Source organism: Hibiscus syriacus, unplaced genomic scaffold, assembly GCF_006381635.1.
Source record: "Hibiscus syriacus cultivar Baekdansim isolate YM2019G1 unplaced genomic scaffold, ASM638163v2 tig00002237_pilon, whole genome shotgun sequence".
Taxonomy (NCBI): Eukaryota; Viridiplantae; Streptophyta; class Magnoliopsida; order Malvales; family Malvaceae; genus Hibiscus; species Hibiscus syriacus.
The window spans coordinates 5,794,496-5,866,584 of NW_024061918.1; the positions used below are offsets into that span (position 1 = coordinate 5,794,496).

Sequence of the window (72,089 nt, forward strand, 5' to 3'; positions counted from 1 at the left end):
CACAAGCATTTCATCGAACATCTATGTTTCACCTACGATGACCTGTATCTAACATTACACCTTGAATCGTTGATGGTCCCGATAGTCCCTTGGTCGGGTCTTCTCTCAATAGACCCTTATTCAAGTAAACACCTCCACAGAATTCAAAGTTAGATTAGAATTTCCTATGCATCCCCGACTGAAAAGTTACGCTGAAAATGAGAAGCGAGAAGTGAAAAAGAAAATTTGAGATCGAAAAGGAATTTGGGGTTTAGAATGAAATTGAGGATTATGTTGCAAATTTTAAAAGTTGGGAGACATAAATGCAAGCGCCTAAAAATTTCAATGACCATATTGCAAACGTACTAACAGCAGTGTAACGGTGTCAAACGACTGGTTACGTCATGGACCATATTACAAACGGAATAAATGTTGGAGGATTGTATTGCAAGTTTTAAAAGTTAGGGGACCTAAATGCAAGCTTTAGAAAAGTTCAGTGACCATTATTATACTTTACCCTTTAACTAAATTGTTTATCCGTAATCCTCTGTGTTAGGGTTTTTTCTGCCTTTTGGCTAGTCGTCTCTCTACCTTGTGGTAACCTATGTGGGAAGTTAATACATGTGAACTCTATTATCCTTTGCGAGTTATAAAGGAAAATAATGACCTCATCCCACAATGGGATATTTCTATTAGGGCTCCATCGGGTTGTAAGGGGACTATGTCTAGTCCATGGCTGAGGGAGGAAAAGGTTGGGGAAGAAGTGAAGATTGTTTCAAGGGTGGAAAAGGTTTCTGGTGAGTACACGACTCAGGTCCATAAGGTTTCTACAAAACTATGGGTGGAAAGGACTTTTGGGAGATTAAAGGGGCCAACAATTTAAGGGATATTTTTGATGTGGAAATGGCATCAGTTGATGAAGAAAATTCCTTTGATAAGCTTGAAACATCAAAGCGACATCATGGTAATCCATTTATTTCGGATGATAATGGAACGACTAAGACCGGAAATGTAATGTTATTGGCATGCTTGAATCAACAGGCCAGCCGAGAACAATGAAGCTCCTGAGCTGAAACGTCTGAGGTTTGGGTATGCCTCGGTAAAGCGTCTCAAGCATTTACTGAGAGACGTAAACCCCTCTGTATTATTTTTTATGGAAACGAAAATGAAAAGTTTGCGGATATAAAATATAAGGAAATCGTATGGTTTTTTGAACGGGATAAAAGTGGAGGTTATGAGAACTTGTGGGGGTCGCTGTTTGGCACGAAAATTGACGTGTGATGTGATTTTAAGATTGATTTCTAATTCTTATATTGATGTTATTATAAAGGATGAAGTGGATAATCTCTAGTGGAGGTGTATCGGTTTCTATGGTGTATCGGAGCAGCATAATCGATTAGCTTCTTGGGATTTGTTACGTAGTTTGAATGATGTACCAGACATTCCTTGGCTGGTTATTAGAGACTTCAACGAGATAATGTTTGCTTATGAGAAAGAAGGCTTACTCGAAGTGAAAGGTAAATGAGGGCGTTCTGTGACATGTTGGATGATTGTGGTTTATCGGATATCGACTATTCAGGGGTTTGGTTTACGTGGGAGAGAGAGTAGTGAGAAGCCACGAAAATTACAGAACGTTTAGACCGTGGTGTGGTGAAAAATTTATGGTTGAACCATTTTCCTAAGTACTCTTTACAACATCTTATGCATGTTTTCTCCGATCGTTGCCCTTTGTTGTTTACAACGGATATAAGGACTAATTTTGTGAGGCGATGGCATTTTAAGCTCGAAGTGGCTTGCCTTATGGAGAATTCGTGTGATGTAGAGGTTGAGTGTCTATGGCGGGAAGGAATGAGACTGGTGCCGGAGAAATTAAATTAGGTGTGTATGGGATTGGATGCTTTGTTTCAGAATACGTTGAAACAAAAGAAGTTGACTGGCCAAAAACTTCAGAACCGATTAGTAGAACTTCTTGAGTTGCAGCCTTCGGATGAAGTTTTGAATGATATCATGGATTCTAGGTTTCAAATGAATTTTGAGGCAGATAAGCAGAAGCTTTACTGGAATAACGTGCTCGAGCAAATTGGTTAAAGCATGGAGATAATAATACTACCTTTTTCATAGATGTTTCACGGTTCGTAGAAGGTGTAATCAAATTATGTTTTTGGAATATGATGATGGGTGTAAAATTGAGGGGGAAGTGGGATGAGCAATCAAGCAAAACATTATTCTCACAACATGTTCACATCAAATGTCACACTAGTTAATGAGGATATTCTGGATAGCATTCTTTCGTGTATTTCTGAGGAGGTACATGCGGATTTTCTTCAGCCCTTTACAATATATGAGGTATCTAGTGCATTTAAATCCTTTAGTCCTTTGAAAGCAGCAGGCGAAGATGGTCTTGGAGCTATGTTTTATCAAAGGTTTTGACATTTGATTGGCTCTGCAAGTATAGAGTTTTGCATTGGGTTGATTCAGGGTTGGTACCATATGAGGACTGTTAATCACACACTTATTGTGTTTCTTCCCAAAGTTAAGTCACCGAAGAATATGGCTCAATTTCGTCCCATTAGTTTGTGTGATGTCCTATTCAAAATAGTTTCCAAGGTGATTGTCAATCGTATGCAGAGTTATCTCTCATTGTATATTGATGAAGCTCAGAGTACCTTTGTTCCTGGGAGATTAATTTTAGACAATGTCATTATTGCTTATGAGATGTTACATTCTTTTCAAATGAAGCATTTGGGGCGTAAGGGTTATTTCACGCCAAAGCTTGATATGGGCAAAGCCTATGACAAGGTGGAGTGAAATTTCTTGTTGGTGATTTTGGGAAAAATAGGTTTTGCTCAGGACGTACTAGATTAATATTCAGAAAACTTGCATGTGTTTAGTGTCATATTCAGTAGTCATGAGTGGTTTGGTGGGGGAAAGGTTTGAACCACAATAGGGTCTCCGTCAGGGCATCCTCTTAGTCCATATTTGTTTTTAATTTGTAGCGAGGGCTTGTCAACTCTTTTTCGAAGGGTAGAATACTGGGAGTTTTCAAGGAGTTCAGTTGAATAGGTACGCACCTAGGATTACCCATCTCTTGTTCGCGAATGATTGCCTCATTTTTGGAGAATTCGATACTCGTACGACTCTTAAGATAATAGAGATGCTGCATTTGTATGGTGAAAGCTCAGGTCAGACTATAAATTTTCATAAGTCTGGCCTTTATCTTAGGTCAAATGTCATTGATGAGAACAAAGACGATTGCAGATGCATTTTAGAAGTTTCAAATAATTTGAATCTAGAGAAATATCTGGGCCTTCGAGCAATTGTGGGTTGGAATAAAAAGCTGCGTTCAATCACTTCAAAGACAAGTTCCGAAGTTTTTCTCAGATTTGGTGTAATCAGGCTCTTTCTCATGGAGGTAAAGAAGTTTTTTTTAGTCTGTCTTGCAAGCGTTACCTATTTATGTGATGAACTGCTTCTTGTTACCTAAGGGTTTATGTACGGAATTGAATGGTCTAATGGCTCGATTTTGTTAACAAAAGTCTGAAGTTAAAAGAGGCATACATTGGTGTTCTTGGGATAATCTTTGTAAACTCAAAGAAGAAGGGAGAATGGGATTTCGGGATTTCAATAAATTTAATATAGCCTTTTTTGCAAAGCAAGGGTGACGTTTGTTGAATAATCATTCCTTTATTGTCAGTAGAATTTTGCAAGCCAAATATTACGTTATTGGGGATTTTATGAGTTCTCAATTAGGATCTACATGTTCATATATTTGGAGGAGCATTTGGAGCTCAAAGGGACTTCTGTTAGAAATCAAACTCAACTTTGCAACCATATGTCGACAAGAAGAATGTAAAAACATATGAGTTACTTAGCAACAAAAGACTTTGAAAAGTCAAAGGCGGTAGAATAGTGACAACTAGCAATATTGAAATGAGGCAGCTAAGAGATTGGAAATTAAGAAAGCATGAAACATGTGAAGAAAAGTTTTGGCAGTATACATGCTTAATTATTAAGCATGAAAGTTGAAAAGTCAAAGTTAGCAGCAACCTAGGGAATTCTTATCAATTAAGAAATATTAATGACCACTTGAGAGAAGAAAGTGACAGCTTCTAAAGTCTTCAAATAAGTCGGTTTAATTAGCTTATAAATATATGCAATATATGAGATGTAATATAAGTGAAAGAAAAATAAGAATGAGTGAAAACTTAGAAAAGCTAGAAAGAATTGAGTAAAGTTGGCAAAGTTTAGAATAGCGAGGTTGAGTTTGTAAACTTGTCGTAGCTAGTGTTGTAGTGTTGTGATATTGGGGTAACTTCGTTGTAACACATTTTGCTTCGTATCAATAATAGTTTGAGTTGTAAAATTACTGATAGCCCATCTACACTTTCAACAAGTGGTATCAGAGTTTGGATCGAGTTTAACGTGGTGGAGAAGATGGCTAACATGATTTAACCTCAAATCCCAAGATTGACAAAGACGAATTATGGCAATTGGAGCATTCAAAGGAAAACGTTACTAGGCTCCCAAGATTATTGGGATATCATCGAGGATTGTTACATCGAGCCTGAGAATGCAGAAGCAGTCCTGATCAATGAAGAAAATAAGATATTGAAGGAATCTTGAAAAAATGATAAAAGAGCGTTGTTATTTATTTTTCAAGGAGTAGAAGAATCTACCTTTGAAAAAATTTCTGATGTGAAGTCCGAAAAAGCAAAGAAGGTACGTTTACAAACTCTTAGAGCTGAGTTTGAGATGTTAAAAATGAAAAATACATAAAACATCGATGATTATATTAGCCGTGTAAAAGCAGTCGTGAATTAAATGAAAATAAATTGTGAATCACTCGACGATGTTAGAGTGATGGAAAAACTTTTGCGATCATTGAGAAGGAAATTCAATTACGTAGTTGTGGCAATCGAAGAATCAAAAGATTTATCCCAAACATCGATCGATGAGCTTGTGGTTCACTTCAAGCCCATGACCAGAAAATGAAACAAAATGAAGATTCTAAAAATTTAGAGCAAGCTCTACAAAGCAAGATGAATGTCAATGAAGGAGAAGGTAGCAACAGCTACAAACAAGGCCGAGGAAATCATGGTGGTTATCATGGAAGATACAAAAGAGGACGAGGAACTCTTGGACGTGGTGGTTGGTCATATGACACCAATCAAATAAATAAAAACAATTCAACATCAGGCCATGGACGAAGATTCAGAGGCCGAGGTAAAGGCATATATCAACAAGCAAATAAATCTCAGGTACAATGTTATAATTGCAATACATATGGTCATTATAGTTCACTTTCACCTGTCTCTTATCTCTTGTGACCATATAATCACATCACTTTGTATCATATTCCACATATTCATATCACATAGTTCAAGTCACTTGCATGGTTTCTCATAATCATATATATCATATCTTATTCTTATATAATCCTGCATATCATCTATGTTCATTCACTTAATCTCTTATATTCATATATCACATATGCATATTATTCATTATAAAAACATATATTCATACAAGTCATATCATACATATAACAACTTATTATTCATGTAAAACACATGTTCATGTACATGAATTTATGCATAACACTATAGGAAATAGACTTGTCGCAAGTCTTATTTCCATTTTATATCATATACGATCTAATATGCACTCACCTTGGCCTCACTACTTTACAATCCACTTATGATTTCCTCCCTTTCGATAGAATCTTAACTTGATAATCATTCTGGAACTTGTTCATGTTTGATATCTACATAATCACACATTGATACATATCAATATCCAATTGATATACTCTAATTTATCATTTCTTAGACCAAAAGAAAGTTATATTTCTATTTCTCCTTTGAAGCGCATCGATGCATTCTACAGTGCATCGATGCATTCTTTAACATGTGCATTGATGCACTACTCATGCATCGATACACAAATCACCTTCGATGTTTTCATTTTAAGGGGGTGCATCGATGCACTAATTGCATTCAATGTTTCCATTTTTAATAGGTGCATCGATGCACTTCCTATGCATCGATACACACTGAACAATTTCTGGAAATACCTTTGATGCATCGGTACACAATGAATGTGCATCAATGCACATAGCCCAGAATTCATTTTTATGCCCGAAAATCCACTCTTTTCAGTTTAATAACTTCATATATCATCTCCTTTCTTATTATTAACTTAGATACTCATATTCAAACTCATTTCTATTCATTAATCTCCTCTTTAACATCAAAATCATATTCTCCATATGTAATTCAAGAATTACACTAAATTTTCAACATGTTCCAAATTCAATTCTATTGCTTCTAACTTCTCAATTAAACCCTTGACATGTCAAATTCATCCTTAGAACTTCAAAACCCTTTTTATAACAAAAGTTCATTTATAAACTGTTAATAGAAATTCCTTTCTAATTCTCTCTTCTTGGTGTTTTAAACTTATATAAGCTTTCCTTAAGCTTATATAACCCCCAAAGACTCAAATCCAACTTAAAAATTTAAGAAATCAACAGCTAAATCAAACTTACCTTTGCTCTTGGCTTCCACGAGAAGAAGAAGAAAGGAGAAGAAGAGAACTCTGGAAAAATCTCTCCCTTTCCATGTGGTTCCCTTTTCTTATAAAGGAAGAATAAAAATCTTACTTGTCAATTGACCATTTTACCCTTTAATTCATTCCATAATTACTAAATAACATTCATCATATATTTGCAATAAATCATTGCACTATTCAATTATCCTACTTTAATCACCAATTTCTGAAATTTTGCAATCTAGTCACTAACCCGATATTGAGGATGTTGCAAATCTCTCATCCTTTTAAGAAAATTCGTCCTCGAATTTTCACTTAACATATTAATAAGAACATATCCTCTAATGTTCTCATGCTACCTCCTTTACTTAATCTTTCATTCCTTTAGTTCTTCAACTACCTTTTTCCCTTATATATTCATCTACTATCACTTATCATATAAACAATAACTAGTAACTTTAATCTATTTCTGTCTTTTCTCTCCTTCCATTATGCATTTTCCTTCGACTATTTCTGAAATTTCATATAATGTCACTAATCACGTAGACAGTAACATCCATTTCTAATTACCTTATAACCATAACCAAACTCTTTTTCTATCATCATTTAACCAATAACACGACCTTAAATCTTCTTTAAATATGATTCAACATACACCTTAAAGAATCTTTTCCTTCCTTATATCCTTTCATTTCTTTATCAATTCCTATACTTGTATTTTCCTTCCTTAAGGTTCCATGCAACTACTTATCTCTTTTTTTTTACATCATAGCTATCTGATCAGAATACACAATTATATTCAGATTCACATCATAATCAATTAACTCACTTTATCTTTTCCTCCAATCTTATAACTCTATCACCTTTACTCTGACAACTAGTCAATAGCATATGCTCAATCTAGGGCACAAGCCCTAGTCAACCAATCATATACATTCTTTCTAATCGAAATTATCTCAAAAATTAGTTTATTTAACTTATCAATTTCACCTCTATTCTTATACATCTTGTAATTTCCATTGCTCAGACTCAACATTCTGACTTCCTTTGTCTTATAATCTGATATCGATATACTCATTCTTAAACTCTTCTTATCAATCCTCAGCTTTACTCAAATATATAAATCCTTAATTTCTTTTCCTTTACTATACCACATTACTATGATCCAAATATACAACTATATCCAGGTCCATTTCATATTTGGTTATCATATTCTGACAATATCTTATAATTCCAGTACATTTTATCATGTACTCTGGTTAGCCAACGCTAATTCTTTCCGTCTTAACTGCAAACCCTAATCACATAAACACTCTTGCTTATACACAATGCTATCCCTTCGTTTCAAACTCATAAGCTCGGACTTTAAACATTTTATACGCTTGTCACTGATACACTTATTCTTTTACTCTTCTACCAATTCTCATTGCATCAATTGATCTTTTAACGCTCTTATGGTGACACTTGTTCACCATATTCTATCTTATCCACGAATTAATAAAACTACTCCATATCACTTTTCCGATTCACAACAATGAAAATCTGCTATCACTATTCTAATATGATTTCAACTTTCTGAAATCAATCTTTGATCTTACGAGGCATTGCCTGATGTATCCGCTCTTCATACTGCCTGGCCAGGGCAAGTGAATTACTATTACAATCAGATTTACCTCTCACTTTATTTCTAAACTATTGCAATCAGATTTATACAATATCATACTATTCTTATTCTATTAGCAAGACATCATACTCCTTACACTATCAGATCAGAAATTTTCACTCTTAGTTGGCATGTACACATTCGTAAACCTCATTTAACTTTGGTTTAAGCCTAGAATCGGCTAAACCTTAGGTCTGATACCATTAAATATAACACCCCCAACCCGTACCCAAACCGAATACGAGTCTGAGGTGTCACATTGACTTTTCAAACTTTGACTTTTGGCAAAATTCAAAGAAAATTAAAAGCTTTCATTAAAATAAAAAAACGGTTTATTTACATAATTGACCAAAATAACCAAAATCTATCAGAGTATATTCAACTCAATCAATTAGTACATGCCAACTATATTCAAATTAACCAAACAAGTTTAAATCATCTATTTTCTGATATGAAATTTTGTAAGGGAGATGCTGACCTGTCTTGCTCTTCTTCACTTCTCTTCTCACTTCTGTAACCTACGTGTGAAACAATCACACGCTAACTCTATAACTTAGTAAGGCATTAAACTTATAAAGGAAATCTAAATTCTTAAACATGTATAAACATATCACTTCATGATGTCACACAATCATTATATATAATATAATGTACACATATACACATCACATATTATTTCCTTCATTAATCTTATTCTACTATCCATATTATTATCATTTATATCCTTTAATCATACCTTTTTATCAGCATATGACTCATTCAAACCACACACACATCATCATATCAATCATATAATACAGTTCATATCACTAAAACATATACTTCATAAGTACTATCTTCACTGTTATCTCTTTGTTTAGCCCATGTACACTTTTGAGAACTAAAGATATGTGAGTCTATTGAGGTTGTGCACTATGATGTCACCACAACTCATGTGGGGTCCTACAAAGGGCTATAAGATTTGTCCCGAATGACCACTATGAAATATCCCGAATGATCACTGTATGTCCCGAAGGACCGCGTAGACCCTCGACTCTTGGCATGCCAACTATATCTCTAGCTCTCTTTACACATAACATGGAAATTAGTAATATATCATGTCATATATTCATATAATCACATAGTTCACTTTCACCTGTCTCTTATCTCTTGTGACCATATAATCACATCACTTTGTATCATATTCCACATATTCATATCACATAGTTCAAGTCACTTGCATGGTTTCTCATAATCATATATATCATATCTTATTCTTATATAATCTTGTATATCATCTATGTTCATTCACTTAATCTCTTATATTCATATATCACATATGCATATTATTCATTATATAAACATATATTCATACAAGTCATATCATACCTACAACAACATATAATTCATAACAAACACATGTTCATGTTCATGAATTTATGCATAACACTATAGGAAATAGACTTGTCGCAAGTCGTATTTCCATTTTATATCATATACAATCTAATATGCACTCACCTTGGCCTCACTACGTTCCAATCCACTTATGATTTCCTCCCTTTCTATCGAATCTTAACTTGATAATCATTTCGGAACTTGTTCATGTTCGATATCTACATAATCATACATTGATACATATCAATATCCTATTGATATACTCAAATCTATCATTTCTTAGACCAAAAGAAAGGTCTATTTCTATTTCCCCTTTGAAGTGCATCGATGCATTCTTTAATATGTTCATCGATGCACTACTCATGCATCGATACACAAATCACCTTCAATGTTTTCATTTTAAGGGGGTGCATCGATGCACTCCTTATGCATCGATGCACTAATTGCATTCGATGTTTCCATTTTTAATGGATGTATCGATGCACTTCCTGTGCATCGATACACACTGAACAATTTCTGCAAATACCCTTGATGCATCGGTACACAATGAATTTGCATCGATGCACATAGCCCAGAATTCATTTTTATACCCAAAAATCCACTCTTTTCAGTTTAATAACTTCATATATCATCTCTTTTCTTATTATTAACTTAGATACTCATATTCAAACTCATTTATATTCATTAATCTCCTCTTTAACATCAAAATCCTATTCTCCATATGTAATTCAAGAATTACACTAAATTTTCAACATGTTCCAAATTCAATTCTATTGCTTCTAACTTCTCAATTAAACCCTTGACATGTCAAATTCATCCTTAGAACTTCAAAACCCTTTTTATAACAAAAGTTCATTTATAAACTGTTAATAGAAATTCCTTTCTAATTCTCTCTTCTTGGTGTTTTAAACTTATATATGCTTTCCTTAAGCTTATATAACCCCTAAAGACTCAAATCCAACTTAAAAATTTAAGAAATCAACAGCTAAATCAAACTTACCTTTGCTCTTGGCTTCCACGAGAAGAAGAAGAAAGGAGAAGAAGAGAACTCTGGAAAAATCTCTCCCTTTCCATGTGGTTCCCTTTTCTTATAAAGGAAGAATAAAAATCTTACTTGTCAATTGACCATTTTACCCTTTAATTCATTCCATAATTACTAAATAACATTCATCATATATTTGCAATAAATCATTGCACTATTCAATTATCCTACTTTAATCACCAATTTCTGAAATTTTTCAATCTAGTCACTAACCCGATATTGAGGATGTTACAAATCTCTCATCCTTTTAAGAAAATTCGTCCTCGAATTTTCACTTAACATATTAATAAGAACATATCCTCTAATGTTCTCATGCTACCTCATTTACTTAATCTTTCATTCCTTTAGTTCTTCAACTACCTTTTTCCCTTATATATTCATCTACTATCACTTATCATATAAACAATAACTAGTAACTTTAATCTATTTCTGTCTTTTCTCTCATTCCATTATGCATTTTCCTTCGACTATTTCTGAAATTTCATATAATGTCACTAATCACGTAGACAGTAACATCCATTTCTAATTATCTTATAATCATAACCAAACTCTTTTTCCATCATCATTTAACCAAGAACACGACCTTAAATCTTCTTTAAATATGATTCAACATACACCTTAAAGAATCTTTTCACATAACCTTGCACACTTTTCTTACTTCTATATCAAAATTATCATCTACACTTCCATATAACCTTTATCATATCTGATCCTTTAATTCAATCCATTTCATTTCTTTATCAATTTATATACTTGTATTTTCCTTCCTTAAGGTTTCATGCAACTACTTATCTCTTTTTTTTACATCATAGCTCTCTGATCAGAATACACAACTATATTCAGATTCACATCATAATCAATTAACTCACTTTATCTTTTCCTCCAATCTTATAACTCTATCACCTTTACTCTGACAACTAGTCAATAACATCTGTTCAATCTAGGGCACAAGCCCTAGTCAACCAATCATATACATTCTTTCCAATCAAAATTATCTCAAAAATTAGTTTATTTAACTTATCAATTTCACCTCTATTCTCATATATCTTGTAATTTCCATTGCTCGACTCAACATTCTGACTTCCTTTGTCTTATAATCTGATCATCGATATACTCATTCTTAAACTCTTCTTATCAAACCTCAGCTTTACTCAAATATACAAATCCTTACTTTTTTTTCCTTTACTATACCACATTACTATGATCCAAATATACAACTATATCTAGGTCCATTTCATATTTTGTTATCATATCCTGACAATATCTTATAATCTTATAATTCCAGTACATTTTATCATGTACTCTGGTTAGCCAACGCTAATTCTTTCCGTCTTAACTGCAAACCCTAATCACATAAACACTCTTGCTTATACACAATGCTATCCCTTCGTTTCGAACTCATAAGCTTGGACTTTATACATTTTATACGCTTGTCATTGATACACTTATTCTTGAACTCTTCTACCAATTCTCACTACATCATTTGATCTTTTAACGCTTTTATGGTGACACTTGTTCATCATATTCTATCTTATCCACGAAATAATAAAACTACTTCATATCGCTTTTCCAATTCACAACAATGAAAACCTGCTATCACTATTCTAATATGATTTCAACTTTCTGAAATCAATCTTTGATCTTACGAGGTATTTCATGATGTGTCCGCTCTTCATCCTGCCTGGCCAGGGCAGGTGAATTGTTATTACAATCAGATTTACCTCTCACTTCATTTCGAAACTATTGCAATCAGATTTATACAATATCATATTATTCTTATTCTATTAACATGACAGCATACTCCTTACACTATCATATTAGAAATTTTCACTCTTAGTTGGCATGTACACATTTGTAAACCTTTTTTAACTATGGTTTAAGCCTAGAATTGGCTAAACCTTAGCTCTGATACCATTAAATATAACACTCCCAACCTGTACTCAACCCGAATACGAGTCTGAGGTGTCACATTGACTTTTCAAATTTTACTCTTAACAAAATTCAAAGAAAATTTAAAGCTTTCATTAAAATAAAAAACACGGTTTATTTACATAATTGACCAAAATAACCAAAATCTATCAGAGCATATTCAACTCAATCAATTAGTACATGCCAACTATATTAAAATTAACCAAACACGTTTAAATCATCTATTTTTTTATCTGAAATTTTGTAAGGAAGATGCTGACCTGTCTTGATCTTCTTTGCTTCTCTTCTCGCTTCTGTAACCTACGTGTGAAACAATCACACGCTAAGTCTATGACTTAGTGAGGCATTAAACTTATAAAGGAACTCTAAATGCTTAAACATGTATGAACATATCACTTCATGATGTCACACAATCATTATATATAATATAATGTACACATATACACATCACACATTATTTCCATCATTAATCTTATTCTATTATCCATATTATTATCATTTATATCCTGTCTCTTATCTCTTGTGACCATATAATCACTTCACTTTGTATCATATTCCACATATTCATATCACATAGTTCAAGTCACTTGCATGGTTCTTATAATCATATATATCATATCTTATTCTTATATAATCCTGCATATCATCTAAGTTCGTTCACTTAATCTCTTATATTCGTATATCACATATGCATATTATTCATTATATAAACATATATTCATACAAGTCATATCATACCTACAACAACATGTAATTCATAACAAACACATGTTCATGTTCATGAATTTATGCATAACACTATAGGAAATAGACTTGTCGCAAGTCTTATTTCCATTTTATATCATATACAATCTAATATGCACTCACCTTGGCCTCACTACGTTCCAATCCACTTATGATTTCCTCCCTTTCGATCGAATCTTAACTTGATAATCATTCCAGAACTTGTTCATGTTCGATATCTACATAATCACACATTGATACATATCAATATCCAATTGATATACTCTAATCTATCATTTATTAGACCAAAAGAAAGGTTTATTTCTATTTTCCCTTTGAAGTGCATTGATGCATTCTATAGTGCATCGATGCATTCTTTAACATGTGCATCGATGCACTACTCATGCATCGATACACAAATCACCTTCAATGTTTTCATTTTAAGGGTGTGCATTGATGCACTCCTTATGCATCGATGCACTATTTGCATTCGATGTTTCCATTTTTAATGGGTGCATCGATGCACTTCCTGTGCATCGATACACACTGAACAATTTCTGGAAATACCCTTGATGCATCGGTACACAATGAATGTGCATCGATGCACATAGCCCAGAATTCATTTTTATGCCCGAAAATCCACTCTTTTCAGTTTAATAACTTCATATATCATCTCATTTCTTATTCTTAACTTAGATACTCATATTCAAACTCATTTCTATTCATTAATCACCTTTTTAACATCAAAATCATATTCTCTATATGTAATTCAAGAATTACACTAAATTTTCAACATGTTCCAAATTCAATTCTATTGCTTCTAACTTCTTAATTAGACCCTTGACAAGTCAAATTCATCCTTAGAACTTCAAAACCCTTTTTATAAAAAAAGTTCATTTATAAACTCTTAATAGAAATTCCTTTATAATTCTCTCTTCTTGGTGTTTTAAACTTATATAATCTTTCCTTAAGCTTATATAACCCCCAAAGACTCAAATCCAACTTAAAAATTTAATAAATCAACAACTAAATCAAACTTACCTTTGCTCTTGGCTTCCACGAGAAGACGAAGAAAGAAGACTGAAGAAATCTCTCCATTTCCACGTGGTTCCCTTTTCTTATAAAGGAAGAATAAAAATCTTACTTGTCAATTGACCATTTTACCCTTTAATTCATTCCATAATGACTAAATAACCTTCATAATATATTTGCAATAAATCATTGAACTATTCAATTATCCTACTTTAATCACCAATTTCTAAAATTTTTCAATCTAGTCACTAACCCGATATTGAGAATGTTACAAGTTATGAGTGTATATTTGCTCCTAAACAAGAAGAAAGAAATAACATAGCAAAAGCTGAAGAAGAAGAAATTGAAAAATCTCATGTATTCCTCACTTATAAAAGAAATGAAGAATTCAAGAAAAATATTTGATATCTTGATAATTATGCCAGCAACCATATGTGTGGTCAAAAGGAATATTTTGTGAAATTAGATGAAACAATCCATGGACGAGTAACTTTCGAAGATGACTCGTACGCAAAAGTAAAAGGAAAAGATAAAGTCATGATTACTAAGGGAAATGGTGAAAAGAAATACATTTTAGATGTTTATTATGTACCTGCTTTGAAAAGCAATATCATTAGTCTTGGTCAACTCCTGGAAAAAGGATATAAAGTGCAGATAAAGAATCGCTTGCTTGCCATTAAAAATAAAAAAGAAGAATTGATAGCCCAAGTTGATATGACTCGAAATCGTCTCTTTACAATTGATATCGAGTCAGGAGAAGTCAAGTTTATGAATACTGTGATCAAAGATAATTCATGGTTATGACATCTAAGATATGGACATCTTGGATTTTCTGGATTGAATTTGTTATAAAAAAACAAGTATGGTGAAATGATTACCAGAGATCAACCCTCCAAATTAATTATGTGAGGCATGCATTAAAGGAAAGCAACATAGATAAAGCTTTGAAGTTGGTAGATCATGGCGTGCCCGAAGACCGTTGGAGATAGTACACACAAATATAGTCGATCATTTTGATATACCATCGCTTGGCGGTAAAAGGCACTACCTTACTTTTATTGATGATTTTAGTAGAAAATGTTGGATTTACATCTTGAAAGAAAAATCGAAAGCGCTGAAAAATTGAAAGAATTTAAAGTAATGGTGGAAAAGCAAAGTGCCCAATATATAAAGATAATCAGATCGGATAGAGGAGGCGAATATACATCAAATTTATTTAAAGAATTCTGTAAAGAGAAAGGCATCATCCATCAGTTGACTGTCAAATACACGCCACAACAAAATGGAGTATTAGAAAGAAAGAACCGTATAATCTTAGACATGGCAAGAAGCATGATAAAAGGTAAACATCTATAGAGAAATTTATGGGCAGATTTGTAACATCCTAAAACAGAGTTAGTGATAAAAATGTAAAATTTGGAAATCAATTTCAGAAAAGATTAAGTTCAGGGACTTACTTGGAAAAAATTTGGTGTTGGAGTTAATAGTAAAGTTGGAAAGTAAAAAGGGTAAAATGGTCTTTTCAAAGAAAAGATTTTATCTTCCCTTTATATATGAAGTAGACATGTGGAGATGGGAAGGAAAATAAGAAAACTTTGGAGATGTTGGCTTTCTTATTCCTTTCTTCCCGTGGCTTCATTGGTAAGGTAAGATTATCTCAAGTGATTGTTTCCTTTCAATTTTAAGTTGGGTTTAATTCTTGATATGATAAGAAAGCTTAAGTAAAACTTAAGGTAGCTTAAAACTCAAAGATAATTAAGTTAGAAAGGATTAAAGATGAGATGGTTATAAGTGAAATCTTGGAATATAGTTAGTAATTGAAGTTGGAAGTTAAATTTGACTTGTCATCAGTCAAAATAAGAAATTCAAAGTGTTAGAAATGAATTTAGAACATGTTGATAAATTGGTAAGATTCTTGGTTTCCAAATTTAAGAGAGAATATTGGATATGAAAAGGAGTTAAAGTGATATAAGTTAGCTAGAATAAGTGTGGTTAAGTTTAAAAGGCTAAAAAAAGGTTATATAAGAAGAATTAAGTAAGTTTGGGTGAATTTTCGGGCTTAAAAAGGAAAATCTGGGCAATGGGTATCGGTACTGCTTCAACAGATACCGATACTTCAAGAGTAAAAATACCTGGGAAGAACAGTATCGATACCCAGGGTACCAATACCTTAAAGAATGTATCGATACCCAGGGTACCAATACCTTAAAGAAGGTATCGATACCTTCTTTGAACAAGAATTACAGAATGAAATATGGGTATCGATACCTAGGCATGGTACCGATACCATAGATAGGGAAGTATCGATACCCTATGGGGGTACCGATACCATTGCAAGAGAAAATTTGGATTAACTCTTTCTTCTAGCTTAAGAAATTAATGATCGAATCATAGTATTTGGAATGCTGATATGTATACATGATTGTGTAGATATCAATAGATAATAAGGTTCGGACAAGTTGACAAGTAATAGTCATCGAGGAAAAGATAAGAGATCGGTATTGACTAGTGAGGCCAGGTGAGTGCATATTAGTTATTATATGATGATGAAAGGAAATAAGACTTACGATAAGTCTATTTCCTCTATTATAATGCATGAATTAATGATTATAAGAATGTGTTTGATATGCATATAGGTGATGTATGCTATTGTGTATACTATATGATGGCTGTGAATACATGTTATGTGAGTATGATATGAACCATGTGACAAGGAATTATATGAGAACATGTATATGTGAATGAGCTATGTGATCGACTAGGAAAACATATGTGAACAAGATATGACATATATGTTTATATTGACACATGGTAAGTGGTATAAGCTATGTGACAAATGAATAGGAAATCATATGAAAAGTGACATGAACTACGTGAAAATAAGCTACGTCATTACATGTATATGTGAATAAATGTGATAATGAACTATATGAAAAAAACTATGAGATTATATGCTTATGTAATATGAATATGTGATAATTTAATAATAATGCCCATGTTATGTGTTATGAGAGCTAGGGGTATAGTTGGCATGCCAAGAGCCGATGGTTCTATGTGATCCTTCGGGACATATGTGATAGTGGTCCTTCGGGACATATGTGATAGTGGTCCTTCGGGACAAATTCTACGCGCCCCTAGTGGGAATTATACGAGCTGTGGTGACAACATAGTGCACAACCTCTATGTACTCACATATCTTTAGTTCTCAGAAGTGTACATGGGCTAAACAAAGAGATAACAATAAATATATTACATGTGAAGTATATGCTTTTGTGATATGAATTGTATTACATGATTTATATGATGATATGTGTATTGTTTGGTTAAATGAGTCTTATGTTGGTTAAAAATGTTAGGTACAAGAGGATATGCTTAACATATATAAATGATAATAATATTGGTAGTGAAATAAGGTAATGAAGGAAATGATGAGTGATATGTATATGTGTACATTTGATTATATCTAATATTATATTGTTTTGTGTGATAACATGGTATGATATTTTCATTAATGGTTAAGAAGTTAGAGTTACCCTTATAAGTTTAATGCCTCACTAAGTCATCGACTTAGCGTGTGATTGTTTCACACGTAGGTTTGAGGAGATTATAGCGCGATGAGGAGCAAGACAGGTCAGTTTCTCCTTGCCAAAGATCAGATCAGATCACAAGAGAAATGAATACGATTATGTATTTGATATATTGAACGTAGTTGGCATGTACTAAGTGATTTGTATTGAATATGTTCTGATAGGCTTTGTAAAACCAAATTTTTTTAATTAATGCAATTTATTCAGTTTTATTTAAATGAGAAATTGAAATTCTTTAGTTATTTTGTGAAAAGAAACAATTTGAAAAGTCAATGTGACACCTCAGACTCGTATTCGGGTCGGATACGGGTTGGGGGTGTTACAGAAGCTGTTCGATGTGTAGTTTACCTATTGAACCAATGTCCAATAAAAAGTGTGAAGTATATAACGCCAAACAAAGCATGGAATGGTCAGAAATCAGGAGTTGGACACCTCAAGATTTTTGGGTGCATCACATATGCGCATGTTCCTGAACAGATTAGAAAGAAGCTTGATGATAGAGGAGAAAAATGTATTTTCATTGGCTATGATGAAAGAAGCAAAGCTTACAGATTATATAATCCTCTTACCAAGAAGGTAATAATTTCAAGAGATGTCGAGTTCGATGAAGCATAATATTAGAGATGGAGAAAAGAGGAAATAAAGTTGAAGGACTATTTTTTAATGAAGATAAAGATAAAGATGACGATCTTATCAATCAAGATGAACAAGCTGATGATCAAGGTCCTCAACAAAATGTACCATCATCGTCAAGCAGCAGCAGCGATACTAGCAACAAAATAGAAAATTATGAAGCACCTCCCACTAAAGTTCGAAGATCCACAAGGGAGAGAAGATTACCAGAAAGGTACAATGATTATGAATTAAATAATGTTTCATTATTCAGTCTCTTTGCAAAGAGTGATCTCATAACAAATGAAGAATCGATTGGAGATGACAAGTGGAAAAAAGATTGGAATGGAAAGTCGAGTTTGAGGGGGAGTGTTAAAAATCAAACTCAACTTTGCAACCATATGTCGGCAAGAAGAATGTAAAAACATATGAATTACTTAGCAACAAAAGACTTTGAAAAGTCAAAGGCGGTAGAATGGTGACAACTAACAATGTTGAAATGAGGCAGCTAAAAGCTTGGAAATTAAGAAAGCATGAAACATGTGAAGCAAAGTTTTGGCAGTATACATGCTTAATTATTAAGCATGATAGTTGAAAAGTCAAAGTTGATAGCAACCTAGGGAATTTTTATCAATTAAGAAATATTAATGACCACGTGAGAGAAGAAAGTGAGAACTTCTAAAGTCTTCAAATAAGTCGGTTTAATTAGCTTAAAATATATGCAATGTATGAGATGTAATATAAATGAAAGAAAATTAAAAATGAGTGAAAGCTTAGAAAAGCAAGAGACAATTGAGTAAAGCTTAGCAAAGCTTAGAATAACGAGGTTGTGTTTGTAAACTAGTCACATCCAGTGTTGTAGTGTTGTGATATTGGGGTAATGTCGTTGTAATGTATTTTTCTTCATATCAATAATAGTTTGAGTTATAAAAATTACTGAGTGCCCACCTACGCTTCCAACAACTTCTTCATATGGGCATCCGGTGGAAGGTGGGTAATGAGCATTCCATTTTTGTGTAGAATGACTTTAGGCTGCTAGTAAATGTTCCAAGACGGGTAGAGGCTCCTTAGATAGGAGAAATAAAGTGGATTTCGGATTTAATTGATCCAGACACACATTCTTGGAAAATGAATTTAATTGTAGAAGTTTTTTATGCCATGGATTATGATTTGATTGTGGGTATTCCTATTTCACCTTTCGATCAAGAGGATTGCTGAGTCTAGAGTGATGAAAAATGAGTGAGTATAGTGTTAGAAGTGGGTATCGAATGTTCCTAGGGGAGGGTGTTATTTCCCAATCAACAAAATCTGTGTTGAGCCACATTTGGGCCTGAGCTTGTCAACGAAAAATTCGGATATAGTGATCTCAAATGCAAATTTAGTGGAATGGTTGGATTAGATGTTTACAAATTATGATTCTTCAAGGCATGTGGAAATATTAGTTATCATTTGGGGATTATGGTATACTCACAACAAATACTATCATGAAGGTAAACACACTGAGGTAAGAGACTTTGTTACCTTTGTTCATTCACATTGCTTGGAATTTGCCAAAGCCAATGCCCGTACAAGTAGCCATGTTCACCAGTCTCCGGTTCCATGAAAACCTCTAGCTTTTCATTCGGTCAAGGCGAAATTTGATGCCAAAATTTTGCAAGCACAACATTCAGCTTGTTCAGGGGTTGTTATTAGGGACCATGAAGGACAGTTATTGGGTGCTTGTAGGAGAAAAAATGAAAGGGTTACCTCCAGTTATATGGCTGAAACAAAGGCAGCGGTGGTCGAAGGAGATGCTAGATCGGGGGTAGAAAAGCTTCTTTCTTCAAAACTTAATATCTCGATTATTAGTGCAGTGGTGTAGGAGGTAAAGCAGATAATGAAGGTTTTGCGTACTTGTAGAGTCAATTTCGTCTCTCAAACGGCCAATGTTGTTGCGCATCTCATGACAACCCATTCTGATTTAGGACCGAATGATTATTATTGGGTGAAAAAGGCTCCGATGGAGGTCTTGAGGCAGACAACAATGGATTGAAGGTGTCGGGACCTCCCATAAAGGTGATTGGTCGAGTGGTTTGTTTTTGGGCTGTTTATGCTCCATTTATGTCAAGTTTTCTCTGCTGCATGTATTATTAATAGTGTTTCATCTGGTTTGAAATATTTAGATATAACTTCGAAAACCAAATTAGACAATTCTAGTTTGTGCATGTTATTATATTCTAAGTATTCTTTAGATAATTCATTTATATTGGTATCAAAATTAAGAGTAATTACATCCAAGGTCATCTTTGTTTGTATTTTTTATTTTGATCATTGAAACGGAAATTGTTATGTTTCGACCGTTTATGTTATTGAATTATTATAATTTTATCTTTAGACCATTAACTCTCGTCACTCCTTTAACGAAAGTGTGACATGTGAGATAAATTATTAAATAAAATACATGGGTTCTTCGCGTGGGTTACATATAGATATAAAAATAAGTTAACTTATGTAAATGATCATTAATGTTTTGTTTTAAAAGTAATGATTTGGTCACTAACAGTTTTAATTTATAACAAATCGGTCAATGACATAAACAACTATTACTAAAGTAACGAAATGCTAATGCGACGGGTTAGAGCAATTGACATGACACCATTTTGATCAATAGTTTGATTCCCTCTCTTCCCTTCCCAGTTTGTCACTGAGAATTGTGCCCCGTGTCTTGATTTATTTTATCTTTTTGTAACCGGTTATATAATTCAACGTAATAATATTAAATGATTCAACCAAACTGGTCATTGTGGTCCTGTTTTTACAACTGTGACTCGAGTAAAATTTTACGATTTCATTTTGCATCAACAACCCAGTGATAGACGCACATGCCCACATTGAAATCTGCATTTTCTTATGTTAACTATTTATTTTATTGATTGTTTTCATCTAGAAATTTTATCTACAAAAGTTTTCTATTTTTACTATATGTGTCCACTCATAAAAAAATATAGATCTAGATCTGTCACTGAACTTCCTCAAAGCTGAAATGAAAGATTGGGATGGATATAGCTAAATTTTCAGCAATAAGTGGGGACGTTGGAGCTGTTTTCAACTACTGAACATGCTTGTTTACATGTCTCTGGGGAAAAACATGCAAAATCTTGGATTTATACCAGTTAATTGCTTTCTCTCATATAATCGGTCATGTAATTGTCATATGTATACTATATACATAAATAATGAGTAAACTATATGATTGCAAAGAAAAGTAATTGTTGCATAAAGAATGAGAATAGCCGAGCTCAAATATGACCCTGCAATTGCAGCAGTAAACCCTGCATGTTATCCAGTTTCTGTTTAAGTTCTTCAATATTATTAAGGTTCACCTGGAAAGACACCGAATTTGATGATTCGGTAACAAGAGCGGCACACTTGGCCTGCGAATCCGAAACCACCTCCTCAAGCAAAGCCAGTGTTGTGCGCTGGCCTTTGGTCATCAGTTTGTATGACGGAGATAGTCCGAAACTTCCGACACTGCTGCCTTGACTGCACTTTGGTGTGAAAATCTCTTCGATTCCTACATGATGTTAGAGCTTCTAACTCATACAGATCATCTGGTGGTATGTTAACTTTTAACAGAATGAAATAGCTTAGCTGAAACGTGCTTACCGAGGTTGCCAAGTTTATTGATGGTATACTTGCCAAGCGACTTTTCGAACTTGAGCATCCGCAAGATTCCAGCAGCTAACCGGCCCATTGAATCAACTTCAGTTTTGCACAAGAAAGCCAGGTGCTCAAATTCATCCTTGGCTATGATGGCCTCGATCTACAAGATGGAATGAGAGCTCTATTTATGAGTGATTGAACATCATTGCCTGTTATCAAGTTCTTCACAAGTAAGATCGGATTACCGGTTGTTTGACAGAGAATTTGAAGTTCTCCACCACCCAGTTAATCGTTTTGTCCTCGACGGTATCTTCTGATATCACCATATGAACTTCAAGATTAATTCCTCCAAATATCTTTAAACTTTCTTTGAAGCCGTTTGCAAGTGAAGCATCTTGAAGGGTGCTTCTCTCGATCTGAGGCTTCAATGTCTGCAGGCCTTCCACACTAACCTACAAGCATATTCGATTTTAGAAAGTTAATAAAAGCAAGACAGAAATACAACATTCACACGAAATGAAGTCTCTCCTAATCCCGACAGCCATCCACACAATCTCTTAATTTTATAACATTTTTCTATGATAAAATGTAATACATTATGTAAAATTTCAGGGTGGGTTAGGGAATATATAAGTAAAAATCAGGTCAATGTGGGAGAAAGTAAGACTTCCCAGCCTTGTTGCCATCCCAAGACAAGTTCAAGTGTCGAACTCTCCCATAGCCTCCCAACCATAGGACGAAAACTCGCCCAGACACACATTCAGTATACATGATTCTAAGACTAAGCAAAATGCAGAGAAATATGAAACAGCTTCACTGCTGTTCACATATAATATTGTTGGTTCCAATAACTTTTAAACTAAAAAAATACCATTAGAAAGCTAGGAGAAATAAAAGTAAACAGTAAAACAGATTCTTACCGTGACCAAATCCATAGGATATCTCTGCATTCCTTGCGAAATCGCTTTTACGTTCTTCACATCCTTCGGCCTACTTTTTGCCTTTACTATCAAACTTTGGAAAGTCATGTGCCAACAGCTCATCTCTCTGCCTAAGTCTTCTTTCTCGAAGCACCAAGTTTCAGCTCTCTTGCCCACCTTCAAGTGCAAATAATCAGTCTTGTAACTCGATGGATACATCCACATCAGATGGGATTTGTAGCTGCAAACAATCATATTTTTTCACACCTCCTAAGGTTCCACCTGGACAAATTTTTTGACATATACAGTTAAATTATGAGTAAAATGCCAAAGGATAACTTTAATTCCACTTATGAAAGAGCGACTAATGTCCCGTACCATCCACAAGATCATTATCAATGAAAGGTGAAGAATTTAAAAGTTTTGATAGTGGCCCAGATGATAAGTTCTATGCCCTTAGAAAGCCTCATGATAGGACCACCATCGGGACCAAAAATTCCAAATCGATGTAGCAGAGTCTCAGTATAATTCATTCCCCCGCCTAAGCGTACACCTTATATACAAACTGACAGACGTAAAATATGTCACTCTTTGTCCAGCTCATTAAAAGGAATGACATGCACAGTGCTTATCTCCAGAAATGGAATTACTCAAGCTTTTCAATTAGATAGCTGCTTCTGCTTGTTATTAACCCAAAAAACAGTTCTTAACGGAGAAAATCCATTCGCAGTTACCAACAAACCGTTTTGAGCTGAACCTAACAGCGGCTTATTATTGTATACAATATTTCCTTCTGTGTGTACACAGTTGACCTGAACACTCTCCCAACGCGAAGCTGATTGAACAGCTATAGCACCACCAAGAGTTTTGTGAGTGACTTTCAGGAACAGATTCTTTCCCATAAACTGAGCCAATGGCATGCCCTGGATATCCAAGGAGCATGATTTGAGAAACTTAAGCTGAAGGACATTTAATGCTAAACTTACAGCAGTATCACTAGGAACTTTCTCGATTAGTCTTCCACCCGAAGTATCATCCTTGTTTCTCTTTGATGTGTTATTCTTTCCATCCACTGAAATCTTTTCACTGACTCTACCAATATACCATAAAGATCCAATACAAAAAAGAACTGCTCAACTGATGTATTGGACCTAAATTTTCGGCAAGCAACACCTATTCTGACAAGACCACCTGGAGGAGGCACAACAGTTAACGGGTTCCCATCAGAAGATGCCATAGCTAACTGAATACAGGTATCTGTCAGCTCAACACACCTCCACGAGTCCGAAGACTGGCCAGGAGAACTGGTTATGCAAGTAGTTGTTTCCAACAACAAACTGAGTTGGGATACTTTGGCCGTCCAGTTCTTCAGGCTAGCATCAACTGGTTGCCCGTCCTAGAGAGAAAGACAAGCAGGATCCTTCTCCAGATCCAGTAGCTTGAGGTTTAGTGTTGTTGACTCGCTGAAAAACAACTTTTCAAAGTGAAGCCTAGCTCCAGAAAACGTGTTTTGCATGACATGATTCTTGTCGCAACCAGGATTTTCAAATTTGCTAGTGTCCAGAGGAACACTAATATCTAACTCCTGAGGGTGAACACAAAGGAATCCACAGAAGAATCTGGTACAATAGAACCAGAATTGACAACTACTCCATCAGCTAAGAAGGAATATATCCTCAAACAAGATTCTTCCTGAAGATGTATCTGAATAATGAACAGAAAAATGAGAATGAGAAAGAAAATTTGATATAATATGAGTAGTTATTGTTGATCAGAATTATGAATTTATACCATAAGAGGCTGACAATCAATTACAGTTTGGGAAGCAGAAGATGGAGGGAGTGGAGAAGGTTTGATTTGAACAGAGTGGAGACATATTAAAGGAACACCCACAGGTACTTGCCATTTCTGTTTATCCAAAGGATATATTGGAGGGCAAAAATTCTCACCTGATAAATCAATACGGAAAATAAAAACATAAATCCTGGCAATGTATACCATCGTCACACACAAGTTCAAGAAAATATTGTTCTTTTCTCATTCTCTTTTTACAGATACGTGTGATGAAATTTTCTATGTAGTAATTAACTGATACCAAATTCGGGAATATGAAGTTGAGAATCAGCAAGAATCTTCATAGATGGTTGCACTAAAGTACAGGGAGGACGTGAAAAGGTATCCCTGCATCATACCAGTTGACATGTTAAGTTCAACATAAACAGTAATACTTCCAAAATGAAGACGACCCACCAAGAAATGCAAGATGACACCAATTGATTCACTTCACGCTCATGTCAATATCATTTATCAGAGAATATCATTTCCCAAATTCAATGTTTTGAACTGAGCTCAGTGGGAACTTTTAAGAATGAAAACATAACAATATTTCGACAAAAAAACAAAAGAAGAGTTGCATTATTACTTAATTAGGATTAATTATTAGGGAAATAATACTCTTTCTAGAAAAAAAGAATATTATTATTTTAGGAGATATCAATTTTATCATTATTAGAAAAATATTGATATTTTTATGACGAGCATTTAACACTTTTTTAGAAGTATTTCCTTGGTAGAATTATTTGGGTAGTAAGTCTTTCAATTAATCAGTGCAACCTCGCACGAAACCAAATAGCCTCCGTGGTAAAGGAATTGTTATTATTACTTGAGGACCTGGGTTTGAGCACCATAAATGCCAGAAGTGTGAGCGTTACATCCCAGACTTGTTAATCTTGACTAGAATGCTTGGGTGAAAATCAACAGAAACTCCTATAGATCCTAACCTAAAATTAAGGAATAGTGAAAGAGTGCCATTTCACAAAGAGTGGTATCAGAGATTAGAACACAAAAAGAAGATCTATAAGAGGCTATTTCTCCGTTGTTTGGAGTAATCTTATTACATGGATAAGCAAAAAAAAATGTGGTTTGAAGCAGTGCAGATACTGAATTTCGAGCTCTTGCCTCAAAAATATGAATTCCGAGATTGATAAAAATAATTAAAGGTTGATTCTAAGGATTATTTCAAGGCAGTGTTACCTAATTCGCCCCGGACCTCACGAATTTCGTTCCAATTCGCGGTTCGTTTACGTTCCAAATCGTTAAGGAAAGCGTACTGGAACGATCAAATTGGCGTTCCAAAAATTTCAGCTCAATAAAAACAAATAAAATCAATAATGAGGAAGAGAAAGAACATCTAAATTCTAACACTACAATCAATATATTAGCCAGGGAATAAGATAAATTTAAGTCACTATCATGCATTAGCATTGGAAATAAGAAACAATTAGATTGCAGATTTGCAGCGCACAACTTTTAGGAAAATGAAACATTAAACTCCAACGGGAATAAGGTAAATTGAAGTTGCTATCAATGCATTAGCATTGGAAACAGGAAACAATTAAGTTGCAGACTTAGTGTACAACTTTTAGGAGAATGAAACATTAAAGTTTAATGATTAAACTCCTAGATGTTATGGGGTGTAGGTTATGCGATAAGGCTTGTTAGTTAGTATTTTAATATAACACTAACTCTTAGAAAGTTAGATAGATAAGGATAACTACTAGGTAGTTTATTTCTAAAAGAAACTTACTCCTAACTTTTCTTATAAAGGAAAGATGTATTTTAACTGTTCATATTTTATAAAATAAAAGAGTTCTTTTTCTTCTCCACTATGTTGTTTACTCTTTATCAGCATGATATCAGTTAGGTGACCGATCCTTCTCCCTAACCCTAGCCGATTATTTTTTTACCCTAATTCTAGCCGTCAAGCATGAATTCCGCCTCTTCTTCATCGGAGGTCACTTCGGAAATCCTCGTTAATTCGCCCAATTCAAACCTTTCTGATGTTTCTTTAACCTCTATCACCTGTCGCCGATTGAACGGTGACAATTATATCCATTGGTCCTAATCTGTCCGCCTTTATATAACCGGTCGGTGCAAACAACAATATCTTTTGGAGACCACACCAATTTCTGCTGTGACGGATCCTGAATATTCAACCTGGCTAAGTGAGAATACCATGATTATGTCATGGCTCATCAATTCCATGATTCCTGCTGTGGGGGAAAACTTTCTGTTATACGAAACAGCGGCTGAAATTTAGAGTGCGGCAAAGACGATGTATTCGAATCTGGAAATTTTTGCTGCTTTATTTGGGATCGAGTGTCAACTTGCCAATCTCAAACAAGATAACATGACCGTGACTCAGTATTTTACTCTAATGTTCCACTATGGCAGCAACTAGATTTGTTCGAATCCCAATAATGGAGGTGTGTAGAAGATCCCGTCTATTCAAGAAGATTGTTGAACAGCGTCGGATATTCCAGTTTTTGTCTGGTTTGCATTGGGATCTTGATGAAGTCCGAGGACAAGTATTAGGACTCAAACCTCTTCCTTCAATCCGAGAAGTATTCTCTGTAGTATGATGCGAAGAAAGTCGGTGTACTATTATGCTTCCTGATTAGCAACCCGCTGAAGGGTTTGCATTGCTCACTCACTCTCAAACTACTACTCGGCCAAAGAAGGGGAGACCTTGGTGTGACTATTGTAAGAAGGTTGGCCATCTGCGGGATTCCTATTGGAAGTTACATGGCAAGCCTACTGATGGGAAGTCTTTAAAACAGCATCCACAACGTGATACTCAAGGAAACTGTGTTGTGAATACTGATTTACAAGGAAGTTTGTTTACTAAAAAAAATGGAAGTGTTGCAGCAGTTTTTTAGTCAGTTAAACACTCATTCCCAATCCGTACCTACAGGTAGAATTCCTTCTGCTACTTTGGCTAATACATCCGCCACTCCTACTTGGATTGTGGATTCTGGTGCAAGTGATCATATGACAGGTGATCTTCGGCTGTTTCACACTTTTCATGCCGACTCGTGTATCTCTCATATTTGAACAGCTGATGGTTCTCTATCTGGTGTTACCGATCATGGGTCTATTCGAATAAATCAAGACATTTTGTTATCTCATGTTCTTTATGTTCCCAAACTCACTTGCAATCTTATCTCCATTAGCAAGTTGTCTGCCGATTTATGCTTTACCACGAAATTTAACTCTGATTTTTTTGAATTTTAAGATTCCAACTCAGGGAAAGTGATTGGCAGTGCTAGGCTTTGTGGGGGTCTTTACCTACTTCCAACAACTTTATTTTCCTACCCACCTACTTCCTTCAATGTTATACAATAATTTCCTTTACTTGAACCTTTAACCGATGTTATTTTATTGCACTTTCGTTTAGGATATCCAGCTTCTTTTATCTTGCAAAATTGTTTCCACGTTTATTTGTCAATTAAAGTCCGAAATCTTTTTCTTGTGATATTTGTCCACTTGCTAAACAAACTAAGAGTGTTTATCTACCTTCTCCATATAAACCGTCTAAACCATTTACCATGATCCATAGTGATATTTGGGGTATAACACCCTCAACCCGTATCCGAGTCCTAGGTGTCAAATTGACTTTTCAAAACATTTTCCTTTATAGGTGGATAAAAATTCAACTCACTATTCCATAAAATTAATATTTTCATTAATTGACATAACTGAGTTTTACAAAACATATCAGAGCTTATACTATTCAAATCTTTATACAACATGCCAACTACATTCTAATAAACAGAATACATATATTTAATATGTTTCTGATCCGATATTCATAAGGAAGATGCTGACCTGTCTTGCTCATCTTAGCTTCTCTTCTCGCTTCTGTAACCTACGTGTGAAACAATCACACGCTAAGTCTATGACTTAGTGAGGCTTATAAAACATATAATATAAACTAAACTTCTAACAATGCATATGAATAATTAATGCTATTATAACATACATCTTCATGTACACTTCATAAAATGAATACATACATACATCAGTGGCGGATCCAGAAATTTATAAATGGGGGTCCAAAAATTTTAATACTCTTCTTTCAATATAATAAGTATGCAAAAATTTTTATTTTTTTCTTCTTCTTTTAATATATTAAACTATATTGAATATCTAATCTAAAATAATGGGTGTGCATTTGGCCCCCTATATGACCATATACATCCGCCCCTGACATACATACACAAACCTTATAATATCACATATGAGTTTTACTATTTCATATTCTTATAATCATTTACTTTACACTACTTAGCTTATATCACATTCTACTATCTTCATTTAAATCGTTTACTTACCTTATTATTAATCCTGTAATTTTGATCGCAATCCTACATATCTTATCTCTCCTTTCTATATGTTTCTATTTAACATTTCACCCATAAATTCTCGTTACACATTCTAATATCCTAATTTCTTATATTCTCTTAATTCATTCCTCACCAAATATGCATTTAATAAACATACATTTGCATAACTTATTGTCATTTGATTCCTCTGATATTCTCATATGATTTCTTAGATTCTTATACTAAATTTCATATCCCTTACTAATTTAGCAAGGTTAGTTCACAGTTCTATTTTAAACGTATATACCTTCCTACACAACTTATCTAATATCCTTTTATACTTATTTATATACCTATTTCCTCAATTAATATACTATATGTTTTGTCTTAATTCTCATTAATCATATAGTTCACCACTTCATTATCTATGTATATATATGTATATAGCGTTCACTATATTTCTCATGAAATTACTTCTAACATATCATATAATTATATTATATTCACTTACATTCCCAAATATCATATCAACATGTTTCACATAGAACATATCATATATGCAATAAATGAAACTCATACATTCACATCCAAATGTTCAATCACATATGACAATCATGTTAAGTTTCTGTATATTATTTCTTTATTGGCCCATGTACATCTTGGAGAACTAAAGATATGTGAGTTCATTGAGGTTGTGCACTGATGCTGTCACCACAGCTCGAATAAATTCCCACTAGGGGCACTGTATATTTGTTTCGAAGAACCACTATGTCCCGAAGGACCACTGATTTGTCCCGAAAGACCACTGATTTGTTCCGAAGGACCACTGATTTGCCCCGAAGGACCACTGATTTGCCCCGAAAGACCACTATGTCCCGAAGGATCACTCCTTAAGAACCATACACATAATACAATTGACCAAATAAGTGTACCAAAGTACCACATATATGTTCCACAGAATTACATATATATCCCGAACGACCACATAAAACCCTCGACTCTTGGCATGCCAACTATACCTCTAGCTCTCATGTCACGTAACATGGGCATCATTATTATGTTTACCCTATATTCACATAGCCATATCACATAAACATAGGTTCTTATCATATCACTCATATCATATGGCTTATCTCTTGAAATCTTGCAATCATATCACTTATACTCTCATAAATCATATCTACATGGCTTATGTTATATACATATGTTCACATACTTTAGCTTACTTCACCTTCCATATATCAATACAATTCATTATCACATGATTGATATCTTAATCACATAACAATAACATACATTCACACAGATCATACCACATATACAATAATATATCACAATTATGCCCATATCAATAACATGCTTATATATATGTTATTATAGGAAATAGACTTGTCGCAAGTCTTATTTCCATTCATCATACTATACCAACTAATACGCACTCACCTTAGCCTTGCTTGCTTTGACTCGATTCTAATCTTTCGATTGTTCCGGAACAAGATTACGTTCTAAATCTACATAGTAATACATTGATACATATCAGTATATGAATTGATATATTCTAAATTATTACTCCTTAGGCTAAAAAATAGCTATTTTCATCTTTTAATGAAGGTATGCATCGATGCACTACACCATGTATCGATACATCCCTTGACGGGTGCATCGATGCACTATATATGCATCGGTACATAAATCTCATTCGATGTTTGTATTTTAAGGGGGTTCATCGATGCACTAATTGCATTCGATGTTCATTAATTTGAGAGTACATCGATACACATTAAAGATGCATCGATGCACACAACCCAGAAATTCCATTTTTTTTCACGAAATTCACTCTCTTTTCATCTCAACTCTTCATCTTTCACATCCTTTAATATTCCTTACTTTCATACACACACTTAAACTCATTTCTACTCAATAATCACTTTTTTAAACTCAACATCCTTTCCTTTATATGGCATTCAAGAATTACACTCAATTTCCAACATGTTTTAAATCTAATTCTAACACTTCATATTCCTCAATTTAACCATCGACAAGTCAAATTCATCTTCAAACTCTATTAACTCCTTGTATTTCAAATATTCACTTAAAAAATCATTTTTCTTAATTTATCATAACTTGTTAATCTTTGAGTTTTAAGCTACCTAAAGCTTTCCTTAATCTTTCTTAACATCCCAAGAATCAAAACAAGCTTTAAAACGAAAGAATTAACCAACTGAAGACCCACTTACCTTATACAAGATTTCACGGTGGAGAGGAGAAAGAAGAAGACTGAAGAAGGCTCTGGAGAAATTATCTCCTTTCCCACTTGCTTATTACCCTTTATAAAGGGAAAATAAAAATCTTCCCTGAAAAATGACCATAATACCCTTATTACTTTCAAACTTTGTTATTAAATCCAACATCAACACTTTTCATTTAAGTCCCCACTTCCAGTCTTTTCTGAAATTAGTCACTAAATTTACCAAAATTCTATTTTGGTCATTGACCCGACTTTTGGGATGTTACAAATCTCCCCTCCTTTAAAAGAAAATTCGTCCTCGAATTTTCACTGCACACACAATAAGAACATATCTTCTAATGTTCTTATATTGTTTCATTTACTTAATCTTTCCTTTATTTAGTTCTTCAACTACCTTTTTCCTTTATACATCCTTATCATGTCACTTATCATATAACCAGTAGCATCAATTCTTATCACTCAAATTCATAAATCAATCAAATTCCTTATCAATCTTTAATTGCCATGTAATAATAACTAACTTTTATTCCATCATCACTTAATTACTTCTTAAACTTCTTTAATACATATTAATCATTCTTCATTTATCTGACTAAGTCTGCTTGACCAAACATAGCCTTTATCATATCTGATTCTTTAAACTTTATCATTTCATTTCATTTCCTTATTCCATTATTCCTTTATTATGTCAAAATCAAAACCTCCTTATACACAAATCATATCTTTTCTTTCATGCTCACATGCTCTTTTCCTATCACTTATGCTTATCTCTGATTACTGATCTTTATCACCTCTTCGTAACTTTGATAATTAACAATCTTTGCACAAATCTTATTTTTTGTAAAGTCCTTGTTCGCATCACAATACACATATCCTTAACTTCCTTCAAACATATTAATCCTTATCTCTTTCACTACATCACATTTACATAATCAAATACATAACCATTTACAAATTTACACCATACTCTGTTAGCTTAACCTGACATCATATTTAATCTTTTAACTACATTCTTCGTCACTCAACCTTGTAAGTCCGCAACAGTTCTTCCAATCATATACACTCTTTCCGATCGAAATTAGCTCAGTATTCATGTATTTAATTCATTCAACTCACATTCTTACTCATTCACAATGCAATTTTCCTAAATTCAAACTCAATCATTTCAACTTCCTTTATCTTATAAACCAATCATCAATGTACCCATTCTTAAACCCTTGCAAAACAGTACCTATATCACTTGATCCTTTTTAAAATAATTTTACTTTACCTATTTCCTAGCAGAACTTTCAATCCAATCCCTTACTTTCCCTTCTAACTTAATTTCATATTCATTCTTAGCTCCTTATTTAATCTTCCAGTACCAGACTCTACTATTCAAGCGTATTTGTCTTTCATCAAATTTGATCCTTTGATATGGAATACACTAATTCAAACCGAGTATGTAATTGAAAATCATAATCTTTGTCTCTCTTCGATAGTGTTGATTTTTGTGAGATACAAATTCTCTTAATCCTTCTGAGATCTCTCTAGATCTTTAACACAATTCATCACTTCTTGGAAAGAACAATTTTAACACCAATAATATTCTTTTAGTCTAAGCACAAGCCCTCCATACTTCACTTGCATACATCATTTTCCTTTAAATAACTTAACAACAATTTCTTCGACTTATCAAACTATATTCATTTCCTTACACGTTACGATTTCTCTGTTTCCAAACTCAAGCAGTCTAACTTTCTCTGTCTAATAAACTGATTGCTGATATATTGATTCTTAAACTTTTCTATTACTCTTTAACTTTCATTAAATATACGAATCCTTACCTTCTTCACTGTCACATTATTATGATCAAAATATACAACTGTATTCAGATCCACATCATCTTTGGATATCTTATCCTGACAATATCTCAAAATCTTATAATTCCAATACATTTTTTATCACATAATCTTGTTAGCCAACGCTAACTTTCCCCATCTAGAATGCAAACCCTTATCGTATTCATATTCTTGCTTAAACATAATATTATCACTTTTGTCTCAAATTCATAAACTCTATCTCCATATCTCTTATACACTTGTCACTGATGCATCTATTCTTGAACTCTTATACAAATACTCACCACATCCTTTGATCTTTTTAACATTCTTATGGTGACACTTATTCACCATATTCTATCTTATCCATGTACTAACAAAACTAATCCATATCGCCTTTCTGATTCAAAATAATGAAGATTTTCTATCACTATTCTAATATGATTTCAATTTTCTGAAATCAACTTTTGATATTGCGATGCACTACTTGAGGTGTCCGCTCTTCATCCTGCCTGGCCAGAGTAGGTGAATAGCTATCACAGTCAGAAATATCGCCTTTCACTATATTTCAAAATTATCATAATCATACTTCTATTATAACTTAGCAATCTAATTCTATTAGCAAGACAACACATTCCTTACACTATCAGATCAAAAATTGTCACTCTATGTTGGCATGTACACATTTTTAAAACTCTTTTACCTTCGGTTTAAGCCTAGAATCGGCTAAACCTTAGCTCTGATACCATTAAATGTAACACCCTCAACCCATATCCGGCTCGAATCTGAGTCCTAGGTGTCACATTGACTTTTCAAAACATTTTCCTTTACAGGTGGATAAAAATTCAACTCACTATTCGATAAAATTAATATTTTAATTAATTGACATAATTGAGTTTTACAAAATATATCAGAGTTTATACTATTCAAATCTTTATACTACATGCCAACTACATTCTAATAAACAAAATACATATATTTAATATGTTTCTGATCCGATATTCATAAGGAATATGCTGATTTGTCTTGCTCCTCTTAGCTTCTCTTCTCGCTTCTGTAACCTACGTGTGAAACAATCACACGCTAAGTATATGACTTAGTGAGGCTTATAAAACATATAATACAAACTAAACTTCTAATAATGCATATGAATAATTAATGCTATTATAACATACATCTTCATGTACACTTCATAAAATGAATACATACATACATAAACAAACCTTATAATATCACATATAAGTTTTACTATTTCATATTCTTATAATCATTTACTTTACACTACTTAGCTTATATCACATTCTACTATCTTCATTTAAATCGTTTACTTACCTTATTCTTAATCTTGTAATTTTGATCGCAATCCTACATATCTTATCTCTCCTTCCTATATGTTTCTATTTAACATTTCACCCATAAATTCTCGTTACATATTCTAATATCCTAATTTCTTATATTCTCTTAATTCATTCCTCACCAAATCTTCATTTAATAAACATGCATTTGCATAACTTATTGTCATTTGATTCCTCTGATATTCTCATATGATTTCTTAGATTCTTATACTAAATTTCATATCTCATACTAATTTAGCAAGGTTAGTTCACAGTTCTATTTTAAACGCATATACCTTCCTACACAACTTATCTAATATCCTTTTACACTTATTTACATATGTTTTTCCTCAATTAATATACTATATGCTTTGTCTCAATTCTCATTAATCATATAGTTCACCACTTCATTATCTATGAATATATATGTATATAGCGTTCACTAGATTTCTCATGAAATTACTTCTAACATTCATATAATTATATTATATTCACTTATATTCCCAAATATCATATCAACATGTTTCACATAGAACATATCATATATGCAATAAATGAAACTCATACATTCACATCCAAATGTTCAATCACATATGACAATCATGTTAAGTTTCTGTATATTATTTCTTTATTGGCCCATGTACATCTTGGAGAACTAAAGATATGTGAGTTCATTGAGGTTGTGCACTGATGCTGTCACTACAGCTCGAATAAATTCCCACTAGGGGCACTGTATATTTGTCCCGAAGGACCACTATGTCCCGAAGGACCACTCCTTAAGAACCATACACATAATACAATAGACCAAATAAGTGTACCGAAGTACCACATATATGTTCCACAGAATTACATATATGTCCCGAAGGACCACGTAGAACCCTCGACTCTTAGCATACCAACTATACCTCTAGCTCTCATGTCACGTAACATGGGCATCATTATTATGTTTACCCTATATTCACATAGCCATATCACATAAACATAGATTCTTATCATATCACTCATATCATATGGCTTATCTCTTGAAATCTTGCAATCATATCACTTATACTCTCATAAATCATATCTACAAGGCTTATCTTATAAACATATGTTCACATACTTTAGCTTACTTCACCTTCCATATATCCATACAATTCATTATCACATGATTGACATCTTAATCACAACAATAACATACATTCACAAAAATCATACCACATATACAATAATATATCACAATTATGCCCATATCAATAACATGCTTATATGTATGCTTTTATAGGAAATAGATTTGTCGCAAGTCTTATTTCCATTCATCATAATATACCAACTAATACGCACTCACCTTAGCCTTGCTTGCTTTGAATCGATCCTAATCTTTCGATTGTTCCGGAACAAGATTACGTTCTAAATCTACATAGTAATATATATCAGCATATGAATTGATATATTCTAAACTATTACTCCTTAGGCTAAAAAAAAGCTATTTTCATTTTTTAATGAAGGTATGCATCGATGCACTACACCATGTATCGATGCATCCCTTGACAGGTGCATCGATGCACTATCTATGCATCGGTACATAAATCCTATTCGATGTTTGTATTTTAAGGGGGTGCATCGATGCACTGATTGCATTCGATGTTCATTTATTTAAGAGTGCATCGATGCACATTGAAGATGCATCGATGCACACAACCCAGAAATTCCATTTTTTCACGAAATTCACTCTCTTTTCATCTCAACTCTTCATCTTTCACCTCCTTTAATATTCCTAACTTTCATACACACACTTAAACTCATTTCTACTCAATAATCACTTCTTTAAACTCAACATCCTTTCCTTTATATGGCATTCAAGAATTACACTCAATTTCCAACATGTTCTAAATCTAATTCTAACACTTCATATTCCTTAATTTAACCATCGACAAGTCAAATTAATCTTCAAACTCTATTAACTCCTTGTATTTCAAATATTCACTTAAAAACTCATTTTTCTTAATTTCTCATAACTTGTTAATCTTTGAGTTTTAAGCCACCTAAAGCTTTCTTTAATCTTTCTTAACATCTCAAGAATCAAAACAAGCTTTAAAACGAAAGAATTAACCAACTGAAGACCCACTTACCTTATACAAGATTTCACGGTAGAGTGGAGAAAGAAGAAGACTGAAGAATGCTCTAGAGAAATTATCTCCTTTCCCACGTGCTTATTACCCTTTATAAAGGGAAAATAAAAATCTTCCCTGAAAAATGACTATAATACCTTTATTACTTTCAAACTTTGTTATTAAATCCAACATCAACACTTTTCATTTAAATCCCCACTTCCAGTCTTTTATGAAATTAGTTACTAAATTTACCAAAATTCTATTTTGGTCATTGACCCGACTTTTGGGATGTTACATGGGGACCATCTCGGGTCGCATCTTTACATGGGTTTCGGTGGTTTATTTCATTCATTGATGATCACACTCGTACTACCTGGACCTTTCTCATGAAAACCAAATCTGAAGCTTGTGAAATATTTAAATGATTCCATATGATGGTTGAAACCCAATTTCAGTGTTTAATCCAAACGTTTCATTCTGATAATGGTAGTGAGTATTTTTCCAATGTTGTGGGTTCTTTCTTTCAGGAAACCGGGATTGTTCATCTTACTTCCTGTGTCAATTATCCTCAACAAAATGGGATTGCTGAGCGAAAAAACAGGCATCTTCTTGAGGTTACTCGGTCTCTACTTTTTTCCACAAGTGTTCCCAACTATTTTTTGGGAAGCCCTTTTAACTGCCACTTATTTGATTAACCGTCTCCCTAGTAAACCGTTACAATTTAAGTGTCCAAGAGAGGTTTTTCTTCAGTTGTTTCCCAATTTTAAATCGATGGCTTCATTGATACCCCTTAGAGTTTTTGGTTGTACTGTGTTCGTTCATAACAATGTTCCTTTCAGGTCCAAATTAGATCCTCGAGCATTTCGGTGTGTTGGGTTATTCATCGACTCAAAAGGGCTTTCGGTATTATTATCCTCGTACAAAGAAATTCTTTATTACTATGGACGTTACTTTCTTTGAAAAAACATATTTTTTCTTTAAAACTGCTATTCAGGGGGAGTCATATAATGAATATTAGTTTGTTGACTCACAACAATTGTCACTTGATTTGCAACCAGCTCTTTTTAATCAACCATCACTGTCAAACCAGTCGAATAAGCCTACAAAATAGCTCCAGCCAGACCAAACAACACTACCGAACCCAGAAAATGTATCGTTGCCAAATCAGCCCACCGAAACATATTTACCTCAGCATGATCAACATATCACTTTGCCTCAAATACCTCAATCCGAATTACCGATTTACAATAGACGACAAAATCCAATTTCTAAATCAATCCCTGAACCTAATCCCGAGTCTCCCACACAGCATGGACACTGTCATGAACCGAAACCGAACGAGAATCCTTTGGAGAATGAAGAAGGTAATCAGAGTTTTTCCACTGAATTAAATGCTTTAATTGATGATAATGACTTGCTAATTGCTCAAAGGAAAGGAGTAAGAAAATGCAGAAATTATCCAAATGAGAGATTTGTTGCATATGAAAAGCTAACGCCTTGTTTTACGAACTTTACAACAAGTGTAGATAGCATTATTGTTCCAGATACGGTGGAATAAGCATTGAAAGATCCCAAGTGGAAAAAAGCAGTAGAAGAGGAGTTAAAAGCACCGGAAAACAACAATACTTAGATTATAGTTGATCTTCCGAAAGATAAAAAACCAGTCGGCTGCAAATAATTATTCACGGTAAAATAAAAAGCTGATGGTAGCATTGAAAGATATAAGACGAGATTAGTGGCGAAAGGATTCACTCAATCTTTTGGAGTTGATTATCATGAAACGTTTTCTCCGGTAGCAAAACTAAACACTGTGAGAGTGTTACTGTCATTAGCAGTCAATGAGAATTGGGTGCTTCATCAGTTGGACATCAAAAATGCATTTCTAAACGGAAACTTGGAGGAGGAAGTATATATGCGAATTCCACCTGGTATGAAGAGCAATACAGGAAAAGCATGTAGATTACTAAAGTCCTTGTATGGACTTAAGCAATCTCCAAGAGACTGGTTTGACAGATTTACAAAGGTGATTATTCAGGATGGTTACAAGCAATGACAATCGGATCACACTTTATTTGTCAAAACAACTTCAAACAACAAAAAGACAATTTTGATTGTCTATGTGGATGATATCATTCTAACAGATGATGATTGTATGGAGATAGAAAGATTGAAAAAGCTACTGGCGAAGGAGTTTGAAACCAAAGACTTGGGAACTTTACGGTATTTCTTAGGCATGGAGGTTGCAAGGTCAAAAGAAGGAATAATGATCAATCAAAGGAAATATGTCCTTGATTCGCTATCAGAAACTGGAATGAAGGGATGTAAGCCGACAGAAACACCCATGGAAGAAAATATTAAGCTAAGGAGAGAAGAATTGGGAAGTCTCGTAAACAAAGGACAATATCAAAGGCTAGTAGGTAAACTAATTTATTTATCACTTATTAGACCTGATATTGCGTTCCCAGTCAGTATAGTGAGTCAATATATGAATGATCCAAGAGAAGAACATTTAGAGGCTGCGAATATAATTCTAAGATACTTGAAAATGACACCAAGACATGGGTTAATTTTTAGAAAGAGTGATGATAGAACAGTAAGAATTTTTTCGGATTCAAGTTGGGCAATTGAATTAACGGTAGAAGATCTACAACTAGTTGTTGTTCATTTGTTTGGGGAAATTTGGTTACTTGGAGAAGTAAAAAACAAGTGGTGTTGTCTCGAAGTAGTGCAGAAGCAGAATTTAGAGCAATGGCACTTGGAATTTGCAAAGGAATTTGGCTTCAAAGAATGTTAACTGAGTTGGGGTTATGTGCCAACAAATGGTTTGAACTTCAAAGTGACAGTAAATCTACAATAAATATTGCAAAGAATCCAGTTCATCATGATCGAACGAAGTATGTGGAGATTGACAGACATTTCATCTCTGAAAAGGTGAATGGTGGAACGGTGAAGCTCAATTATATTTCAACGAAGAATCAGTTAGCAGATAATCTCACCAGAGCACTTCCAAGAATTACCTTTGATGAGATTAGAATTACCTTTGATGAGATTATATCCAAGTTGGGTATTTTCAACATTTACTCCCCAACTTGAGGGGGAGTGTAGGTTATGCGATAAGGCTTGTTAGTTAGTATTTTCATATAACACTAACTCTTAGAAAGTTAGATAGATAAGGATAACTACTAGGTAGTTTATTTCTAATAGAAAACTTACTCCTAACTTTTCCTATAAAGAAAAGATGTATTTTCACCTATCATAATATATAAAATAAAAGAGTTTTTTTTCTTCTCCACTATGTTGTTTACTCTTTATCAACATGGGGTATTATACTTTTCTTTAAAGGCTGAATATATTGGCATTGGGAAAAAAATAACAATTAATAACATCTTTTTTTCTGGAAACGCCAAATGTCTCTTCTTCTAAACATTTCTAGCCACTAATAATATAATCATTGTACTTCCATTATCCAACGGGAGAAGAAAAGTCTTTCCTTATTCTCTAATCAATAAATAAGCCATCACTATATTTTAATCTTCCACAGCCATAAAATTTAACATATAGAAAAATTATTAAAATAACATCAGCGAATCAAACAAAAAATCATCACGAATCATGATCCTAAAATCCGTGCTGAATAAGTCTAAGTCCCACGAACAACAAACAATAAAATTAACGAATTGCGATTTCGTACCCGTTCCACGAACCAAAACGAATCACGAATTAGATAACACTGTTTCAAGGTGAAAGATGACAATCAATCATCTATAAGCATTTCCGCAAATCATATTCATCACGACAGAACAAAACATGTGGAGATTTACTGACACTTTATTTTAGAAAAAGTTAACAATAGAATTGTTGAACTGAGCTACATACCTACTCAACGCAGCTTATGGACCATAAGTCCTCTCAAGAGTTAACTTTGATGTATCCAAGTCAAAGTTGGATATTTATTTTAGGAGATAAAGTTTAATTTATTTATATCGTACGGTTAGGATTAAGTTTATTAGGAGATAAGATAAAATCTAGAAGATAAAAGTTATTAAGAGAAAACCTAGCAAGACTATAACTTATAATCCATAGTCTATAAAAAGAGGCTATGTTTTCTGTTTTTCCAATAAGAATTTTCATTAGACAAATTCTTTTTCTTCTCTCAACTTTTCCCTTTTTTTATTCTCTCAATTACTCACTAAACCTTCAAATATAGAAAAAATAATTAGAATTGACGATAGCCAATTTGAAACAACCAAATTCAAATCATTGGAAATGTGAAAAATAAAAAATATACCTTAAAAACAGCCCACCAATCATAACCTTAGACAAATTTCGAGAACTTTCTCCATCGGAGACACTGGCCTGCAAAAACAAAACATCCTAAAATAAGATTTGATACATCCCATCATAACATGATTCCATACTAGCAGTCTAGGTAGTCCTCAGAAACAAATATCTATAAAAACAGGATTTACTCGGAAAAATAAGGTGATATTAAGTTGAAAAGGTCAACAATCATAGAAAAAACCCGAGAAAAGTGAAGTGACTGCATCAAAAGGTCAAGCTGAAATTCTGCAGGCAAGTTCAAACCCATGGAAAATGTTATAAAGAAATGATGAGAAGCGTGCTTGATGGGGGGAGACGGAAGAGTGGAAGAGAGTAAACAATTTGCTCTATCCTGTTTACAATTCATTACTCAAAAATAACTGCATTAGGAATAGAGCATACACTTGGCTTTACTCTCCTCCACACTCCCAACAAGTAGATAGTGGTTTATTCAACAAGTAGCTTTACTCTACTTGGTTTCACCTTCAAGCTTGGATGTGTCCATGTGCGTAAAAAAAATGCCAAAAAGGAAACAAACCGGGGACCTTGATGCAAAGAAATACATGGTCCACAACAAGATATACTAGAGAGTGTCCAGCTGATTCAACGGAATGCTGTCAGGTAACAGAAAGGAGACTCGGTAAAATTTGCCCATAACAAGTGAATAGGAAATATGAAGTGAATGATAGTAGATAAACTTCAAACCTACTGAGCCTTTAGATCCACATCTCCTCTATTTAGACATACATATAATCCAGTCAAGAAGCGAAGAAATGCTCGGAGACCTGCACACATGGTTGTCCACCAATGACTAGCTGCGTGGTAGTACCATACATTTAATTCAAACAGAGAAACAGGCAGTTAGAAAACTCATTATCTTATCAACTGGTTCACTTAATGCAGGGCAAACAACCTCTGTGACATGTAACTGAACCTCAAGGCCAAGTGGACTGTTGCCCTATGTCCTCTGCACGGTGATCTACAGGTAAAAATATTAAGGATTAAAATGTTAGTACAAGAACCCTGAAAACTGGAAAATTCTCTCTACCACCACACAAACAGTTTAAAACAAAATAAAGGTTATCAAAATATTGAAAATGTATGGTTTGATTACATAAGCCTCTCCTGATATGCCCTCAAGAAAACGTTCTCCGCCAAAGAAAACACGCTTTGCATCATCATCATCTCTTTGAGCTCCCCCGATGTCAGGCCATGCTAAATGAGCATCACTGAACATGTCAGGATGAGGCAGGAGATCAATAGATAAAGATTCCCATTCAAGTTTCTGGAAAGAAAAGAATGTAGCATGATAAGACACTAAGATGAATTGTACAACCCATAAACTACAGATGACAGAAGCCAAAAAGAAAAAAGAAAAGAAAACGATAAAACACTTAACATAAAGCATTGCGCATGATGAATGTGCATGACCATATGTACACTTATGTACGGAGGAACAGAGGAATAACGATCCTATAATATGTTACCCTGAAAACATAAATGAGATTTTTGTTTGAGGAGAAATCCCGTGCTTCCTTAAGATTTACAACCTGGAAAAATAAAACAAATTTGTAAATAGGAACAATTAAAAAGATACGACTCAATAATACATGACTAATTAATTACCTTCCAATTTTCATTAGTAGTATAAAATAAAAGGTTGTGCATGGTGATAGATGCCACAGGTGGAACCCTGAAAATGAAAAACATATGAAAAGCAATGAGGTACAAGATCCATGCAAGTTTCATTGACAGTCAAAATCGTTTGGACAAATTAACCTTTTGCAGAGCACAAGCGATGTATAAAGAATGCAAATATTGAAATCCAAATGATAAGCAACAAAATGTAGAAAACTATCTGGTTTCTCCTAGAAAAGATATAGAACAAACAATTGTCTCATGCAAAAAATGTACAATGTTCATAAGTTTTCCTCTTATACCAATGATGATCTCTCTTATAAGTTAACGATGAAAAATGCACTCAACCCTTGCGGGATGTGATATTTGGACATCAACCAACTGTTAGAGAAAGCTTTTTTTTTTATAAGATCATAACAGTTCTAAGAAATTCAAAAGCATAATCTATGAGTAAACTTTGAAGAAAAATGGGGAATTTCATTATATTGAAAATAACATAGTCATTATATGAAAGTTTCGACTAAGAATTAGCATAGTGGCTAAAACTAAAGAACTCACCAAGCCGCTTCCCCTTCAAAACTAGAAGCTCCACGAGTTTCAAGTAGAAGATTGACTGTCTGAAACTGTAGAGTCATTCCATCCGCAACCTGAAAAAAAAAAAGGAGAAAACATGAAGCATAATTTTGACATGCATAAACTGAAGATTCATGTTCTGGACGTTTATTCCACATATTTAATGCAAGCCGAAGACAAATTGCCGTTCAAAATTATATCAAGGCAATAGTGACTAGGAGACGAAGCAGAACCTACAAATGTGCTAACCTACAGGAGTTTAAATCCGTAAATGGTTTGATATTCCAAAGTAGAGAGTTTCTACAACCTTAACAAGAATCAGAGATAGCATCTAACCTTGTCCGCAAAAACATAACTGCTACCTTTCCCAAAGTTGGTGGTCGATTGGATGTTGTTACTACAGAAGAAGATTTAAGATGCTAATAAGAAGAGTACAACATCCCAAAGTACAAATTTACAAATATGATTCTAGTTGTGAAACTTAATAGGGAGGGTGAATCTACATTACTTGTTTGAGGTACTAGGAGTATCATCATCAGGATTTTCCTCCAGAACTAAATCAAGTCTATCGATTTGTAAAACAAATGGATCCACCTGTACATTACTGACTTTGGGTAGCTAGCACCAAAAAAAAAAAGAAACAAAAAAGATGATATTTCCATCAACAGAGAAAAATTATATATAAACAAACAGATACAAAACTAAATTTCTTTATAAGTGCCAACTTAAAACTACAAATTAACCTGAATTATCCAATTCAAAAATCCAAAAAGAGGGGGAAAGGTGAACGAGAAGCTCACAATTATTTCCAATTTCCCAATTTTGGCTGTCGTCACGGTCAAAGCCGGCGGCAGCCCCATACTCGCGTGCAAAGCATCGTCATTTATATCTATCAAATCCAAAATTTATTATTATTATTATTATTATTATTATCTTTTCTAAAACAAAATGAAAATCGAAGCCTGATTTTAGATCCAAAAATCAAGAGAGTAACCTAAATTAGAGAGTTGTCCGGTACGGCCTTGCAGTCTAAATTGATCCCTTGAGAATGATTTAAGCCAGTACTTCAAAGTATACTCCAATGCTCGAGCTAAAATCGATTCCATTTTCAGATCGAGCAAACAAAATAAAAATTTCTAGAGAATTCTTCTTAAAAATCTAGAAAGCTGGTTGAAGACTCAATAAAAAAGAATGGGAAAAGGTCGATCTTCATTTCTGGAGGGGGAATAGCCCGAATTTTTGGGAGCTTTATGATTAATGGTCAGGATTTTATTTATTTTAAAATTATTTATTAGTTTTCAGGGGAGGGAAGCTTGGAACAGATAGCAGAGATGGAAGTCGGGAAGAAGATGAGATATGACACGTCTGAATCATGGATGGCACGTGCGGCAGATTGGATACGGTAAAGTGCATTGTACTTTAGTATGTGTCAGGAGTTGATTCGTTCATTTATCTCTTAAGAAGGAAAACATGGGTAACTGCATAAACAGTCATGTTTGAGTAAATATTTGTTCTTCATTAATGTTTTACAGGTAACAACTTGATCACTGATATCATTAATTTATAACAAATCTATTTCAAATGTTAATCTTAATGATTATTGATCCACGTTTTAAATAAAATGTAGAGCCTCCTCGTTTGATCTCTCCGGTTCAATTTTTTCAACCATGGTCAAAAGTGTTAACTAAATGTTGCATTAACTTCATATAAATAAAAATGTTGAAGAAATTAGCACAGCATACAAAAATGCTGTGAATGTTGCTAGGAAGTGAAGGCATTGCTTGCTAAAAATACAGCAGCAATAGCTCCTATACAGATGAATTACATGTTAGAATCACTCTCATTTCTTAATCTAATAATTTAATATACATACAGATGGCTAAACAAAGGAACGAACCAAACAAAAAAGAACGGTTTTTGTAGATCAACCATAGCTCAATCGAGAATCCGACGTGCGGATTTGAATTGACGTCGAGGAGTCTGTATCTTGCAAGCATTGATCCTAGCTGCGAAATGCAGTGAGCATAAGGATTCGGTGGCTGAGGAGAGTTCAGGAGAGAGATTTACAAACATCAAAGTATTTGAATCCCAACCTAGACAAGGCTTGTTAACCATGGGGTAAAAGAAAATTAGACACATAGACTTGTAATCCGGGGATAAGGGAAGGGTTATAATGCTCATATTCAAATTGCGAATCCGGTCGATGTGACTACATATGCAGTAAGTGAGTTTCGAGTTCCTAAATGGTACATGATCCTCCTCCTTTGCCAATGTAAATATAACATCGGCTAAAGACAATAGACTTTTATTGATGGCCTCAATAAAAATCAAATAATAGAAAAAGTCACACAGAAATGAGAAACAACATATAATGAAATAAGTAAAATTTATAGTAAAAAAAAAAAATACTTGAGTCTCTTTTAATCGGTCCCCGGTTGAGCCACTTTTTGAAAGACGCTCGCTTCCCGCAAGATCAATCAGATTCAAGACACTTTGTACTTTTTGTTCAGTGCTCTGTAGATTATCATATATATATGGTCAAATATACAATGCATTAGTTCATGGAAGAAAAGGTTGAGACTTGTATAGCATTTTATTTATGCAGATTCTAGCGGAAAATCAACTTGTACCTCATTCATTTGAGTTTTTCCTACCGACCTGAATGAGACACACAAACTTCATCGGTCCGTGATTCTCTCGTAGAACCAAATTCTAATACTTCTCATACGAAATTTTCAAGAGAACAAAAGTTGGATGACGACAATAGTATTCATACACTAACGGGTTTACCTGCTATGAGCGGCTCGATCTAAAAGAAATGATACCTCTCTACTACTTCGAACATCCACAACAGTAAGATCCAAGGCTTGTGTGTTTCCATTTGCATCATGTTTAATCATATATTGCTTTCCAGCAACACCGTTTTCAGTATGAATCACGGTTTATCGATAACAAATCACGGATTGTTTCGTCGTATATTTCTAACATTGAGACCTACGGACATGCGTCAGAAATAGTTCACTAAATATCTAAAAAGAGGCATAAACATATCACAAAAGCATGGAAAGCAAACTGAGGAAAAAGAAAGTACTGCATACCTGCATTTCGTATTTGTTCTAACGAACGGGGTATTAATCCCTTTTCATCCGGGTGTCCAGGTTTGCCCATCATAGTGTAGGTTTTACCCGAGCCAGTTTGCCCATAAGCAAAAATGCAAACCATAGGCATAAATGTGAGTTGTGTTATGTTTATAATTAAATATTAGTTTCCTACTACGTCTGGGCCCTCTATTTCTCAGCCACTCCCTGCCGATTCTGGTTCTGCGCCGATTGCGTTGGACAAGGGGATGAGCTCATCCTCGACATGAAGTATTGACCAGAAACAGAAAGAGAAAAAGAATCCGAATTCCGAGACTTCTACACCTTGGTGCAGGCTTTTATCCCAATCTGGGCAGAATCCTAATGTTTCCATTGAGTAAACACTGCAATTTCCAATTAAAGGACCAGACTGTTAGTGCAATTCTTTGCAGGATAAAATACGCTAGTGTTGTCCGTGAAGGTAGTCCCGGCTTTGCTCCGTTATCTTCTTCACCTGGTTTTGTTTCATGGATTGTTGATTCGGGGGCGAGTGACCATATGACAGAGATTTCAATCTTTTTCAAAGTTTTCTTAAAGATGTGTCCTCTTTTGGTGTCCACACAACCGATGGTTCTCTCTCGCCTATTGTGGGCAATGGCTCGATTCATCTTAATTGTCACATTGTTTGATCTAATGTTCTCTATGTTTGGAATTTGGCTTGCAATCTTCTTTCGGTTAGTAAATTGTCAGCAGATTCGGGTTGCACTTCGTGTTTTAACTCTGATTGTTGTGAATTTTAGGATTTAAACTTGGGGATGGTGATTGGCAATACTAAGCACCGTGGTGGACATTACATCATTGAAGCCCCTTCCTCCCGATCCAACACGTGTACACCTTCATGTTATATCTTCCTTTGTTTCCATATCCCCTAATGATGCGACTGCTGAGATTGTCTTGTGGCACTTTAAGTTAGGTCATCCTTGTTTTAGTTACCTTGCAAAATTATTTCCCAAACTTTTCATTAAAAAAAATCTTACATCCTGTTCTTGTGATATTTGTCCTCTTGCCAAAAACATTTGCAGTTCATACCCTCATTCTCCATCTTGCTCGCCTAAACCATTTTTCTTAATTCATAGTGACATTTGGGGACCTCACTTGTCAAAGACTTAAATGGAGTTCATTGGTTTGTTTCCTCTATTGATGACCATTCTCGTACTACATGGATTTTTCTTATGAAGGAAAAATCTGAAGTCGTTAACATTTTTAAACGCTTCCATAAAATAATTAAAAACCAATTAATTCACATTTCTATTGGCATCTTTAAGTCCAATAATGGTAGTGAATATTTCTCACTCGTTGGGTTATTTCTTTCAGGAAAAGAGAATTGTAACACCCTAAACCCATAAACGTACTAAATTACGAATTAAAGATATCACATCAACTTTTTAATTACTTACTAAATAAAATCGAATCAAATTAAAAACTTTTTTAATACTTGTTCATTTATTCCCTTTTCATAGAATTAATTATTCGCTTAACTTAAAATTTAATATTTTGATCTTAAAATCATATATGATTTTAAGCAGCAATTTTACAGTTCGACACTGAACTATATTAAACATAAAACTTCCTAAAAGCTACTTACTTAAAAATCCATATCGATAAGATTATAATCATAATTTAGTAATTACAAATCATGCAAAAATATTAGCCATATCTAATAACATACACAATACTTATATTGAGTTATATAATACAACCCAATTTATAAACTAATTTACTAGAGTGACCAAAACACATAATTAATATACATGCTAACTAGATAAGTCAAAAGCGGTAAATATCGTACTGATATTGAAACAGGTGTGATCCCCAAAAAGTGATGTTCACTATGCTCCTTACTCTACTGACTGATATTTTCTTTTATGAAATATTCATATGCTAATAACAATTTAGTGAGACATTATTTAAAATAAATCATTCAAATCGGTATAAAATGAATAAATAAATATTTCTTACAGAAAATGTATTATATAAAGATATAAGAACACAATAATAGACTGAATAATCCCCTTCTTTCATCATAAACCTGAAAATATCATTTCAGAAATCTCATATTCATATTCACAAATAAAAACATTCAAAGAAAGATTCACTTTCAATGAATCAATCATTCCTGCATATTTCAAAATATTTAATAGATAACCCAATGTATGCAACTGAAAATATTAGGTACACGAGTCAGAACGAGTGTGTTCACAATATATAGTAGCAATTGCCAGAATAGAACGCACCCTTGATCCCATAACACACAAATAGTGCAAGATATATGTACACAAAGGTACCAAAACTCACTTATAATGCAAAAACACATAATCACTCAACCTCATGGCATGCCAATCGTACCACTAACTCTCAATGCACATGCAATGGGCTTTATAATGCACACTGAATTTCAATTGCATTTCAAAGATAACCATAGCATAAATCAAAGCGATTGGGCAGTTCATACCCGAATCGTTCTTAAACCATTTCAGAAAATATTATAAATAAACACATTATAATAAAATCATATTCGATTTATTTCAAAACATTAAAATAAGTAAGAATGCATTCACCTTATATGTCTCACTAATAGACTCTTACTTCGATGTCCTTACTCGGCTACTTTTTTCCTTAACCTTTAGTTCACTTTGGTCACACTTGTGTTGAGTAACTAAACAAAAATAACATTTACAACACACATACACTTTAAAGCATATGTTAGTAATATACTAACATAAGCAAAATGTAGTAGCTTAAACTGTAAAAATTTACTCTATACTTATTCGATATTAAACATAGCTACTAATTTTTAATATTCCAAATATCACACTCTAAGTCCTTCACTATTTAAATTTCTCCAATACTTCCAAACTTACATAATTGATGAACAAGACCCATAATTTCCCTTATTCATAATTTAATCCCAAAACTTTAGGAAACTTGAAACTTGATCCAAATCATCCTGTAAACTTAATATTAGCATTCTAATATAAATTTACAACATTTAATAATTAACTTTCAACATAGGCCTTCAACATTTAAACAATTACATTTGTTCCCCCAAAGTTCCTAAAATATGCGAAATGATCCATACACATCCACCAAGTTCCAAATTGGTCCAAACCAATTTCCACATCATTTAAAATCAATCTAATATTAATTCTAATCCATAGAATTTTTTTTTATAATTTTCCATAATTTAATTCAATGAGGCCAAACACCCTAGGAATAAAATTCAATAATTTCCAACCTATTTCATGCATGATTTCAAGCTCTCAACTTTAATTCATGCAATTCCAATCAATTCCATATCAATTCAATCCAAAATTAATATTTCCATAAACCCTAGGTCATGATCAAATCCTTATTTATGCATATCCAATTTATTTCAATCAACCTACACACTTGAAAACAACTCTACAACACCATTAACATAAAAATAAATCCATGAATCATCAAACTCCAACTTGTTCTTCATCCACCATATCAACTCAAAGAAACTACGAAATAATTATACCAAATGATAAATAATTTAATATAGATTCATTCTCTATTTCACACTTTAATCCAGAAACCCACTAAAACATACCAAAATTGAAAAAGAAAAAAATCACTTTCCTTGGCTGTGTGTTTCAGCAGAATAGAGAAGAAGAGAATTGCTTCTTGAAATTTCTTTACCAAATATCTCTAATTTGGGTCTTAAAATGAATTAAAAATGCATTTTGGCCCAAATGCCAAAATTACAATTAATATGTCCTAAATTTTACTTCCATGTCATCCTTTTATCTCCATTTTAATATTCTTAAATAAATATAAATATAAAAATATCACATATCAATTTCCATCTTTTTACTTCTAATTTTAAAAAAATTCAATTTAGTCACCAAAATTACACAATCTTGATTTAACATGGAAAATTAATCTTAGTTCCAATAATCCATGTTAAATTTCACCCTTATAAATTATGAAAATAATATTTATAACCATTCTCCTACATCCTTCAGAATTTCTCAAAATTCTGATTCGATCCGATTATCCGAATTTTTACCAAACTTTACTGCTTCATAGCTTTTTGTATAACCTCCGAATCAAAATTTTGATTCCCAGAAAAATGTTAATTCTAGAGTAAACTATCCATTTACGTCCAAAATACATAAATTTTAAAAATTACATTTTTAGTCCCTAAACTTTTCCAAGTTTATACTTTGGTCACTAAACTTTCAAATTTTACATTTTGGTCACTAACTAAAATTTGGGGTATTACATGAATTGTCCATATCACATCCTATGTCGATCTCCTTAACGAAATGGGGTAGCCGAACGTAAAAGTCGTCATCTTCTTGAGGTAACCCATGCATTTCTTTTTTCTACTCATGTTCCTAAACCTCGCTTTGGGGCGAGGCTCTCTTAACCGACACTTTTCTCATTAATCGTATGACTAGTAAAATTCTTTCCTTTAAATGTCCTGGGGATATCTTTCATAAATTTTTCCTCATTTCAAACCTTTCACCACATCTGTTCTTCTTCGTGTCTTTGGTTGTACAACTTTTGTCCATTATCATAACCACACTAAGTTTAAGCTTGATCCTTGAGCAATTCGGTATGTCTTTGTTGGATTACTGTATCTTTAGAAAAGTTATTGATGCTACACTCCTACCAAAAAGTTCTTACTATGGACGTTACTTTCCAAGAACATAAATTGTTATTCTCAAAAACTGAAATCCAGGGGGAGAGTGAGTATGAATTTCAATTTTTTCTGACTATTACTGAACTGCCCATCAATCTATCTCCTATTGAAACTACCACTACTCAAACATCACTTGACACCACTAAACTGCCACCTAACAACACCATATATGATGCTAAAAAGCAAAATATTAACCCAACCAAATCTCTTAAAACACCAAGACCATCTATAACACCCCTTATTTCCCAAACCAATCTCCTTACCTACAAATGACGACCCAAACAAGTCCTGCAACCCACTATGCAGTCTATGCATTGTCAAGAGTCGGAACTAGGTTTAATTTCCTTGACAAGTGAAGTAGACGATGATCAGAGTAATTTGGATGTGAATATTGATAGTGAGTTACTGATTGCTCAAAGAAAGGGAGTACGACGATGTACAACTCATCCTATCAATAAATTTATTTCTTATGGTAAACTAATATATGATTTTAAGACATTTACAACTCATGTTGATAGTATTCGCATTCCAGAGACTATAGAAGAAGCATTAAAAAGTCCCGAGTGGAAGCAAGCAGCAGAAGAACTTTCAGCCCTTGAAAACAACAAAACATGGGTTATTGTCGATCTACCTAAAGACAAGAAGCCAGTTGGATGCAAATGGTTCTTTACTGTGAAATATAAGGCAAAATGCAATATTGAGCGGTATAAGACTAGACTTGTGGCAAAGGGGTTCACTCAGACTCATGTAGTAGACTACCAAGAGACTTTTACCTCGGTTTTAAAACACAATTCAGTACGAGTATTATTATCCTTGGCAGTAAATAATGATTGAATACTTCATTAGCTAGATGTTAAAAATGCATTCCTCAACGATAATCTAGAATAAGAGATTTATATGCAAGTTCCACCAGGGGTAAAAATTCAATACGGAAATCCGCATGTATGCAAGTTGTTGAGGTCTTTATATGGTCTAAAACAGTTTCATTGGGCTTGGTTTGACAGATTAATGAAGATACTTTTGAAAGACAACTATAAACAATGTCAGTCTGATCACACTCTAATTGTAAAAACTGCTCCAGACAAAAAAAAAGCAATCTTGATTGTCTACGTTAATGACATCATCATCATAAGTGATGACTTAGTAGAAATCAAGAAATTGAAGACGTTACTAGCAAGGGGATTCGAAACCAAAGACTTAGGAACCTTGAGATATTTTCTGGGCATGGAAGTGGCAAGATCAACATAAGGAATTGTCATAATTTTTTTGGTAGTCAAGAAATTATCATAAATCAAAGAAAGTATATTATAGACTTACTTTCTGAGACTAGGATGACCGATTGCAAGCCCTCGGAAACTCCTATGGAAGTTAATCTAAAGTTAAGAAAAAGACGGGAATCGGGTAAACAATGAGTAGTATCAAATGTTAGTTAGTAACCTCATCTATCTATCCCTAACTAGGCTAGACATCACCTTCTACGTTAGTATTGTGATTCAATACATGAATGATCCTAAAGAAGAACATTTGGAGCTAATAAATTGAATTTTGAGATATTTAAAGACGACACTAGGACATGGGTTAATTTTCAAAAAACACAAAGATAGAAAAATAAAGATTTTCTCGGATTCGAGCTGGGCTAGAGAATTAATTGATAGAAACTACGGGTTATTGTTCGTTTATTTGGTGAAACTTTATGACTTGGAAAAGCAAGAAACAAGCCGTAGTTTCCAGGAGCAGTGTAGAAGCAGAATATCGGGTGATAGTATTGAGATCTGTGAAGGTGTTTGGTTAAAAAATCTCTTAACCGAACTAGAGATGTGCGAAAATAACCACTTTGAGCTTCAGAGTGACAGTAAATCATCAATAAGTATTGCTAAGAATCCAATACATCACGACATAACAAAACATGTGGAGATCGACAAAAACTTTATTGCAGAGAAAGTTAATTGAGAAACAGTAAAATAAACTACGTCTCTTCACAAAATCAGGTAGCCGATGTATTGACTGAGACACTTCCGAGGATTACTTTCGACAAAATTATATCCAAGCTGGGTCTTTACAATATTTACTCCCCAACTTGAGCGGGAGTGCGAGTTGTGTTATGTTTAGAATTAAATATTAGTTTCCTACCTTATCTCTAACTCTAGTATCCTAGTTTGTAGAAAAGATAACTTCTAACTTATCTTGGACTTTTATCTACTATTTATAAAACCCCATCTTGTATCCTATTATAATGTAAAAAAAAAAAAGAATAAAAAAGCTTTTCTTCTTCCAGTAAACCATATCTCTACAATAAACCATTGCATGATGAAGTACTGATTGAAGAAAATCCTTGCAACATGTATGTATGTATACTTATAACCATTATAACCATCAAGAGCACTTTGAACAAGTTGTGAGATTTCAACAAAAACTTCCTTTTGTGATGCATGAAGCATAAATATTTTATCGAAAATGAAAGTTAAATAGAAGAATATCAAATGAGGTTTTATAAATTGAAAACATTATATTCATGTGACTAAATATATAGGTAAACTACCATTTTGTGTCATGCCAATGCCGCGTCTAAGGCATTCCGTTGGTGTGGGATAAGAGAAAACATTCCCATCTTTACTCAAACTATCATCAAACAAATGAGGCCGCTCTCTACAAAATACACGGATATTCCTAGGGATGGGCATCGGTCGGGTTGGGTCGGGTTTTTGGTCCACCCGACCCGACCCGAGAATAAGGGGTCCTCCACCCGAGACCTTACCCGACCGAAATAAAATTTCACCCGACCCGAACCCGATCCGATACATAACTTAAAAACCCGACCCGACCCGAGTTAATTTTTTATTTAATAAAACTCGACTCGACCCGACCATACCCGATTTATTTTTTATTTACTAAAAAACCGACCCGGATCGACCCAACCAGCACTATAAACTTCAATTTTTGCTTTCAAAATGTTAACGTAAAATATAGTTTAGAACATTACCAATACAGTACTATGCAACTTCTTCAGTTTCTCCCCTTCTACAAGCTTGAATTCTGCATCTTTTAAGCATTTATGTAACTCGTTAATGAGTCTTTTTTCCCTTCAAACTCATTTTTTGTCATGAGTGCCGACATATCAGATATCTATATCAAGAAAGAAGTATAATTATAATATGAAGTAAATTGATAATAACAATTAAATAGTTTTTCCCTAGTAAAGTATATGAAATAATCTGTAATTTCATCTCTGCAACCGCCAACTGATCGTGCAAAATTTGTATTTGATTAGCTTGAGAAAAGTATTTCTCCTGTAAAAGATTCGAAACATAAAATTATATTCAATAATTCGTACCTAATGGGAAAGCAAAAACGAACCTCTAATTCACTTGAGTTAGTTGCCAACTCTTTGTAATTTGATACTTCAACAGCTAGACTTTGCTCTTGTTGTTGATATTGGTCCCGATCATCTTTAATCTGGTGTAGCTCCATTCTAAGACATGCAACTTCTTTCATCAAAGCATCTTTTTCCTTCATAGCCCCTTCTTGGGAAGCCTAACCCAAATTTCAAAAAAACTTCTTTAAGAGATTAAGTAATATATAAACATCGAACATAACGAAACTTTGTTTACAATATGATGTCCTATTTATACTAAGTTGATAAATGTGTCTGGAAAATCACTACAGAAAACCTTACACTAATATAAACTCCGAAAAGGTGACAATTAACAATCGAGAATTGTGCTTAACATGCCATTGAAAGCCTAGTTTACAACAAATGATAAAAGATATGCAATAAGAAATGGTTTTTTGAAGCATGGAAACGCACTATAGATGAAGTGAGTTGATCTTGCAATGATTTATGTTGACACCTTAAGGTATGCAGATTTTCCACCATGTTCAATCTCTCTTTCTCCTCGCGCTTAATGGTTTCATTAGCTGCAGTGAGATCAGTCTGGAGTTTACTGTTATATAACCGTAAACTTGAGTTGCAATCTTGTAGTAGCTTGTACATATCATTTATTGATGCTATATGCGGCTTTCAAGAATCACGTTAGAATTAGTTAATGGAAGTAAACTTATAATGCAAATACAGCAATAGGAAAACCTGAGGCACACAAGACTTCGAATAAGATCAAATTTTCATCATATTTACCCTTCGATTGGCACCATCAAGCTCAGCTTGAACTTTATCAAACTCTTCTGAGAGAGAAGCCTTTGACCTTTCAATACTAATATGTGTTTCTTTTTCTTTAGAAATAGAATCCTTTGCAGCCTGATTGTTACATTTGAAATAACTAATCAAGTCTTGAACACAAAAAAGCAATAATGACAAGCCTACATTTCTTACCTTCTTCTCAGATTCTCTTGTAAGGAACCCAAGCTTTTTCTAAGATCCAAAATTACCAAATTCAGTTCTCCGTCCTTGTTTTTAAGAGTCACCTCTACAACAAAATAGATTAATTTACATCAAATGAAAATAATTGATAGGATTTAACATAAATCAAAGTGAATAAAAGATTCAATACCCATTTCCTAGCATCTCCTTTCTGTCAATTCCAAAGCACACCTCAATTTCTCTTGTTCAAATGCATACTCTCCTACAAGTTCTTGGAACCATCAAATGCAAAGCCTTAGCCTCTCTATATACTCTATCATATTCTCACATCTCTCCTGAAAAACCGAAACTAGCGAAAAGAAATCAAAACTAATTCGAACCAAACACCGACATATGCAAAAAAAAAAAACTCACCTTATAGTTAAATTTGTTCTTGGATTTAATTTTCTCACTCACTAATTCCTTCACATCTTCTCTAGTGAACTCAATGGCACCGCATTCGGAATCGGCATTACTCGCTGGCCTACTACTGGGCCTTAGACATTGGGAGCCATTTACTAGCGAAAATGCTAGCCGAAATTATCATTACTTGCAGTGCCAACCATTTTTTCAAATCCAAGCTTCTGTTCCTTCTCTCCGCTCACTTCATCAGAAATGAATTTATTCTGCAAATCCAATAAAAAATTCCAACCAAAAAAACAATCTCAATATGAACCCTAAAATGACATAAAAGGTACTTACTAGAAAAAAAAGATCATGTAGCAAGAAAGTGGTGAAGTAAACACACAGAGAGATAAGTGTAAGTTTGCAACCATCTATGTTGCACATACAGATACGGATACAAATATTAATACATATATGTGATGGGGACGAAAAATGTAATTTCTAAAACTATAATGTACGAGAATGATAAAGGTACGACATATAATTTTTTAAAATTATAAATAGGTATAAAAATTATAAATAAAATCAATATTTTATAGAAAATTCGGTGTAACACCCTAATTTTACTCTAATTAAAATCCTAACACTTGAGATTTTTTTTCCAAACCCCTAAATTAATTTTAATATCCAATTTGAAAAACTCTAAAAAATGTTTCCAAATTTGAAATCTCTAGGAAGATCAGGGTTCAACTAACAATTATACCAAAAATTCTATAAATCCTATTTTCTCTACCCGTGGCCGCTTTTTCTTCCTTTTGCTTATTTTCTTCCTTTTCAAAAATAGGAGAATTGAATCATCGACTTACAATCATCATTTGCCCATCGGGACTTCCTCTTCTTGTTCCCCCTACCAATCTCACCATTCCTGTTCTGTTTTTCGTTCGAATCTGAAGGAGGGTCCTAACGACTCCTACTTCGCCTTCGGATAGTGGTTTCCTCTTCTTCGTCTGAGTAATTCTTATTGGCGGTAATTACCCTAAGGATGTCCCAAATAAGCTTTGATCGTCCCCGAATTTGGTCAACCGTACCCTACCACCGTGGCACGTCACCGGTATGTAACTCGACCATCCCTTTACCATCTCCATTCCTGAAACGTATCGGGTACTTGAAACGGGACTCCTTTGTCGTTCTCATGCTTCATAGGTAACCATTAAGAAAAGAAAAATGAATATCAAACCCCAAAACGAAAAACAAAAGATACCCATCAACAAGAAAATTATGAAGTTTGAATTTTACCAAGAAAATGGCAAAAGAACGCCTTCCGCCATAACCAAATGCTTTAAAAAAATTAAAAAGAACCCAAAACAGGTTAGAAGATTCTTCAAGTCCAAAATGAAAAACAAAAGACATTCATTAACGGGAAGGGCGAGAAGACATTGAAACTTTACCAAAAGAATAGTTTTTAAAGTGAAAAAACAAAAACAAAACTTACTTTTAAAGCGCTTGTGGTTGTAGCGGTAGTAGTTTTGGGACTGATACTATGTGGAAATGGGGATTTGTTTTGATTCATTGAACCCACTTTCAAAGAAAGTGAAAATAAAAGAGAAGCTTGTGGGATGTTAGTGCTAGTAAACTGTGGGAGCTAAACGGGATCGTGAAACATTCAAAGCTACCAACATCACTGCTTTTGCTCTCAAGAAAGATGATGATAAATCAAACAAAGTACACTGACAATGCGTCATTTTAATTGTAAAATAAATATTCCTTAATCTCAACAAAAACTAAAATGAAAATAAATAGAATAAAGAGAATAAGGGTTGATTTATAAGGAATATTGTAATTTTTGATAAATTGGGCTTCCTTTTATGCTAAGCGTGAATGGTAAAAGAAGTGAATAAAGGTGTTGTTGATTAAAGAATAAAATAAAGTAAAAATTAAAAGCAAATAATTTTGAAATAAATTCAATTTATAAAAATCAGCCTCGAACTTCCGCTTTGCCTCAATTTCCAAACGATCCTCTACTCCGATTAAATGTCGGTTTGAGTCCGTAAGGTTCAACCCTTGTTGCTCACTCTTCTCTTTCGTGATTGATTTTCCCAAATCTATTTTAGAAATCTCAATCCTTGTTTGGATTAACCGCGACTATCGTTGGCAATTCAAAACAAGTTAAAAGTGCTTGAAAAGCTGACTCAAATTATGCTTTCTATATGAAAGTCGAACTCCCTTCCAATATTTCTTTAGCGCGTAAGCGTGCTCGAGGGAATTCGAATCAATGGATTCTGTAATCCCAATGATAAATCATAACAATGTTCAAGCTAAAAATCTATTTTAGAAATGAAAGTGTTTTGATTTAAAGAAAGTCTATCAGCCAATCTTGCTTTTAGATAATTGAGAAACTTAACCCGTGAGGGTATGAGGTGCTTTTTAATTCTCACGTTAGGAATTGAGTCTTCGACTATGAAAAAAATAGCTAAGCATGATAAAAATCATTCTTAGCATTTTTAAATAAAACTTGAAAAGTAAAAGAAAGATAAAATAAATAAAGAAAAACTTTAAAAAAATGAGAGAAAAGAAAGAACAAGACAATCTTGAATATGAGAGATATGTTCAAGCATACCCAAAAGGGGGTATTTATAGTTCTCAAGGCTGAATCCTAACAAATGCAACAAAAAATAAATTCCATAATTCTTCAAATTAAATCCGCAAAATAAAGGAAATCCCAAAATTCAAGTATGACTTGTGCTGAGTGTTCTGTCCACACGGAATTACCAGCTGGACCTTGTAGAAGATGCTGAGTCATTGCCATGTCAACAGTCATGCCCTAAATCATGCCCACTAATCCAGCCATAATTCCAGAAAAACAAAAAAAACCACATAATTTCATCTTTTAAGCTTAGTTTCTGGAATTCAAGAAATGTAACACCCATTTCTCATATATGTTTCCGTATACAAGTCACAGGTGTCAAAAACTTTGAATAAAAACATTTCATTATCTGTAAACCCATAAAAAATTGTTTAAAAAACAAAACAAAACATTTTAATATAATAATAATAAAACGTTCGTTGTAACATATTACACAAATTATAACTTTAAATACATTCTAGAGCATTTTCATAAGTTCAAATACATGCCATATAATTATCAAAAGTAAACATAAATGTCCTACAGTTACTGATGAGACAACCTTTGATTGATTATCCACTACACTCCTTACTTCGCTAGTCTTTGCTATTTCCTACATGTGAAATCAACATATGCTAAGTATTTACTTAGTGATGCATAAAAAATAAAATGAAGTGTAATTCATACACAAGTATATCATGACTATCAAAATACGAACTAAATCGTATAATTCATAAGAATAATTAAAACCATTTTGGTAACCCAAGTTTCTTTCACATAGTCATAGAAACTATTTTTAGTATGCCCAACACACCTATCTATCGATATTTTTCCAATTATCCTTTATTTGCCCAATGTATGCCAAATGAGAATGCAAGATACATGAATTGCACCGAAGTGCCAAAATGAAAATTCACAAACACATTATGAATTCCATGGATGCACTTATAGTGCCAAAAGTACACATAATACTAGTATGAAAATGCACCGTTATGCATTAAACAAAATCGATCGATAACTATCATACACAAAGTATGTCGAAATGCACCTATGACTCTTAATGCACATATAATGGGCTATTCAATCAGCTTAGCAGATTAAACAACATAAACATTCATCTATTCATTTTAGAGCAATTCATATTCTACAATTACTCTTGTATCAATTCCATAAACATTATGAAAACATATCCAGATACTGTAAAACATGCTTTAATCATACATTCGAGGTTGACTCATTGCAAGTAATCCCTATCTAATAAAAATACAATAAATGCACTCACATGATATGCCTCGCTAGTATGCTTTAAGAATGTTCGACTATTCGACAACTTTATCCTTGCCATTTTTCTTGTTTGACTCTGGAGCTTGGTTACGATCTACACAAACATCCATAATTACACATACAATACAAATGTCAGTATACTTTCTAATATGTATAGTTTTAATAATACTCAAAAGTGCTATTATTTTCAATTTTGTTAAAATTCATCCCATCTTCAAAATTCCAGGCTTAATAATATCGGTACCCCTATTATGGTATTGAAACTTCTATACTATGGTACCGATACTCAATTCAGTAACGATACCATTTTTGCATTCTGGAATCCATAGTATCGATACATTCCTCTTAGTATCGATACCCACAATAATATCGATACTACTTGCATTAGTATCGATAATGTTCATCCTATTTCCTTGAATTTAACCTTATAGTATCGGACAATTCTTATAGCATCGATACCCTTACTCAGATTTTTCATTTTTCATTTCGATTTTACCCAAAATTTCGTTTAAATCCCTTCTTTTTATCACCAACCTTACCATTAAACTCATCATCACTTAACCCAACTAACTTTCCTCCATTAATCTTCTTATAACATATAAAATCTCCAAAGAACACTCCAAACTAAGAATCACACTAATTTTTCATACATGTTTTTATTCACTTTTAAGTCTTCTAATCTCTTATTTACTTCTTTGACAAGTCAAATTTACTTGTAAACTTCAATAAAAATTCATATTTCATCATATAACTCAAAAACCCATTTTCCTAAATCTCAAATATTTACTAATCACTTAGTTTTAATCATCCTTGAACTTTCCTTAAGCCTCTATATCACTTAAGGTTTCAAAACCAGCCCATAAGCTAAAGGAAAAACCAACTTGAAGAAATCTTACCTTTGGCTATGGGGAGAGCATGGGACGAGAAGAATGAGAAGAAGAAGATAACTTGGCTTATCCAACTTTTCCCTTTTTAACTCTTAAAAATTCCTAGTAAAATGAATTTTAAATCCATTTCCCTCTAAAGGATCAAAACGCCCTTCCATTTTTCCATTATTTCTAAATAATCTTAAACACAATTTCCTAAACCATTTCTTATACATTAACATTTATTTAATTTAATCCTCCAAATTTTAAATCCTTTTATTATAGTCACTAGCCTGATGTTTGGGGTACTAAAAATCTCCCCCTTCAGAAAATTCGTCCTTGAATTTTAAGAAGTACCTGATACGGATAGGTGTGGGAATTGCTTCCTCATGTCCTCATATCTTTCCCAAGTAGCTTCTTCTACTTTATGGTTTTGCCAAAGCACCTTAACTAGAGGAATCTTCTTATTATGCAGTTCTTTGCTTTCTCGAGCCAAGATCCGCATTAGTTCTTCTTCGAACTTCAAATCTGGTCAGATCTCTATTTCCTCTGGTATGATAATATGCGATGGATCTGATTGTTACTTTCTGAGCATCGACACATGAAAAACATTGTGGATTTTATCCATATTAGAAGGCAAATCTACTGGCCCGACCCTTTTTAAAATCTCATAAGGTCCAATGAATCTCAGACTCAACTTTCCTTTGTGTCTAAACCGCAATACTATCTTCCAGGGCAATACTTTTAAAAATACCTTATCTCCCACTTGATATTCAATCTCTTTTTTTTAGATCATCATAAGATTTCTATCGATCAGAGGCTATCTTCAGATTATCTTGGATAATTTTCACTTTCTCTTCCATTTCTTTCATCAAATCTGGGCCAACTGGGTCTCGATCTTTTAGCTCAAACCAATTTAAGGGTATTCTGCACTTTCTCCCATACAAGGCTTCATACGGAGCCATCGTAATACTTGATTGGTAACTATTATTATAGGCAAATTTCGCTAAAGGCAAATACCTTTCCCATGATCATTTGAACTCAATCACAGATACCCTTAGCATATCCTCCAATACCTGAATAGTTTGCTCTGACTGCCCGTCTGTTTACGGATGAAAAGCTGTGCTGAAATTTAATCGATTACCCGATGCTTCATGCAAAGACTTTCAGAATCTTGAAGTAAACCTTAGGTCTTGATCGGACACTATCGATATAGACACTACATGCAGCCGAACTATCTCATTTATATACAATTCCTCATATTTATTATAATGCCCCAAATAGTGAATTAAGGATTTTATTGAAAGGATTTAAAAATTGAGAATCTATTTGATTAATTGATAAAAGATAAAAATGAATTGAGAAGAGTAGTTTAAATTAAATTGTAGTAATGGAGGATTAAAAAGATATTTTGGTCAATTGGAATAAAATGAATTTAAAATTCATTTCTTTTAGAGTATTAAAGTAAAGAATAAGGGGAAAAGGGGAGTTAACTTGCTAAACTCTTTTCATTCTTCTTCTTTCCCGTGCATAACTCTCCTTCATACCTCAAAGGTAAGTTTATAAATTGTTAGTTTATTTTTTCATTTTTGGTTGGCTATTGAAGCCTGGTATATGATAGAAGCTTAAGGAAGGATTAGATGAGATTAAAACAATGAGATAAGAGAAATAATGGAGATTTTAGAAAATGGGTTTTGAAATGATATATTAGTATATTGGTGTTTATTGATGATTATGAGTAGTTTTAACTTGTCAAAGTAGTAAACAAGAGATTATAAGTATTGAATGAGTTTAAAAACAAGTTAGAAATTTTGGTGTGATTATTAGAATCAAATGATCTTGAGGGATACTAGATGTTTTGAGTAGTTAAATGAAGGAATGTTAGTATGAATAGTTGAATAAGATTTTAATAGTATTGTATGGTGTAAATATAACAAAATTTAACCACATCTAGGTGATAATCGGGTTGAAAACTAGAAATTTTGGGCACAAGTATCGATACTGATAGAACAATACCGATATTATAGGCTTTATAGGATTAATTTGCGAAGTAGTATCGATACTGATTCAATCGGTATTGATACCAGAGGAGGAGTATCGATACCAAAGGGAATGTATCTATACCATTTCAAAATAGAATGAAAAAATTGTATCGGTACCATAGCATAGTATCGGTACCATAGTATAGTAGTGTCGATACCATGGTATGGGTATCGATACCGAGGAGTCAGAAATTATAAGATAGGCTGATCATGTTGTAGAAAAATTAATAATAGGTTCTATTGAGTAATGTTTAAGTGTAATTGTTAGGAAATATAATAACAATTGATATTATACATGTATTTAATGGATGCTTGATTAGGGCGAAATCAAGTTCTCGAGTCAAGCAAAATGAAGGGCAAGGGAAAATTACCTGAGTGATCAACATTGCATTTTGGTTACGGTAGCAAGGCAAGCCAGGTGAGTGCATTTATCATGTACATTAAGAGATCTAAAGATATGTTGTTAAAAATATATATTACAATGATATATCAGTACTATGTGTACTACAGGCACTGTGTGTGCAAACCCAAATAATGCTTTAGTTGATGAATAACTATACAGACACTATGTGTGTAAACCCACGAAATTCATCATGAGTTGATGAATAACCGTACAAGCAATATGTGTGCAAACCCACAGAATTCATCATGAGTTGATGAATAACAGTACGGACACTATGTGCATAAACCCACAGAATTCATCATGAGTTGATGAATAACTGTACATGCACTATGTGTGCAAACCCATGAAATTCATCATGAGTTTATGAATAACCATACATGCACTATTGTGCAACCCACGAGATTCATCATAAGTTGGTGAATAACCTTAGAAGAACTATGTGTGTAACCCACAAAATTCATCATGAGTTGATGAATTACCGTATAGGCACTATTTGTGCATTCTAATAAATGAAATTGAATAGAAAATGGGTAAATTGCCATATTAGCACTAATTGTGCAAAGTTATAAGGTTTACAATTAATTGTAAAGAGTTACTCGATATTAGAATTGTTACCCTATATTTATGTTTATATGTTGCTTATGATTAAGTATGCCTCACTAAGTAATACTTAACATGTGTTTATTTCACGCGTAGGTTGAATACCAGTTGAGTAAGGAGATCATCAGACATCAAGTCAGAGTCTCCTTATCAGTAACAGTATGACATACCTGTCTACTTTTGATATATTTTAGTTGGCATGTAATAGGTTTAGTAAAAATGCTCTAAAAAGATTTTGAATTAAACTATTGTAAAACAGTGAAATGTGGAACATCTCTTTTTTATTTGTTATGTTAGTTTAATGCATGTTTTAATTATAAGTAAATTATAACGGTTTATAAAATGAAACAAAATTGTATGGATTTTCAAATGAGAAACTGTTTTAAAAGTGATGTGACATCTGTAGCTTGTATACATAAAGGTATACGGGAGATGGGTGTTATATTTATCCATCGAGTAATATGCTCGAACTGGAATAAAGTGAGTTGTATTGGTCAATCTGTCTAGAATTACCTATATTGAGTCATTTTTACTGGGTGAAAAAGGTAACCCCGAAACAAAATCCATTGTAATTATCTCATACTTCCATTCAGGAATGAATATCGGTTGTAACAATCTGGAAGGCACTTGATGCTCAGCTTTTACTTGCTGACATGTTAGGCATTTTGCAACAAATTCCAATACAAATTCTTTCATACCAGGCCACCAATAACGACTCTTTATATGTTGATACATCTTATTCCCGCCCGGGTGCATCATCAAAGGACTATAATATGCCTCGAAGAGAATATCTTTCTTTTATTCTTCATTATCTGGAATGCAAAGTATTTCACGATAATATAAACATCCATTGGTTCTGATTTCGAAGTCTTTGGCCTCATCCTTTTATACTTGTGCAATTTTAGTTAAATATTTTCCATCTTGTCATTGCAGCTCTTTTACTTCATCCAAATGCATCAACTTTAACTTAAGCTCAACAATCAAGGCGCCATATTCCTTTAATGACATACATGCATCTAAAGCTCGTAGAGCTGCAAAAGTCTTTCGACTAAGTGCATCTGTTACCACATTAACATTTCCTAGATGATAATCAATCATCACTTCATAATCTTTTAAAAGTTTGATCCATCTTCTCTACCTCAAGTTCAATTCATCTTGAGTCAACAAATACTTTAGACTCTTTTGATCCGTGTAAATATGACATCACTCACCGTACAGATAATGACACCAAATATGACACCGCTCACCGTGTAAATATGACACCGCTGCCAATTCCAAGTCATGTGTCGGGTAATTTATCTCGTGATTCTTCAGCTGTCTTGAGGCATTAGCCACAACTTTTCCATCTTGCATAAGCAAACATCCAGCCCATTATGAGATGCATCACTAAAGACTACATAGTCTTTACTCGACTCAGGTTGTACAAGCACTGGTGCCTTTGTTACAATCCTCTTTAGCATTTCAAAACCTTCTTGGCGTTTCTCCGACCAAACAAAATGAACATCTTTTCGTAAAAACTTAGTTAGCGACGAAGCTAACTTTGAGAAGTTCTTCACGAACCGTCTATTATAACCGGTAAGCACCAAGAAACTCTGAACTTTAGGAACATTCTATAGGGGTTTCCAATCCACTATAGCTTGAATCTTTTTGAGATCTACTCTAATGCATTATGCGGAGACTATATGACCAAGGAAACTGCTAACCAGAATTCACACTTGGAAAATTTGGCATACAACTTCTTCTCTCAAAGAGTCTGAAGAACAATACGAAGATGAGCATCATGCTCCTCTCTTGACTTGGAATACACCAAAATATCATCTATAAATACCACCACAAATTGATCTAAGTAAGTTTGGAATACTCAATTCATAAAGTCCATAAATTCTGCAGAAGCATTAGTCAATCCGAATGGCATCACCACAAATTCGTAATGTCCATACCGAGTTTGAAAAGATGTTTTTGAAATATCCTATTCTTTAATCTTTAATTGGTGGTATCCTGACCTCAGGTCTATCTTAGACAACACTGTTATGCCTTTCAGTTGATCAAATATATCATCAATCCTCGGAAGAGGTTACTTATTCCTTATCGTTACTTTATTTAACTAACAGTAGTCAATGCATAATCGCATAGACTCGTCATTCTTTTTCAAAAAAAGCACAAGTGCTCTCTAAAGAGAAACACGGGGTTTGATAAATCCCTTATTGAGTAGCTCCTGCAATTGTGCCCTTAATTCTCTTAAATCCGTTGGAGCCATTCGATATGGAGCCATATAAATAGGTTCGGTACCTGGGTAAACCTCAATCTTGAATTCCTCCTCATGGTCTGGAGGTAAACATAATAATTCTTCTGAAAAAACATCTGGAAACTCCCTAACCGTGGGAATATCATCTAATCTCACTTCTGATACTCGAGTGTCTAACACGTTATCTAGGAAAACTATACACTCTTTTGACATAATTGTCTTTGCAGTCATGGCTGATATCACATTGGATGGTGATTTCGTTTTCTCGCCGATCACTACAATTTCTGAGCCTTTCGCATCCTTAAAAAATAATTGCTTCTTGCGACAATATACCCATCCATGATGTGGATACAACCAATCCATAGCCAAAATAACTTCAAACTCATCGAAAGACAACTCCATCAAGTTTGTCGGGAACACAACCCTTTGATTCTTAATCTGGTATTTTCTACATACCCGCATTACTCTTGCACCATGATCCACAGGGTATACCACTATCATCTCACTAAAAATTGGTTCTAAAGGAATTCCACTACATCTAACCAACTTTGTACTAATGTATGAATGATTCGAACCAGGGTCAACCAAAACAAATACAAGTTCATAAAAATATGGAATCTACCTGTTAAGATCTCCGGGTCATCCCATCCTCATTAGTCTTAATATTTTAAATTATGGCGACTCCCCGAGTCTCTTTTCACGACATTGATTCAGATTTTCCTTTGGATCTACTCTTTCCTCTGCTTCTATTAGAAGCTACTACTGATATCTTAGATTGTGCTGAATTATCCCCATATTTCTTAGGACATTTTCGAGCATAGTGACCAGTTTCACTACACTGGAAACAACCTCCACTGAGAAGTCTACATACTCCACGGTGAAATTTACCATATGTCTGACATGGAGTACTTATCTCTCAAATTGTTTTAACCGAGCTAGAAGCAAGAGACTATGATTGCTTTTTTTTGTGAAGCTACAACAGAACCATCTCTAGTAGTATATCGGGAAGTTGAACCCTTGTCTCTCTTAGCATGATGGGAAGTTGAGGACGTTCCAACTCTTTTTCCCATCTGCATACTCTGCTCTGCTACTAGAGTCTCCTCTTGAGCTCTTTCAATAGCCTTAGCTCAGTTTATAACTTCTTGCATGCTAGGCAAATTTAACTCCAATATAATCTCTTTCAACTTTGGCCTCAAACCCTCGATAAACCAATCACATAAAGCTTTATCTTTTGGAACTACCTCAGTTGCAAAACTACTTAGTTTGTTGTACTCAACCTCGTACTCATGCACTGCTCGATCGCCTTATTTCAAATTAAGGAACTTCAGCAGCATCGCCCGCCTAAACTGCTCACCAATGTACTTGTTATTGAATTCCTCCTGAAAGAACTGCCAGGTCATTTGCTCCAATGGTGCATACATCGTAGTATTTGACCACCACACTCGAGCTGATCCTCAAAGTAAAGATACAGTTCCACCCAGCTTTTTAGAATCTGAGTAGTGAAGACTTTCAAGCATTACCATAACATCGTTTATCCATAAATTAGCCTCTATAGGACCTTTATCCTCTTCTCCCTGGAACTCAAGAGCTCCCAAACTTTTAAACTCTTTTGGGATCAACATCCGCGATGCTGGAGGAGTAGGGGGAGACAGAGGAGGTTGGAACTGAGTCAAAATGGCATCGAGAGCTTGCATAAAAGCTCTAAACTTTGGCACAGGCTTACCCTAATGTGCAGGTGCACTAGCGTTTTCAGATGGTATCAGATGCTCACTATTAGCTTCATAGCTCTCACTACCCGATCATTCTCTAATTTCTTGTTCAACCGCTCTTTGTTAGTTCGAATATTCCGACATATATTAAGACATACATAATAATAAAACTCAAGTTAGTAAAGAGTGACATCAATCATATTCTAATGACACCATATCAGTAACCTTGACAATCTTAGTGGAATGTAAACCCTTTGTAAAGTAAAATACACCCAATTTTGGCCGAGAATCGGCTAAACCTGTAGCTCTTTGATATCAATAAATGTAACACCCATTTCTCAGATATGTTTCCGTATACAAGTCACATCACATACTTTTAATAAAACATTTTTTATTTGTAAACCCATAAAATTTTTTTTTGGAAATAAAATAAAATATTTTAATATAATAATAATAAAATGTTCGTTGTAACATATTACAAAAATTATAACTTTAAGTACATTCCAGAGCATTTTCATAAGTTCAAATAAATTCCATATAATTATCAAAAGTATACATAAATGTCCTACAATTACTGATGAGACAACCTTTGATTGATGATGTCCACTGTACTCATAACTTCGCTAATCTTTTCTATTTCCTACATGTGAAATCAACACATGCTAAGTATTTACTTAGTGAGTCATAAAAATAAAAATGAAGTGTAATTCATACCAGGTATATTATGACTATCAAAATATGAACTAAATCGTATAATTCATAAGAATAATTAAAACCATTATGGTAACCCAAGTTTCTTTCACATAGTCATCGAAGCTATTTTTAGTATGCATATAATACCTATCTATCAGTATTTTTCCAATTATCCTTTATTTTCCCAATATATTCCAAATGAGAATGCAAGGTACATGTATTGCACCGAAGTGCCGAAATGGAAATTCACAAACACATTATGAATTCCATGGATATACTCATAGTGCCAAAAGTACACATAGTACTAATACGAAAAGGCACCATTATGCATTAAAAAATCGATCAATAACTTTTATACATAACTGTATATCGAAATGGTAATTCATAAACTCATTATGAATACCATGATTGCACTTATACTGTTGAATGTACACATAATATTAATACGAAAATGCACCGTTATACATTAATCAAAATCGATCGATAACTATCATACACAAAGTATGTCGAAATGCACCTATGACTCTCAATGCACATACAATGGACTTTTCAAACATCTTAGAAAATTACACAACATAAATGTTCATCTATTCATTTTAGAGCAATTCATACTCTACAATTACTCTTGTATCAATACCATAAACATTATGAAAACATATCCAAATACTGTAAAACATGCTTTAATCATACATTCGAGGGTGACTCATCGCAAGTCATCCCCATCTCATATAATTACAATAAATGCAATGACCTGATATGCCTCGCTAGTATGCTTTAAGGATGTCCGACTATTCGACAACTTTATCCTTGCCCTTTTTCTTGCTTGACTCTGGAGCTTGGTTACGATCTATATAAGAATCCATAATTACACATACAATACAAATGTTAGTATACTTTCTAACATTTATATTTTTAATAATACTCAAAAGTACTATTACTTTCAATTTTGTTTAAATTTATCATATCTTAAAAATTACAGGCTTAATAGTATCAGTACCCCTATTATGGTATCGATACTTCTATACTATGGTACTGATACTCCATTCAATATTGATACTGTCCATCCTCTTTCCTTGAATTTAACCCTATAGTATTGATACTATTCTTCCAATACTGATACCCTTACCCAGATTTTTCTTTTTTTCATTTTGATTTTACCCAAAATTTCGTTTAAATCCGTTCTTTTTATCACCGACCATACCATTAAACTCATCATCACTTAACCCAATTAACTTTCTTCCATTAATCTTCTTATAACATCTAAAATCTCCAAAGAACACTCCAAACTAAGAATAACACTAATTTTTCATACATGTTTTTAATCACTTCCAAGGCTTTTAATATGTTATTTACTTCTTTGACAAGTCAAATTTACTTGTAAACTTCAATAAAAATTCATATTTCATCATATCACTCAAAAAGCCATTTTCTTAAATCTCAAATAATCCACTAATCACTTAGTTTTAATCATCCTTGAACTTTCCTTAAGCCTCTATATCACTTAAGGTTTCAAAACAAGACCATAAGCTAAAGGAAAAACCAACTTGAAGAAGTCTTACCTTTGGCTATGGGGAGAGCACGGGATGAGAAGAAGAAGATAATTTCGCTTATCCAACTTTCCCCTTTTTAACTCTTTAATATCCCTAGTAAAATGAATTTTAAATCCATTTCCTTCTAAAGGACCAAAACAACCTTTCATTTTTCCATTCTTACTAAATAGTCTTAAACACAATTTCCTAAACCATTTCTTATACTTTACCATTTATTCCATTTAAACCTCCAAATTTTAAATCCTTTCATTATAGTCATTGACCTGATGTTTGGGGTATTACAAATGTACTGCATGAAAAATAAGAGAAAACACCCAACTTAGCAACATAAATCGATGAATCAAAGAGTAATTAATAATAAAATAATAACAAAATTAAGCCCTCATCAAATTCCTCTCACTTATTTGATGATTGTCCTCAAGCATTTCTCAATCAATGCACCAAAAATCTCAAGTTGCCATTTCAATTTCACAATATTTCTAAGACTTCCAAGAAAATTAAAATCAAAGCAATTGAAAAATTCAAGAGCAATCAAGCAAATGGTATAACTAAAACCAAGTTTAAGCAAAGCATGTCATTCCAATTATTCATTAATCTCAAAGAAACAAGACTTAGCACCTCACAAGGTTCACTCATTATGCTCAAGTGTTTAAAGTAAAAAGAATCGCTTAAGCTCAACTAATCAAAGCACGTTTAATATTAAATTTACCAATGTTGCGTGGGATAGAAAAACATATCTTGGTCTTTCAGCTTTGGTGGAAGCTTTTGTGTAAAGGTCGCAGAAACACGTACTCCCAAATTCACATTCTCGTGTCTAGTAAGTTTTCATTTTGTCGTGTAAAGTTCCTTGAGGAATCGGACATACCTTGGAACCCTCCAGATAACTTCAAGTAGTGGAATATTGATTTCTTCCTTCTGGAGTACTTTCAAGATCTATTTCTCTTCGATTTGTTTGTTTTTTTCACTAATATTAATGGGAAATGTGGTGGAACAACATAAGGCGGTGACTTAGGATCAATTTGCAATTCATTTTCTTTTCGAGATTCCACACCATCTTCATCATTTTCTTGAAAATTTGAACCATCTTGATATTTCTTCTTAGATTTTTCTTTATATTTTCTTTGGGGTTTTGTATCTACCACCTTCAGAATAGGTTGTTCGACTACTGTTCCGCTTCAGAGGGTAATTACGCTTACATTCTCCATTAGGTTAGTCTTAGTTTATGACGGAAGCTTTCCTTGTTGTTCTAGTCTTCCTACTATTTGATCCAGTTGGCTCACTTTTTTATCCAACTCTTGCAAATGTGTTCCAGTTCTTTCTTGGAATTTCTTCTAGAAAGTGATGAATTCTTCCTGGTAAGTAATTAGTTTCTCTTATGAGATCGCCAACTTCTCCATCATTACCTCCAACGATATCTTTTTAATTTGTTGTTATGGAGGTGGCCTTAGTTGATAAATCGACTTCATATTTTGTGCATAATTGAAGTTCAGATGATCTCTCCTCTCGGATTGTAAGTATTTCCATACAAATTGTATGATATTTGGGGTGGTACCGAAAAATTGCCTATTGCATTGACTTGAGCACTTACTTTATTCTTCTTATATCATTGGGTAACCATTCATCGGATGATCAGACATCATGCATATACCGCATAGCCTTGTTATTTTGCTTTTTCCTGCAATAAGAGAATTAACCACGTTAGTTAATTTATCTTTTTAGACTCAGGCAAAATAGTACTTATCTCATGAACTCGCTATTGGGTTCACTGGAAAATTGTTGTAAATTTAATGTCATCTTTGATATCAATTATCTTGATGTGTTTGGTGTCATATTGACTAGAGATCCTCCACTGGTTACATCAATCATTTTCATTTCTAAAGGAGATAGCCCTCCATAGATGTAATGAAGAAGCGTTTCCTGGATCAATCTGTGTTGCAAACAACTTGCACAAAGATTTTTAAATCGCTCCCAATAGTCATAGAGAGATTCTCCATCTTTTTGCTTACTTCCCAGAATGCTTCTCGTTATCTCGTCTGCCTTTGCTGCTGGGAAGAATCTATCAAGAAAATTTTGGGTTAGTTCGTTCCAAGTATGAATAGAATTTGGCGGTAAATAAAATAACCATTCTTTAGCAATGCTGGATAAATAAAAAGGGAAAGCTCTTAATTTAATTTGGTCATTGGAAACTCCATGTGGTTTCATGCTTGAGCAAACCAAGTTGAATTCCACCAAATGTTTGTGTGGACTTTTTCTAGAAAGACCGTTGAATATAGGAAGAAGATCAATGAGCCCCGTATTTAATTGAAAAAGTGTTTCTCCTTGAG

General features: G+C 33.7%; 2 pseudogenes; both read right to left on the minus strand.

The window, feature by feature from the left end:
• Positions 1-21,768: 21,768 nt before the first annotated feature.
• Positions 21,769-44,102, minus strand: LOC120140357 (annotated as a pseudogene).
• Positions 44,103-45,011: 909 nt separating this feature from the next.
• On the minus strand, positions 45,012-55,971 carry LOC120142426 (annotated as a pseudogene).
• Between the last annotated feature and the right edge of the window lie 16,118 nt (positions 55,972-72,089).